General features: G+C 32.8%; 1 protein-coding gene across 1 annotated transcript; it reads left to right on the forward strand.

Annotated features, from left to right (window-relative positions):
* The first annotated feature begins 13,667 nt into the window (after positions 1-13,667).
* Positions 13,668-53,776, forward strand: LOC124372279 (vacuolar protein sorting-associated protein 13D-like). Its single transcript, XM_046830658.1, has 12 exons — positions 13,668-13,804; positions 14,820-14,999; positions 16,150-16,313; positions 18,628-18,825; positions 20,873-20,968; positions 26,277-26,480; positions 27,802-28,047; positions 36,567-36,735; positions 37,884-38,087; positions 47,252-47,467; positions 51,972-52,022; positions 53,761-53,776. The coding sequence occupies exons 1-12, from the start codon at positions 13,668-13,670 to the stop codon at positions 53,774-53,776; spliced, it is 1,881 nt and encodes a 626-aa protein (XP_046686614.1).
* The last annotated feature ends 11,131 nt before the right edge of the window (positions 53,777-64,907 follow it).

The following is a 64,907-nucleotide window of genomic DNA, read 5'->3' on the forward strand; positions in this document are numbered from 1 at the left end:
TCCAAACTTTTCTGACTTACAGTACCCTTCACACTGCTATTTTCCAATTATCACTTTTGTAAAAATCATGACTTTATGGTGTGCCGATAGAGAAGTTTAGTTAAAGATTTATGGGCGACCATTTCTAAACTCAATCACAATTTTCTAATATCATGTAATTACAAAAGTTTAATATTAATACGAGGGGTATTAGGATAAAATTAAGGTTTCCCACTGAATTTTTAAAATAGGACTGCTCCTAGTATACCTTACTTACTGTTATACATTCAAATTTAAAACTTAACAAGTTACGGCTATTTTTCCAAATGAATCACCGTTTCCGTCCAATACAACTTTTTAGACGATAGCTCCAACTTTTATCTTTCCCCATTGTTTTATAAGAATTCGGTCTATGCCAGATCCTTTGAGGATATTGAGTAACCTCTTCCTTGACTTCACCATCGGTACTGAAGCGTTAGGCCACCCTAAGTGTTCCATTTAATTTTGGAATAAAGGGTGGATAATCACTTGGGGCTAGGTCTGGGCTGTAGGGGGGATGGGTCACAATAAGTCCAGCCAAAATATTGTCCAGCAGTTCTTGAGTTTGACGTGATGACATGAGGGTCGAGCGTTGTCATGGAGAAGCCTCACATCCCCTGGACAATCTTCCTCTCACTCCTCCCGGCGGTTACTGGAGTCGGCGCGTCTCAGTTTTCTTAATGTGTCGCAAAATCTGTCAGAGTTTAACTGTTGTTCCTGTGAATGGTGATTCTTCCGATCTTCAAAGCAATATTTTCTCAACTTTCTTCAACAAAACACTCCATCTGAAAACTGAAGGCCGTTCCACTTCGGTATTTCAATCGTGAAATTTCCATGCAGCCTTCGCTGAAACATTCTCTACACTCATTGATTATCCGAGATTCGTGTTGAACAGATTATGCAGTTTCCTTCCCCATAAACTTACGATTAACTGACCTGATGAATTTCCAATAGGTGAAATATCCTGTTTTGCATTTAAAAAATCGTTTATCACAGCACGAATTTTGCATCTGGCTGGTAACAACGTTTAGGGGAGCTCTATCTTCCAAAGCAGCTATGCCAGCACTGTTTTGGACGTAGCCGAGGCGCAAAAAGAAGGAAAGAAATTGAGTCATGGATAAGAGAGAGAGGGACAACTGATGTATGTCTAAGATCAGTGTTGCCAGATTTTCTCCGAACATATCGCATTCTGTCGTCGGCGGGGCATTAGGGAACCTTACTTTTCTAATACCCCTCGTAATATAATATAAGTTAGTTAATGCTCTGTTGTTATTTTTAAGTTTTAATTAAATATATTTAGTAATCAAAATCATTATTTTAATACAAAACATTGAATGCATGTAATATTTGTGTTGCCTAAACATTCAACTTTGACAGCTCTCTTGTATTGTTCATTATTGATGTTTAATTTGTATTTTGTAATCATTTTTATGTTTGTCACATTATGGTCAAAACTGCTTTGATGCACTTCGCCACAATGTTTCAACTTATTATAATATCAGTTCTTTCTAATGTTGAAATATTGTTGCAGATTGGAAGTCCGCTCGGAAGCATTGGATGTAGTGTATAATCCAGGTGCTGTTAAATGGCTGATAGAACTTCTTCGTCCGACCTTTCCCAGACGTCAGAACCCAAGTTTCCGAGCTGCGGCCAGGCAGGGCTACAATGCCATGAAGCAACGTACCAAAACAGGAGATCTTCAGAAATTGGGACAAAAATCCTCCAGGGACATTTGGTCAGTGGTGGGAAAGTAATTAATCAAATTTAAATTTATTATTAGTTAGCGTTACCAAAAAATACACTGTTATTAGTTTAACTCTTATCTGCACACTTTTAAGTTAAGTTCTATAACTTGGTTCTTAGCCCGGTAACAGCTTTTGCCGAGTTAATTCATTGCTGACTTATGACTAAAAAAGGGCCGGGCCGCTAATGAGTTAATCCGTTTGCAATAATGACCTGTTTTATTTTCATCTGTGACTGGTGTGCAGGAAAACTGTGAAATAAATTAACATTAGGTAGTTAACAGTACCTGCAAGATAGTGTAGGCATGCTCGAAGAATAACATGCACAAACAATCACATTACCAGTACAGTGACGGTGATAAAGGTTTTGTGCGCGGCTCCTTGTTTATAGGTTTCCCATATCGAAAAAAAACTACTAAAAGCAGCGTTCACAAACGAGTGAGTGTAAATAATGCATATAATGTGTGAAAAATTGTTGCACCTTAAGTTTCATTCATTTAAAGATCTATGTCAAATTCAACAAAAAACAGTTATAAAGGTGCTTTTTTAAAATGTTTAATTTAAAAACCAATATTTATGGGATTTGTACTTAAACACTTATTTCATTAAGCCTTAATGTTATAAATAAATGAACAAAACCATTATTATCTGTTTGATTCTCAAACAGAATAAAATTATACTTATTTTTCATTAATGTGAACACTAACGTAAAAACTAAAATTATTGTTTTCACTATCTTTATGAGGTAATGAAAAATTCAATACATATTAGTAAAACTATCAATTTTTACTAGTAAAAAACTGAATTAATATTAATTATTAATGTTTTTGGACTTTCAACAGCACCTTCTCATGACCAATCTACACAAACTGATTGTTTATTTAAAAAGTAATTTTTAAGGTTTATTATGTATATGCAGAATTAAAAAAAAAACATATTAGATGAAAGATAAGAGTACCTTACCTCACACTGCATACTAGACGTATTTTCCCCTCATTCTGTTTGTTTGGAACTGCAGACTGCCAGGAAGACATGGGACATTGACTTGGCAATCTCCGCCCCGCAGATCTTTCTTGTGGAACATTTCAATGATAAAAATGCTGTGCTGTGTGTGGTGGACTTTGGGCAAGCTGCACTTCAACCAATAGAGAACCTGTCGTGGATGTAACGTCTGTCTGTCGTTTCTGACCCTGACCAAGAGGATGAAGGTGAGATTTTAACTTGGGCTCTTGAAAACTTAACATTTTAAACTATGACTTAAAAGTACTTTTTTACTGCATTATGGTAATTAGTTTAGTTTAAAATAGTAACTAAATATTTGCCCATATTTTATCAAAAACCATTGGAATCAAAATATTCTTTCAAATAAGCTATAAAAGGCAAAGAAAAAAAAACGTATTTTAAAATAAGGAAGTTTTTAGTAGTTAAAAATCTCACCATAATATATAAATCCCGTCAAATACAATTTTCTAATCAAATTGGATAAATGCTAACCTGTTAGTAAATTTTATTATCCTCTCCATAAAAGTAGATAGTGGTTTAAGTTTTCTATATTAGGATGATTTTAAGGAAAGTCGTTGATATTAATCCTTTGACTTGTTATTTATTTTACCTCCATTAACCTATCTTGCATGACGTAATTTGGCAATTTTGGCTAGAATTGGTGTTTTGTATACAACTTAGTGCTAGTATATGGTGTTATTTAATTCATGTTGTGCATTACTTGTAATATTTGAAAGTTTTTCTATTTTTTAAAGATATAAGCATACACAAAATACTTTCTCTATGTCATGTACATAACAATAAATTACAAAGCTATGTAATTTATTTTTGCATAATTCTTCAAAACTTTTCCATGTCATTCATCCTATGCACAGGCCTAGACCAGGTTCAGTTCCTAGGATTGAGATCATCATTTTAGGCCTATATTCACTACAAAGGGTTTAAACAGTTCTCTCCTCTGAATGATAATTTCAGAAAAGTAGTAAGAGCAAAGTAATCAAAAAGTTAATAAAAAATATTTGGTTGTTATTAAAATATTGATCTGGAAATGTTTGCGTCAGAGGCGTTCCAGACACCATGTTCCACACCACCAGGCAGTGAGGCAAGCGACTCGCTAGAAACCGTTGGCTCTCCTCTCAACCAGACTCTGGAGACCCTCTGGCAGCCATCAGTGAGCTGGCTCTGCAACCACAAGCTATATGACAGGTGAGTCTTCACACTAAGTGAAAACTCGCTTAAACCCTGGAACTGGCAAACACCTGATATCGGGCGTTTTTAGTCGCATCCTAGATGGCAGCACCCGATATCGGGCGTTTTAATTACGTCTGTTATTTCTCAATATTAACGTACTTAAAACACGATCAAAGAGTATCTGTATTGATACCAATCGAAAGAGGAAGGTTCAATTTATGTAAATTAATACACTAATAAATAATTTTATCGTTTCGTTACACGTCCATACGTCTTATAATCTCTAAAACTGTTTGTTTACATTCTCCCGCGTACCGTGCTAGTTGCGCGTGCAGCGGTGAGTCCATCTGGTTCATTCGGCTATTGTTATTTCGTCAGCTGTATGGTGTTTTGTCTGGTTTATTATTGTGTTTGAGGTCGTTGTAATGATGGTTGTGTATATGACACAATAATAGTAAGTTTTTTGTGCGTGTGTACGTAATGGATCGTAATTTCCCGCGATCTTTCAAGTGACATTCGAGAACTAGTTTTACATGAAATAAGCAATGATGAGGATTCCGATTTAGACATTCAATCAGAACATAATTAAAAAAAATACATAATAAAAAATACAAAAATAGAAAATTAATATAAACTAATAGGTACCGTACAAGATTGTAGAAATCCAAGTGAGCTTTGAAGTTCTTACATTTGTTGGTAAGTAGCACTTTCGAATGTCAGTGTATGAATTTTGTATCGTTTACCACATGTAAAAATAAATACCTTATAAACTATGTGTTGTTTTATTTTTACTCAGAATTAAATGCTCTTCCTTTTTTATATTTTGGATTTTTTCGTATCACTAACAACAACAATTTTTACAAAATCAAAAACTTTGAAAGTAACTTTTCTTTTTTTTTCTAAAAAAATTTTTTTTCCTGAAGGAGGTAGAGTAAGGGTATTTTTTTGTTTTAATTATATTATGTGAAAAATGTTTCTTGAACCATGCTGAATAAAGAAATATATAATATGACATAGGTACTTTATAGTAAACATGTAATAATAAAATAAATATAAGGCAATGTATGAAGTACTAAAAATACTCTGCCACTGAGAGAAATATGACCGCCAGTTTCCAGGGTTAACTCATGAAATTTCCATTCAAAAAATGCTTCAAACGTCATGAGATTTTTTTTGCACTCCCAAGAAGAGCTATTTCTGTATCCGTTAGATACATTTTCATTTTTTAAATGTATAATATATAGATTATGATTAAGGTGGTAAGATGAAAATTGCATCATTGTAGACTTATTTGTGACATGTACGGATTCAGTAAACTCCCTTGTCAAGTGGTCATCGCATAATTCAAGCTCACTCGTTAATTCATTGGTTACTATACAAATGAAGGTACTAGACTAGGTAAATCACCGGTGAAATGTTTCTTTCACACAAATAATTTGAATTTGTTCTGTGGAAAACAAATTTTGTTTGTAACAAAAAAGTTTTTCTTGACTGCTTTTGTCAAATTTGGAGTAAAAAAAGTATTGTTTTTAGATCAAGCATTAGGAGTTTTCAGAATTTATTGACAAAGTTCACTATAAAAATGACAATGTATGACTATTTACTGTTGATGTAATGCATTCTGTAAATTAAGATTTAAAAAAGCAGCAAAGCAAAGGCAGTTTGAGGAATTTGGGCTGTAGACACCAACATATAACCTTTATACATAATCTTCAGTTAAATCCGTATAAGCGGAATACAAGCAACCATTTTTATAAATTCCACCTAACTGCAAATATAATTGAACATTGCCAAAAGGAAAAAGTTATCTACTCTCTTTTTAACTTCCATTTTCTCTTCTTTTTCCAGTCCTTGGTGTCCAAATTAGTCCCTAATTTTTCTTTCTTATTGAAGACATTATAACCAACCGAATGCTAAAGTTCTCTTTAATCAAGGTATTCTCATACTATATTAATTTATTTAATACCGACACAAATAAAAGAGAAGCAGTGAGGTAATACCGTGAACCCCTACTATTTACCATGTGTTAAAGGGATGTATATGGACAAGATTATTTACTTTTGTACTATCAATTTAAGTTGAGAAACATTAGGGATTTCTCAGCTTCTAATACTTTATTGGTAGATTTTTGATAGATAGTTTATATCACCATAATTATTCTTCTTGAAATATTTAAGTATAAATTTGAAGCCCAAAATAGCTTTTTATACAACAAAATCTGTCTGTAGGTATTCAATGGACCTCAATGAGCTACAGATCCTTGTAGGAAGAGTAAAGGACAACTGGAAGTTTGCTCATCTGAAAGGAACATCTGCACTCCACGTTCTGGATCGATTCAGCATTTTCTCTCCAGGTAAAATATTTTGTTATTTTAGGCATCATCACAAAAAATAAGCATGGCAGCTAGTTTAATTATTTTGGTGTGAATAACTTTTATTCAAGATAAACATAATATAGATCCATAGATTTACATCCAAAATTAAATGTTTTGTTATTATGTATTGTACTTGTATATCAACAGTATATGTATTGTTTAGACTAAGTATATTTTGTTGTAGGATTTATTTTAAACAAATTAAATAATATCTCAATCTGAACTTTAGTAGTACATCTTCATTGGATGTTTACTTTAAAGGAATTGTTTTGAGTGCCAGTTCTATTTTTAGCTATCACTTTTTGTTGTAGTTAATTTTGGATTGTAACAACAATGAGGTTAACCAAAGGTTAAGTTGGTTGATTTGACCTGCCATACACTGTGCCAACACTTGTGGGTTTTAAAAATAAACAATGTTTTAATAAATGTATCATTGTCTTCCTATTATTATTTGTTTTTTGTATTTGTATGGTATTTAAGAAATTTTAAGGTATATAATTTTTTATGCTTATAGATTCAAATTTTGGATATGTAATACAAAGTACATAATAAAGAGGCAGATATTTTGAACAAATAAAACTATTTAAAAAAAACACGTTAAATTCACTTCAATTTTAGCAAGTTATTAACCCTTTGAGTGCCACGGGTATTTTCCGAAGGCATATGCATAAAGTGCCATGCTGTTTTTTTCGCATATTTGTAAGCTTTTGGGAAAAAAGCTGTTGTAAAACAACTACCAAACAGATTTCCATCATTTTGTTGTTGTTTTTTTCTTATTAAATGCGGAATATGATACATATCGTTACAAATAAAATTTGATTTATAAAAATATAAAAATTTCAGTATTTATAAAAAAAGTTTTTTACTTTTGTATAAAAAGTTAAGTTTTCGACCTAATTTGTGTGTATACGGTATTTTTAAGATTTTTTTTTATTCATACCATGATAAAGGCCATATGATTCTAAATAAAATCCATGTGTAATATCTTATTCTAGAATTTAAAAACATGGCATTATATGTATTAACAAAATGCTGCCCGGTACCGACATTTTTATAAACTGTCCTTCATTTGTCAGAGTTTAGAAATTACTTAGTAATGATGTAGTTTTCCCAATAAATCTAATAAAACATTAATACAACACAAATAAATATGATTAGTTTAATTTAGAAACAAATACTTGCTAACATATTTTACATAAAAGTTTACATTTACTAAATAATGACCCTAATAATATTTACACTGAAAATTCATGTTTTTTGCTCGAACACAACTCAAATCATATATTACTTTTGTAAATAAATACAGTAAAATACTGTATAAGTTACTATTTTATTTTGTATTTACTCAAATGCTTGGTTATCGGCACATAAACAACAAGAAAGGCCGTTACGCAACACGGTACTCGTCCGCTACGTCGCGTGACTGGAAGACAGAATCATCGTACAGGTACTTATCACAGCCCACTAGTTTTGGACGAGTTTTCCTTATCAGAGATAAAAATAAACGTCATTATACGTTCCTTCTTCCATTATGACTCGAAAAATACTCGATGAGTCCTAATCCTATCTCCAAATCGTCTCCAAATAGACACACGAATGACCTGACATTTTCGAATAATGAAACGTTGTTATTATAGTTTTTTTATTTAATTGACTGTCGTAATAACTTGTAAATTCCTAAATAGGTTAAATAAAGTCATTTGTTTTTCATACTGTAATTTATTTTGTCCCCGATAAGGAAAACTCGTCCAAAAATAGTGGCTTCTTGATAAGTACCCAAACAACATAAGTTTCACAGATAAAATAGTAGAGAAACAACATAAAACTCGTATTTATTGATAGTTTGGAACCTATTGAATACAGCCGTCTGATTACTTGGCCAAAATAATCTTGTACTATATAAAATATTATCGAAATATGAAACGTCAAAACTGGCGACGCTTTGCACTTTATGCACTTTTCGTACCGTCAAAATTAGCGACGCTGTGGCACTCAAAGGGTTAATTACAAGGAACATATTAGATTGAAAAGTACATAAGGTAAAGTTTTATATGCTTTCATAAAGAAATCCCAGTGTGAGTGTATGGAGTTAGTAGTTCTATATTCTTGATACTTTCAGCTTGTAGATGGTAAGTATTCAGAAATCTGTTGCGGATCACTGACGAGCTGGGCTCGTCACGCGGCGGCCGGGCCTACTAACGGCCATGACGAGCTCAGGTCGCAAAAGTGGTTTGCTTTTTAAATTTCCCTCCAAATAGTTCTTTTAATGTCTGATAGATCGGGCGATCGTCTTCACTTGTCTACTAAGAGTGTTTAACAACGGTCTACGTTTAGAGTTTTCAAAAGTTTTATAAATATCCTACAGATCGCAGTTGTATGTCGAAGTTGAAAAATCATTCATATGAGTTTTACTCTCTGCTTTTTAGCGCTTCTGATAGGATGTTTTCCTAAGTTGTTATTATAATACTTTTGAGGTTAGTGACACAACTAAAACGACGCAGACGTACATATTGGCGTGTTTAGTCTAGACAATGGAGCGGATGTTGTAATCGCTTCGCCCGAGCCGCTTTATTTAGACTATGATTCAGACATCATCCCTGCCACCCCGGAACCTTGCTCGCGTGTTATCGTTCCTACATCACGGATACCCCAGCAGGTCCTTGTTCCATCTAAAGAATACCTTCACAGCTGAATATTCTAGTATACAATAGCGAGCGATACGATGTGGCGCACCATTGCTGTTCGTTCGGCCGCTTGGGACCGTAAATTAATTTGTGCCCGCTGGTGCCCGCGCGCCAAAACAATACGATTCGCAATGGGTTAAGCTGTTAAGCATATTGAATTGTTAAGTTACCTGAGTTCAGATGTACCTTGATGGTGAAATAATAAATAATAAGAATATTTAACATTTACTACAAAATGATTGATTGTAACTTTTATAATACCAGTGAAACATGAACTATAGTATAAGGTACATGTACACACATACAGTACAGAATTCATCCTGTATAACTGGTGGAAGCAATGACTAGTTGTTTAGTAGTGATAATTCCATCAACTGATTTAGTACAAGGCATGGACAGTTAACAAGGACATCTGAGGGAAGGGTACGGAGAAAATCTTGAAGGAAAGATGTAGAGCAGATGATCAAGAGGCAAACTGATGGCAAATGAGGTGAAAGAGTGAGAGGCAGCAAGTGTGTATTGTAAAGAGAGAAAAATTAGTAAAAGAAAGAAGATGGGTAAACAACGTATAATGGGGAGGACTCTTTAGGTAGCAAGTAGCAGAACGCTAGAATATATACAAGATGAAATATTGATATACAGACTTGTTATTTTGCAATATTTTAATTAATACATGACTCTCACTTTTATTTAGGAATAACATTTTCTTTTTAGTAGGGTTCATTTAAAATAAATTATTGCATGAGTAATAGTGTTTCAAGCGTTTTTGTAGATTCTTTATGAATAGTTTATTCAAGTTTACAGTAATTGAATATCGAATGTTGTAGGTGGAAAGAAGAATTGTTTACACCACTGATCCGCAGTTTCCAAGCCTTACCCTTGCTGGGAACCTGCCGAAACTGGTGGTACACGTCAATGAACAGAAGATACTTGCACTTCGCACTCTGGTTGATGTCATCTCAGGGAAAGGTCTCCCATCTCCTTTCAGGTTATATGGTCTACTACAAATATTCTATTGTTTGCCTGAAATTATAAAACTACAAAGTTTAACATATAGTTAGTTAGTAATTATTTCTTGTAGTTATGATGGATTATATATATTTATAGTGGATATAAAAGTGGAAATACGCATTTAATTATAACATTATGCTAAAGATGGGAAGTAAGCAAGCATAGGAACAGAATATCTTGTCCTCTAGTTACTTTAATATAAAACTGGATGGTCTGACTTATTGACTGCAACAAGGTATTTGGCATTTTTCACTGACCTAGGAAACTTGACAAAAACCCATAATCCAGTATTTAAAAAAGAAATTTTAGTATTACTCTATTAATAGATTGCTCAATTTTGACGTTGGTTCCAGGTCTCAAGAAGGATCTCCAGATGAGACTAAGATGGCACCAACAGTTGTGACCGGTGAGAACAAATCACAATCTACGGGGGACACAAATGACTGCAGTGGAGCACGTCTTTTGATGTTGCAGTTTTGCGTGGACCAACTGGCTTTGGAAGTAAGTGAAGATAATTTTTATTTGTACTGAATTTCTTAATAAAAACTATTTTTTAAATAAATAGCACTATTTATTTTGTGGCACTAATATTTTAAAAATGCTGTGAATTAAACTAAAGCTCTTGAAATATTTTAGTAACATACAAAATTTTTTAAAGTGGAAATTACTAACAAAATTTAAATTGCTTTAGAAAATGTAATAATAATGTTACAAAGTATGTAAAGATTTAATTCAGATTTAATAATAACGTTGATTTTGGACAAAGTCAAATTTTTTATGTAATTCATATGGTCGACTTCATCAGGCAATTCAAACCCACACTAAACCAGGGACGTTGGTTGACTCCATATATAAAATAATTATTTGAAGCCACCAACTAAAAATACACAACATTGCTCTTGGTTTTTAGATCTCTTTTAAAACCTACATTGTTATTCTTAATTTCACACTATTAATATAAATCACTGACTTTATTTAATATAAAATTCTACTTTAGCAAAACCTTTTTATTAATTATTTTAACTACCTTATAATATTTTAATTGATATTAGTTTTATTTAATATTTCAATCAAATAAAATTTATTATCCGACTGAGACATGGCATTAGTTAAATCATGTCCACATTTAGAGATGGTTATTTAATCCAGGGGTTCTCAACCTTTCAGCCTTTGAGCCCCCCTTCATACTTTGGTGTGAGGTCACGCCTCCCTTTATGGAATAAGTTAATTTAGACTTATATATGATAAACTTTCTTACGTTATGTTTGCGTAAAATGACATTGAACTTAGGCTAGACATACTCTGGTAAGGAATATAAAATCACATTTATTCAAATACAAATTTTAATTACACAAATAATCGAAAAAACTACAACAAAATATCAATAATGTAACCAAAAAATTTTCGTTACTTGTGTAGTACTAGTGTGAGGGCTGGGCACTGTTTCTCGTTAACTATTTTTTGTATGTTTGGTTGCAATGTTGACAAAGAACACCGCAGGTCACTTTCCACATCTAGTCTGGCTCGATATTTCGATTTTATATTAGCCAGGGCTGAAAATCCTGACTCGCATAGATAAGTAGATGAAAACTGTACAAGCAACTTGGCTGCCTCCATTGCTACTTCTGGGTAAATAGGAAGATATAGTAGCCAGAAATCTTCGAGATCCATGTTTGGGAAATCCACTTTAGCTTTTGAATCACATTGCAAGTCAATTGTTTGTTCTTGAATGTAACCAGGAAGTATATCAACGTTGATTTGAAAGGGGTCTCTTGTTAACTTGAATTCCCAGTTTTCCGAGCTTATATCTGGGAAATAAGCTTCGATTTTGTTCTTCAGAGACAACAAATGCTCAGATATTAGGTCCTTCATTTCATTTATTAGGACTTTTGGAAGACTTTGGGTTTCATCGAGGAGGTTGTTTAATTTTGGAAACGAAGAAAAGTTCGGCTCCGAATTCTGCAGGCGGCGTTGCCAAAGAGCTATCTTCTCAGTAAAACTCTTAATCGAATCATAATTCTTTAAAGTACTTTTCTGACCTTGTAGCTTTAGGTTCAGAAGATTTATTGTTTCAAAAAAGTCTGATAAATATGCCAGGTAAAAGATAAATTTGTCATCTGTAAATTTCTTGTACAGTTCTTCACTTGAACTCATCAAAAAGATTTCAACTTCTGATTTCAAGTTGAACAACCTTGCAAGCATATTACCTTTGGACAACCAACGAACTTCGGTGTGAAAGAGAAGTGTTTCTTGATCACTGTTCAGTTCTTGACACAACACTCGAAAAAGTCTGGTGTTCAAAGCACTGGATTTGACGTGATTCACTACTTGAACTGCTAATTTCAAAGCAGTGTTAAGTGATTCAGGGAGAGTCTGGCAAGCCAAAGCTTGTCTGTGGATGATACAATGGGATCCAATTATTTTTAGGGTTCTTTTTCTTAGCCAATTCAATAAATCCTGATCGGCAACCTGTCATCGCTTGAGCTCCATCAGTACATATTCCAATAACTCTCTCCCAGGGAAGGCCATTAGCTTCTAAAAATGTTTGAAGAGAAGAAAATATATTGACTGCTGTAGTTGTTGTTTCAAGATTTGTAGAAAACAGTATTTCTTCAAGGAATTTCTTTTCATCTATATATCTACAGTAAAACAACAACTGCGCTTGTTTTGAAATGTCTGTTGTTTCATCGCACTGCAATGCAAAGAATGGGGAGTTCTTTAGCTTTTGCACCAGTTGATTTTTTAAGTCAATAGCCATGTCATCAATTCTACGTTTGACTGTATCGTTTGATAAAGAAATTTTTGCAACTTTATTGTAGCTGTCTTCACCGAGCACAGTGCTACAGGCAGTAAGCAAACAAGGTTTTATGAGTGACTCACCGATTGTGTGGGGTTTCTTGTCTTTAGCTATCAACAAGGCAATTTTGTAAGAAGCCTCAACGGCCTTTTCATTTTCCATTCGAAAACTTCCACTGGGGTCAAGTTTCATTCTCTTAAGGCAACGTTTCCTAGAAACGAAAAATTCAGTAGGTTTGTCCTTTAGAGCAGCGTGATTTGTATTCAAATGGCGTTCCAAACGTCCAGGTCGCATTGCATCGTTACTTAGAACTACATGACAAATTACGCACTGAGGTAAATGACTACCGTTTTTCTCAATAAATGTAAACCCGTATTTAATATAGGCATCACTGTAGAGTCTTTTCTTTGGCAGTGATTTAGCCATTTTTAATAACAACTAACCACTAAAACACACAATATTTGTCAATGTAATGGCGATGACAATCAACAACACAATCGCTATAATAGTTACAATAAAACTACATTCACAGGCGAAGGCAAATGCGCGACTGGGACTGGATGATACTGTGTGACAAGTAGCGCTTGTGGTGGACAGTGGCAGACATGCGCACTACGCCCCGCGCCGCGCTACAAATAAAGAAAGGCAGGGTGAGTCCAGACGGGGGGGAGGGTTGTATGCTGAGTCTAAGGCGCGTGGAATAGGTGGAATAGTCCTCTTCCACGCGCCTTGTTCTGAGTCAGCTAGTTTCTCACGCCTGGCCAGACGCTCACTTAAGCTTTGGTTTCCATGAACCCCGCCGGCGCGAAGCGTGAAGCGGTACTACGTCATCGCGCCAAAACTACTGCATGTTTTATTACGAGCGCGGTTTGTCATATCGGGCCGGCGTCATTCCCGCCGGAAATTGGGAGCGCAACACGACGACGAATCCCGTCAAAGTCTACCCACACTGGCGCATTTACCGCTGCGGCATTGCCGGTTCCGTGTGTGTATGAAATAGTGTTATCGAAGGAATCCAAGATTTTTTCACCAGAATTAGATGAAATGTTAATTGATTATGTGCTTGAGCACAGAGTGTTATTTGACCAATCAATGAAAAACTACAAAAATCTAGTTATAAAATAAAATGCGTAGAAACCATTTATTTGTGGCAGGGAGTTGTAAGGTCATTTTGAATATATCCTAAAATTTCATAAAACAGTCCAACTTTACTGTAACTCTGAAATATTCTCTGAACTTCGTCTTGTCATCCATTAATTGTCTCAAAATTAAAATTTTAAAACACCTCTCTTTACTTCTTCTTGTAAATAAAGGTGAACGATCATCGTTAACAAATTCAGGTAGTATAACTTCTTCATCCGCATTTCCTTCGTCGAGAAGAAACACTAATGCTAACATCCTCACACCCATGTCTACAAATGTTGAATGACCGATCCCACGTTGAGAGCGTGGTTCACGCGGTTATAGAAACCACTTACTAAACGGCAATCGCACTTGGCGCGATTCTCGTGAGCGTCAATCCCGCTTCACACTTCACGCCAGCGGGGTTCATAGAAACCAAAGCTTTACATTTTATTGAGTTAATAATTTAATAATTTCAATGATTGTGTGTTTGTGTCCAGCATCAAATTAAATTTTGTTGTTGTTGTAAATATATATGAAAAAATAACTGTTTCAAAAAACCACAACTTAAGTATTTTTTAAAAATTTGTTGACGCCTCCCCTGAAATTCTTCCACGCCCCCCCAGGGGGGCGCGCCCCCCAGGTTGAGAAACCGCTGATTTAATCAATGCGTGAAAATTTATATTTGATATAATTTATTGATCAACCCACTTTGACTGAGATGCGATGGTGACCAAAGAAATATACAGGATTAGCAAAATTACAGAGGACGCACCTCGCGAGTACCCCGACTGTCCTAAAGTTGGTACATGATTCGTGTCGCAGTGAAGGTGTTAATATAACATTACCAAGGCAGTCACTCTTTACACTGTGTCTAGGTGCAGTCTCGCAGCTCGCAGTGTCGCAGAACTGCAGGTGTCTGGTGTCCGAGTGTCATACACCAAGCGACCTTTCGACACGAGTCTCACCCTCAGTGTTCACGGACTGCTGCTGGTGGACGCTCTCCAGACCTTTGGTCCTGACTTTGAGCTCCTCGTTGCTAGCCACAAACATGTTGGGTGAGTCATCATCATGATTCTTAACTAAGTACAGTAATAGCATAGGTGCCCTCCAATTTTGTGATATTCCCATTTCTTCTCCTCCAGCACCCTCAACAAGTCTTGTCTCTACATGTTTTTCCATTCTTCTATTGTGTAGCATTATTTGTAATTTATGTTCTCGTATCCTCAGCCGCTCCCTTCTGATCCGTTTTATCACTGTTTCGTACTCAAATCCTTCTAGTGACCTTCATCCTCTATTCTTTCTCTTCTAGTCGATAGAGTGCTGTTCATCAGAAAACCTCACCTCTTATGAGGCCTCACCACTCAATCTATTCCTCTCTTTTTTACCACTACTCAAGTCTCGAAATCCATACAATAATAGAGTATGTTATATTAACCTTCTTTTTATATCTTAATAGCAAATTGTTATTACTAATAATTGTGTAAGTTCATTTTAATTTATTTAGATTAACAACTCAACTTAGATATTTTAATAATGTTTATTGTGATATTTTTACAATGAAACTTATGTAAATCTGGTAAGAAAATTATGAATACCACAGCCTATCAGGAAGTAAATGACTTGAAGAATAAATAACTAAACCGAATAGAAATATTTTTACACACAAACCATTCAATTCAATTATACTTTTATTCGGGAACTTTTTTCATACTTTGTCTAGGAATTTTTATGGAACGCTTACTGTGACTTGGACAGATATGCAACATGGCAGATGGTTTACAATGATTTTGCGTAACAATGTGTTAGATTAGTTTGGGTTTAGTTAAATTAGATTATGTTATGACAGTTTACTTCTTTTAAAGTATTGTTTCTCAGTTAAAATACCATAATATTGTACTTTTCCTGAGCAAAATATAAAATGTAATAGTGATATTTTACATTATTGCACAATAAATAATTTAATTGAAATTTAAAATCTAAATCAAGAATAAGGGGACAAATTTGATTGTTCAAGATTTGAATATAATTAAATTTTAATATTTTCCTATTAATTTTTTCTTTTGTCAGAATTATTTTTGGAAAATCCAGTTTAATTAATACTTTGCGAACCATTTGTAAAAATAGGGAAACAAATTAGAAAGTATCAGACGATTTTTTGAACTATGAATAGTTACCAGTTGTGCAGTATATTGTGTCTGGGTTCAGAATGGACAGTGTCAGTGGAAGTCTACGAGACAGTGAACCGACATCTCCCACTTCTCCTGGCTCTCCGGACCCGCTGTATAGCCGCAACTTGCGAGGATTCCCCATCACCTCCCCTTCGGCCATCACCACAGCGCTGTCTACGCTTTCTACTGACCAGAGCAGAGGTATTTTCTCCTAGTTATTATAAACTACATCTATACAGGTTCAAGACAAATTCTATGGTATAGAGTACATCTGTAAACACAGTAGATATAGTTTTAAGGAGATTTAAAATTTATATGAAAGTGAAGCAGATACCTGTAAATGAAAAAGGATGGATAGTGTTTTCAGATGACCGTGGGATAAAACTGAAACACAATTATGATACATCTTAAATACACTTATTGTAAAGCTTCATGACGGTTATAATCATGTATTGAAACACAAAAATTTCGTATTATTGAAAACATGTGATGCATTCAAAATGACTAGCAAAATTAAACACTATCAATTACCTCCCTATGGGTGGGACAAACTAGACGGACTGCATCATTTACTATTAGTATATGTATGTATATATATATATATATATATATTATATATATATATATATATATATATATATATATATATATATATATATACAGTGACTCACATTTGAAGAGCTGGCAATGGATGGAGTTGATATCAAACATTACCTTTTACTCATAATCAAAACTTTTATTTCCTATTAGTTACATGCTAAAGTATGTTGGAAATCATCATACAAATAGTAAATTGTATATTAAAAGTTAATGTTAACATAATACATAGTTAAATATGCATATTGTACCATGACAATTTTGACTTATCAATATAAACTTAAATAATCACAATATATTACTAATTAATAAGTTAATATGTTAAACCTAAACTTACTTAATTTGATCTATACTCTAGATGAAATTTAGATTGTTCATTTGAAACATTTGTCATTTTTAAAATACTCTTTTATTGTTTAGTATTCATTATTTGTTAATAATCCTGTTATATCTTTGTTAAATGATTTTCCAGATTTAAATATATTAAATTTTGTTTCAAAGTTCTATTTACAAGGTTCACTCGTTAAATAACAAGACAAATTATTACTTTTTAACATAGTCTCCATCATCACTTATACACTTGTCCCATCTTTCTGCTAAATTGTAAATGCCCTTGGCATAAAATCTTTGAATTGATCTGAAAGCCACTTTGGCACCTGATTCTTGACCTCTTCATTGGATTGAAAATGTTTCCCTTATAGACTCTCTTTAAGAGGTCCAAACAGATAGAAGTTCAAGAAAATCGCAACAAATTGGCCCCTAAAAATCCTGGAATACTGTAAACATGACTACCGGCAGATTGCTGAGTCCTGAATGTTTTGCGAGTGGGAGAAGTCTTATGCTTCCACTCAAGGCTCTGTCGTGATTCTGGTTCATAGCGGTGGATCTATGGTTCGTCACACATTACAATTCAGTTGAATATTGATTTTTCAACTATTGACTGATTGAAGGCGGGTTGCATTGTGAGGTGAGTTGTCTGGGCATCCATCTCGCACAGGTTTTATTGTACTGCAGCTTGTTATGAATAATTTTATGGACAGTTCCAACACTAGTTATTTTTACACTTATCAGTTCAACAGCGATATGCCTTTAGTCCCGAATTAATGCGTCAATAACGAGAGAGGAACTTCCAAATTCAAGCAGTCATCAGAAAACATTGTTTGGCCCCTTTGAAACTGTTCTAAACCCCTTTTATAAAGGTTCGATTGATTCAAACAGTTGTCTCCATACACTTTGAACAGTTTTTTGTGAATTTTAAAACCTTTCTCACTGCGACTAAAAATCTGATCACTGCACATTGCTCTTCCATGGTGCAATTCTTGAGCGGACTTGCTAATGTTAACTGAATAAATTCAATGCTATGTTTACAAAATATGATTGAACAGCTAATCAGATGTCATTGCAAGGTTGCCAACTTTATCTCCTGAAAGTTTCTTATGGATTATTTCAGCCTTTTGAGCAATAGTAACTTGTCTCATTACTTATTAAATGACCCTCGTATAATTTTGCAAGCCATATAAGATGGTGAGTATCCAAAATTTGAAGTATTTTAGTTTATAAAGTCAGTGAAATATCTTCTGGTATTGTGTAAGTTATCTGAACAAAAAAAGTATTGATTTAAAAAAAAAAACTTACAGATACCAAAAATATATGCTTGTAGTAAAGGTTTTAAGTTTACAAATAAACATTAAAAAAATGTAAAAGTCTTTTTTGAATTCCAAATATTGTGTCAAACACCTGCAAGTTATCTTCTGCAATTTAAATAATGCAGGTCTTTGTATAGGTAAAGATTTCTAGTTAACTTTATGTATATAATAAGAAAAAATACAAGACCATGCAAAGTTGGTATTTTAAAATGTCTATTAATAATTAAAATTGTTGTTAAGGTAGTATTACAGTGTTGTTGATGTTGGCACAGTCAAGTCACCTTTAGGGTTCTGTCCCTCCTCCCCCCCGACTGGCCCCTGGCCACCCCTGGTACCCCTGGAGGTGCCCAGCACTGAGGCACTCATCACTATAGAGCTGGTGTCTGTCAGCGCAGACTGTCCCACTAACACTGACGCCAGGGAACAGCTGCAAATCGCCAATATACAGTTCAACAATCTGGATATCATTGGTAAGTTGGAAAACTGCGTGTTTTTTTATTTTATTGTTGTAACAGATTTGATAACATTTTAATTCTTCATTAATCCTTATATTTTAAAACGATGTCTTCTAATAGTAAAGTTTATCACGTCATTAATAAGTGTCCCGCTATTTCATCAAATAAGACAGGAGTCTTCAATTGTCAATCAGTAATTTCAAGTATTTCTTTTTAAAGTTATTGAGTTGATGATTAAATTGACATTTTGGTTTCGTGCACCAAGTTTTATCATGTAATAAAACATTTTATCAGTCTCTTTACATTCTAGTTGTAAGTTCTTCTCTGTGTTATAGGTATATTATGATAAATGTAGATATATTCATGTCAAACAAATTCAGTACTTATTAAATTATAATACTAACAATAATTTTTTGTCAACAGACTATTTTTCATTGGTAATTATTGATCAAATATTTGATTAATATATTTTTTCATTAACCCTTTGAGTGCCACGGCGTCGCTAATTTTGACGTTACAAAAAGTGCATAAAGTGCCAGCGTCGCCAATTTTGACATTTCGTATTTGGATAATATTTTATATAGTACAAGATTATTTTAGCCAAATAACCAGACAGCTGTATTCAATAGGTTCCAAACTATCAATAAATACGAGTTTTATGTTGTTTCTCTACTATTTTATCTGTGAAACTTATGTTGTTTGGGTACTTATCAAGAAGCCACTATTTTTGCACGAGTTTTATCCCTCCGAGTCCTTATCGGGGACAAAATAAATTACAGTATTAAAAACAACTGACTTTATTTAACCTATTTTGGAATTTACAAGTTATTACGACAATCAATGAAATCAAAAACTAAAAGAACAACGTTTCATTATTCGAAAATGTCAGGTCATTCGTATGTCTATTTGGAGATAGGAAGTATGACTCATTGAGTATTTTTTTATTCACTATGGAAGAACGAACGTATAATGAAGTTTATTTTGATCTCTGATAAGGAAAACTCGTCCAAAAATAGTGGGCTGTGATAATACCGAAGTACCTATGCGATGATTCTGTCTTCCAGTCACGCGACGTAGCGGACGAGTACTGTGTTGCGTAACCACCTTTCTTGATGTTTATATACCAATAACCAAGCATTTGAGTAAATACAAAATAAAATAGTAACTTATACAGTATTTTACTGTATTTCTTTACAAAAGTAATGTAGTGATTTGAGTTGTGTCCAAGCGAAAAACGTAAATTTTCAGTGTAAATATTATTAGGGTTATTATTTAGTAAATGTAAACTTTTATGTAAATATGTTAGCAAGTATTTGTCTCTACATTTACTAATCATATTTATTTGTGTTATATTGATGTTTTATTAGATTTATTGGGAAAACTACATCATTACTAAGTAATTTCTAAACTCTGACAAATGAAGTACAATTTATAATATGTCGGTACCACACCCGGGCAGCATTTTGTTAATACATATAATGCCATGATTTTAAAATTCTAGAATAATATATTACGCATGGGTTTTATTTAGAATTATATGACCTTTATCATGGTATAAAGAAAAAAATCTTTAAAATACCGTAATACACTCAAATCAGGTCGAAACTTAACTTTTTATACAAAAGTTAAAAAAAAAACTTTTTTTTATAAATACTGAAATTTTTATATTTTTATAAATCAAATTTTATTTGTAACGATATGTATCATATTCTGCATTTAATAATAAAAAAAAAAACAACAACAACAAAATGATGGAAGTCTGTTTGGTAGTTATTTTACAACGGCTTTTTTCCCAAAAGCTTACAAATATGCGGAAAACAGCGTGGCACTTTATGCATATGCCTTTGGAAAATACCCGTGGCACTCAAAGGGTTAAAATCAGATACAAATACACAATAAAAACAAAATATATTATTATTAAATTAATATTAATATTAAATTAAGAGGTCTATATTTGTTCCAAGATGAAACATATGTAACACACTAACAGATCCAATATTATGATTCCACCTAATTCAATTATTTTTATTCTGTTTGCATCAAGAAACCTAATATGTTTCAGCCAACCAGGAGACAATTGTGGAACTGATTGGGTTTGTTAAAAGAGTATTTCCAAGCAAACCGGTTCATCACAAACCTCCTGTACTTCTGACACCAGGTATGCGGAATATATTTTGTCTGTTCTTAAATTAACATTAAAAAATCAACTAAACTAATGGGGGTGGATTTTAACTGTAGATCAAGAACTCTTAAGAAAGCAAGAAAGAATAAATTGTAAGTATAGACTGAATAGTGCAAAGCTTCCTGTGCAAAGCTGCTCGTACCATTGTACGGGGTCTGTTGCCATTAGATTGTTTCTATTTAATTTAGAATCCAAGGACTCAGTGTGCTTGATGCTTGAAAGAAAGAGTACATTTTTATTATTTTAACTTCAGAAATTAAATCAACCATTAATAACAATAATATCAATATATAACATGTAGAGTAATTTATAGTGATAAGGAAAAAATAATGTAAGTAAATAACATTAAATGTTAATAATAAATAACAAAGAAAATAAAGAAACAAATAATATTAGCAATAGATAACAACAAATGTCAATAATAAATTAATAAAAATTAGTAATAAATAACAAGTAACGTTAGAAGGCAATAAACCAACAACACTAGTAGTTTTTAACCGTTTAACACTTTTATATAAGAGATATGTAAAACGTAAAAGTCAATATGAGCAATTCTAAATTACCTTATTAAGTCTCATTTTTTCCGTAAAAACACTTTTTTGTAATTTTAAACAATCTCAAATTTTGAATGCTTCATATATCAATGGGAAGTTTATTAAATATTCTGGGCATATAAACTTCAGTGTTCTTCTTCCATATTAATTACTTGCTTTAGGTACAATTAGATAATTAAATCTTACCAAGTAGGTGTGTCTGTGTTTTTATTTTATAAGTACTGTCTTGTAGGTTATCACATATAATTATGTACATAAAACCATTTATCTACTAGTAGCCTTTTGCATATTGTACAATTTTTCTCCATTTTGGTATGAGCATTGTGTTGTTAGGTATATTACATTTAAGCACTTGTGTTTATAAATTCTCAATGGGTTTAAATTGATTGATGCATTCCTCATGCTCTTAACCCTTTTAACCCCGGCCATTAAATCAAGTGATGTGCCAGAAATCCCAAGCCATTTTCAGACAAAATGTAAGGGTTTGTAAAAAATTCATAACTCAGTTATTTTTTAAGATATTTTGGTAATTCTTTTTTTGTTTTACTTCTTTATACATGTAGCTTACAGAAATATACAAATAAAATTATTATTTTGAAAGTAATTTCTTTTACATACATATACATTTATAAAAAATAAATAAAAATGAAAAAATTTCAAGTTTGATCATGGAAAACAAATATATAAAAAATATTTGACACAAAAATACCCATTTACTTTATGATATATTTAATCTTTAATAAAAGGAAACAAAAATTATAGGCCTACCTTATTTACAAGTGGAGTAACATCAATTTTTGTAAAGCCGTGTACATTTTTCTTTTTGCCATTTCTGGGCAAGGCAATGTAACAAGACCTTTGAAATTCACAGTACTTAAAATAAACATAAAACCAAAGTTATTTCTGACAAAATAACTAAAACTGTTCATAATCTAAATTAAAAAAAAGTTTTAAAACAATATTTACATCACTCAAATTGTCGTCACTAATCACATCCACACCATTTGCAACTAGGTTACTAATTAGTGTATTTTCACTTATGGGAGACTTTGAACGATGTCTTTTACTCATTTTGAAATCAAACAAATAATAAACTAAACTTTAACTGCCGTACTTTACACTGCTTTAACCTAAAACTGTGAAGAAAACGGAATATTCACAACCACGTGATATACAGCTGTCTGCAACAAGCGTGAGCAGTCAGTCGAGACAAACTGCAATTGCTCAGTCACAGACTGACAAAATACGAAGTCAAACCATTACAAACTAATATATTTTTGATGCAAAATATCTTTGTGCACAAGTCTGTGAAATTTCAAAGCATTTGGTGAAATAGGTGGCCAGTAAAGTAATGAAAAGTGCACGTCCGCACTATACGGACGTCGGGAGTTGACCACCATTTTTACGACGTCCGTATAGTACGGACGTCGGGGTTAAAAGGGTTAAACAATATCTAATAACATAATGAACTGTAAACCATCAGCAATGCGCTATAGGGCGAAAACTGTTTTAAATAGTACTGTTTTATAAACACACTAACTTTATTACAAATACTTATATATGCTTATCCTATTTAAAATTATGATCTACTTAAAGACCTAAACATTTAAAAGTCTTAACATTTTCTAAAATATTACAATTAGTCATTTTAAATATACAAATTAACATATAAACAATTTGTATCTTGACTCATAATTTCAATTGTTTTACCTATAAGATGGTATACATGTAAAGTTTACTAAATATTGGTCCCCAAATGCTGCCCTTAGATGCATCATGTTTCTCTGAAAAACAATCTCATATTTTTACTATCAATTTTCTTTTTTTAAAGTAGTCTTCACACCAGTTTAGGAATTTTCCCAATGCTCTCAATGACTGTCAAATTATAGTGTATCAAATGCCCTAAACAAATAGATGAACGTATCTATTATTTGATTTACATTTTCTATCTCTTTATTAAAAAATGCTGGAAACATTTTTCAGCAACATTTCTGTGCTTTTCTTCCTTTGAAATCCATATGGGCAATCATTAATTATATTGTTACTGATTAGGTATTTATTTAAATTATTTACCATATTATGGTACTTCATGATTTTCCTTACTGTAGATAAAATATATATAGGATGACAGTTCTGGTATAAAGAATGACTCCCAGCCTTGTAGCCAGGTATACCTAAAGCAGTTTTCAGTTTATTAGAAAACTTTGTCTTCTGATATGGATTTATTTTTTTAAATTTTACCAGTATTTTGACAGGTTTATATGTTATAAAAGTTTGCTTGTGTTTTTTGTATGGATTCGAAAGAAATGAAAAAGTGTTCACTATGAACCTCTAACATCCTTCACAAGATGTAATGGTTGAATTAGCCAACTTGCCCTTTGATACTACTGCACCATTAACCTCGGACCAAAACATGCATTAGACATTGATGATACCATTAGACTTATCACAATTTTAAATAGTCCTTCAAATGATTTAAACAACCATTTTGTTTATACAAATACTCCTTACTGATTATGACATGTAGAATGCCCATGATGACACTTCTTTGGATCCTAGTCTTGAAATACAAAGAAATTAGAAACAGATCCAATAAAAGACATGAACTTGATCCAACTAGGGGTCCACTTTTAGGCCTACAAATGATTTCCTGGCCTCTAGAACCCCAACATTCGAGCAATAATATGTTTGCTTAAAAATCAAGTTGCTCCTAATGTCGTGAGCCGCAACAGATTCCAACTGCTGTCACGTTTCTGGCATTTTAACTACAATGAGAATGGTGCAGGTAGACTTGCTAAGGTGGATAACCTTATTCAGATATTGAATTTTGCTTATAATAAGTTAAAAGTAAAAAAGTTAATAAGTAAATAAGGTTAAAAATGATCTTGCCATTGATGAATCTATGGTTCCATTTTAAGAACGATTGCTTTTCTGGCAATATTTCCCCTAAGAATCCCAAGAAGAATGATATAAAATTATTTAAACTATGTGACCAGTCAGTCTATACTGTATATGCAAAGTTAAAATATACTCTGGTAAAGTATCCAACCTATCCTCCTGATTATTACATGTGTACCTCTGTAGTTTCAAAACTACTACGCTCTTATCTTCATTCAGAAAAGACTGTTTTATTTTGTCAACTATTACAATTCGGTGAGTTGGTCTGAGTACTACTAGAAAAATTCACTCATCTGTTAGGTACTTTAAGAACTGATCGAGCTGGCATACTTAAGAATTTTTTTCTTTTTTTGACAAACTTGGAAAAGAGGAGAAATGGTATATGCAGAAAATAAAGATGGCATTGTTATTAAAAGATGGCAGGACAAGAGATAAATTCTCATGTACAATTGATATGTTTGACACTGGCAAGGAAGACAGATAAGGAAATCTCTTCCTTAAGTCAATAGTTGTAAAAAGCTACAATAAAATAAAAAGCGACATCGATCTTGCTGACCAAATGTTATCGAAACAGTTCCACAGTTCGGAAGATCCTCTGATGGTGTCACAAGGTAGTGGAGTATTTGTTTTTTTGGCACCAGCATTGTCAACTCTTGACTGGCCTGCAACCAAAACCTTAGCTCAGGACAAGTAACTAATAGCCATCACAAATTTCAATTTAAAAATCTGTATGAACAGGATGGAACTGTCGCAATCTACTTAACAAAATTCTAATTATCTCAGTATCTGGATAATGCTGAAGTAGAATCCATATGAAAGGATTAATCAATGAGTTGGGGAACTTGGATCCTCAGTTTCCGATGCAAGGTAGTTGGTTATCTTTTGAAGTCCCAGTTTTTCACTTCACTCTAGACAAAAAAAAAAAAGGTTTTGGACTGGCTCACACTCAATACTGAGACCATTACTAATTTAATGGGCACATACAATATGTTGTGGACTGACACAGTGAATATATTTAATTTCAGTGTGAGATTGAAATAAATAAGTTGGTACGAATTGACCCATTATCAATATTTTTATATTCTGCTATTGTAAATTACAAACTGTTATAAATTTCAATCTACATTCCTACATTAGTAAACATTTATTTTCATTATGTAATTAATCTCAATTTTTATGTAATATTTAAATTATGCTGACATTCTTTAATAATTTTTAAATCAATTCCTGTATATTATATAAAATAATAATTCATAACGCGCTTCATTCTTGACAAAATACAATACTATAATTTCATCCCTTGATCTGGGAGACTAGACTGAGGGTTAAGGTACTTTTCACACAGAATATTTCTTATACTATATAATATATAACAAAGAGTTTAAAATGGGAAGAAAAACTTGAAAAAGAGTTTTAAAATGGGAAGAAAAACTTGGACAAAGAAAACCACTTTTCACACAGAATATTTCTTGTACTATATAACATTCAGTTTAAAATGGGAAGAAAAACTTGATTTAGAAAATAATTTTCTTAAAATTTGAGACATTAATTTTTTGTCAATCAGTTTAAAATGGGAAGAAAAACTTGATTTAGAAAATAATTTTCTTAAATTTGAGACATTAATTTTTTGTCAATCAGTTTAAAATGGGAAGAAACAACTTGATTTAGAAAATCATTTTCTTAAAATTTTAGGCATCAATTATTTGGTTAGTTACACCACTATTAGATTTCTTTAAAATGCTAAAAATTATTCAGTCTTACTTGCCATAGTCTACTGTAAATACTTGTAATGAATGAACTTTTCTTAAAATGATGCGTTTTGCTTGGTACAGAAGATGAAGTGGACAGTTTATCATCAGAGCCGGTCAGCCGACGGCCGAGTTTTGTTCCACCTCCAAGCACTCGTACGCAGCTCACCTTTGACTTCCACCGCCTCAACATTCTGCTGTTGCGGGCCGTTTTGAAGGACAATGTTCTCGTTGGCCGCAAGATCGCTACTGTTACTCTCAGTCATGCCAAGATTAATGCCTCAGTTGGTCAGTTATACCTGATATCTTTAAGTAAATCTGTAGTGTTTGCTTTATTTTGGTTCCTGTAACTAAAAAATAAGTTTTTTTTGTCGTTTTATACATTTAAAGTACAGTGTTATTGAAGAAGAATACCTGTATCCTTCAAAATTCATTGCTCAATAATGTCTTATACAAATATTTTTCAGTAAAAAGAAAGATCGGTTTTGTTGTTGTTTGTCAGTTAAAGTGTGTTTCCTGATTTGTTTGATCGACCAATAATTTCGTGCATTTAATAATAATAACTGTCATACGACACAATTTGTAATGGCAATGTTAATAAACGCAATCAAATGAGCATGTTTTGACAAAATACTTCATATACGGTATATGGCTAAACATTAAAATTAAAATAGAACACAATTTACAACACAAACATAGCAGAATTATCACTTTTAATTTGGTAGAAGTGTGATTAAAGATTTTAATAAACGATAAAGCAACAGCAACAGATTTAAAAGTATGCAGAAAGTAGTCATTAAATAAATAGACATATTGGCATGATAATGACAGAGACAATATAGTAAAATAAACAATAGTCATAATCTTTAAAATATAAACATATATAGAAACATCAGTCAGTAAAACATAAAAAAACATAGAATATTTGCTAATACTGAACAATTTTGTGTAACCTTTCATTCAAACCCATTTCTCCAGCCAAAACTAAAACCTTACATGAGGATAGCAACAGTCGATCTATGTGGAATAAGACAGTTTCATTATTTTCACATATTGAAACTTGTACAATAATTACAGAATTATGTAATTATGAATAATCTAGTAAAAATTAATTCTACGTGGATAATGAATGCAACAGTTCCAACTAGTCTATTGATAATTATCAATTATTGTACAAAATTATTCAAATAAGTACATAGGTTTTTCAAGAATTAATTAATACTTTAAAGTTATTTATACAATTTAAAATTTTCAATGGAGAGAATTTAATTTGGAATTTTTTTATGTGAACTGTATACCTGGAGGGGTTAGTTTTTTTTTGTTATAAAAGTCCAGCTAATAATTTTTACTGCTAATTTGTTTCAATTTCTGGAAAAATAACTATGATAAGCCAAAAAGACTACTACTTGATAGTCTTATTGATGCTGAGCTGTACTTTATATTGCAGGGTCAGAGCTGCTGGTGGAGGGTTAGTTTTTTTTTGTTATAAAAGTCCAGCTAATAATTTTTACTGCTAATTTGTTTCAATTTCTGGAAAAATAACTATGATAAGCCAAAAAGACTACTACTTGATAGTCTTATTGATGCTGAGCTGTACTTTATATTGCAGGGTCAGAGCTGCTGGTGGAGGGCTCATTGGGTGGACTTCAGGTGCTGGATCTGACAGCAGAAGGTCACACACATCAGCGTATTCTCAGTCTGGGGCAAGACCCTCTGACGGAGAACATGGACCTGATGGCGTGTCTCAGTGCTGACCTATATACCATGGCAGGCACACCCTCGTACACACCTTCACGCCGACAGGAGAAAGAGGCCTTTAGTTTCACACTCCAGAGGAAACTACATTCCGATTCTGGTAAATGTTACTAGATCAACTTGAACAAAATAATAATGAAAATTTGTTAAATCAGCTCCATTTGTTTAATACACAAATTTGTGCATTATAGATAGTGAAGTTGCAGTGGTAAATGGTGCTGTGTTTTTGAGGGATTTTGAGTGGAAAAGCCAAAACGGTGACTATAGTATTTGTTTTGTACAGTCAATAAAGTCTCTTGAATAGACTGAAAAATTAAATTTCAGTTTTCATTCGACACAATAAAATTTATTCACTTAATTACAGACCTAACCTGAACAGTGAACTTGCATTTTTTTTGCATTGCATTATTTTTAAATTTCCAATTTGGATCTGTGAAAGTTTTTGTGTTAATGAAACTCTGACAAAATAATAAGCCATTAAATTAAAGGTTACTTATTACTAGTGTTAAATTAAATTACTACAGTTATTTATAGAATCAAATAAAAATTCAGAACCTAGGCTTACCTGGATTGTACAGATAACTATAAATAAAACAATACTAGACTTTCAATAATACTTGTGCACAAACACTGAACAATAATAATAATAAATTAATTAATTTTATTTCATCACTGTAGTTAAATGTGGACTGATTGTAGTGTTGAATATAAATTACATGCTGTTTGAAAGGACCACATGTTGAACTGGATCTGACAGGAGGAAGAGAGGGACTGTCAATACCAGCTGTTATCAGTTGAGATTGCTCAACTGGTTAAGTTACAGCCTCAAGTTCTGGAGGTCGTCAGTTCAAATCCAACCAGTAGCATATACTTTTTGCAAGGCTGATTTTAACTGGCTAGCATATTTAATGTGTTATTGTAATATAAATAAGCTGCAAAGATTTTTATTATCATTTTAACATTTTTCTACAAATTTCTGTAATCAATAAAATAATTTATCTTTCAGTGTAAAACTGACACTTATATAAGTAACAAATAAAGACAGATTATATCTGTGTGCATATGATATTATTTCGTCTTCCAAATAAAAGTGATATTAAAATTGGATTTATTTTGTTAACTTTTAATAATGAAAACTGTCTATGACTCTAAATCCAAAGACCAAGAAACAAAATATCCTTGTGGAATTTGCCATAAAAAATGTCAGGTATGGAGCGTTGGGCTGCAGTGGACAATGCAAAATGTGGTTTCATCTAAAATGTTTGAATTTTGCATACTCGGAGGTGAAGAAACTATCAGAGAATGAGAGACAATGTTGGAAATGTCCAAATTGTATAAATATCGTACAAAAACAAAATTTAGAGCTCTGCATTGACTTAGATCTCTCTGAAAGAATAACACAATGCCAAAAATGGAAATCAGGATCTTGAAACCTCATTAAATCTTGCAGCTGAGCTAGGAAGTGCTCTTCTCCAAGAAAACGAAAAATCTAAAACAAGAGCTACACAATGAAAAAGTTAAGGAAGTCACAGAATGAAATAGAACTCGAGGATAAACTTAAAGAAACTGAATACAAAGTTGAACAAATAACTACAAAGAACTATGAAGAAAACAAAAGGTTAAAAAATGAAATCGATGTTTTAAAAAATAAATTAATAAACTTGGAAAATAAACGTGTAGAGCTAACTAACACTTATGAAGCAATGGAGAACGAAATCAGTAAAACATGCAATAACTATAAAAATAAAATTAAAACCATGTCTGACACAATAAGAACATTGGAAAATGAAAAAAAATCAGGAAAAAGTGACAGTTCAATGGTAGACAAGAATGAAAATCTAATAAATAAACTACTGAAAAAAGAAAAAATGTACAAGGAAGAAATTAAAGACCTCAGAGAAATAAATAACAAACTGCACACTGTACAAGCCTCTCAAGAAAAGAATGTTACAGTGGCACAGTCCTAACACCGAAAATAATGTATCTGTAGCCCTGTCTCTGCTTGATGGTGAATGGGTTACAGATGATGCTATAACTATATATTTTGATCTACTTAATACTACTATAGACCAAAGAAAAAATCTGTTTGATGCTACCAGCCATTGTACTTATTTTGAAACATTCTGACACCATTGAAAATGTTTTAGAACCTTTAAAATTATATGAAAAATCCTACATATTGATGCCAATAAACGATTCTCATTTTTCCATCGGAGACCCTCTTGTTACAGACAGTAAAGGATCAGGAACCCATTGGAGTATGTTACTTTATGCAAGAAAAGAAAAACAATTTTTTGTATTTTGACTCTTTGGGTACTTACAACCTCAAAGTAGCTGAAGCGGTGGCAGCGAAATTGCTCTTACACATTGGTATGACTGAACAAGTGAAAATAAAGCTATGTACAATAACAAAGCAGAACAATTCTTATGATTGCGGATTACATATGCTGCTAGTGGCAGAAATGTTACTGGCTCACATTGCGGATACTGGATCAGTGGATACAGACTTTGAAATTCCAAGATTGTATGAAATTGATGTGTGGACCAAAAGAGCTCAACTTGCTTCAATACTGCACAACACGAGGTCTTCTAGTAATATCAAATGTCTAGCCCCAATAATTCTAAGTTCAGCCAAAACTAAACTGAAAAATAAATTAAATGATAAGATTGTACATAGTGAACCGCAGAATAATGAGATGAACCGTGTTACTCAGAAGTCTCAAGCCTGTCAAGTCAAACAAAAAAATAATGGAAATTGGACACAGGTTAAGAGTGGCAAGAGTGTGAAAACAAACACAAAATTAAATGAATACCCTATAACTCTTACTAACAAATATGAATGTCTCAGAAATGAAGATCAAGAGGAGATTGATACCCAAGAAGTAGAGCCGGAACATTGTAGAGGCAATATTAAACAGTCTAAGTACTATTGGGAAAATCCTACATTTACATATAAAAAAGATAAGCAAAAGGAAGTCAATGCTCTTGTTTTAGGGGACTCTATGCTGAAGCATGTATCAGTGCCAGACACAGAATTAAAATTCTATCGGGGAGCAACTGCTGAACAGATGTGTCAAAGACTTAAAAATGTGAGTACGATTGCAAAAAAACCCGAAAACTGTGGTGCTACATTTTGGTTCAAATGACTTGGATTGTCTTGGAAGTTCAGAAGATGTAATGGGAGCTATGTGTAAATTAATTAAAAATAGCCAAGAAAACGTTCAGTGGTAAACCAATAATTGTAAATAGTATAATTGCTAGAAGAAATACTCCACAATCCTTGTTGCAAAGAACAAACCAAAATATTAGGTGGGCATGTAAAGAACTTAAAGCAGTCTATTTGGATGTTGGGAAGTACATTAATGACTCCTGCCTTTCAAGAGATGGAGTCCACCTAAACAGAAAGGGTTCTATGACTGTCAGCAAAATAATAAATAAAGCAATATTGATATGTGCTCAGCCAAAATTAAAAATTTTGTTGAAGAACTCTGAAAATACAAAGTTAACCAATAATAATGCACAAGATAAACTGACTAGCACCAAAAGTATTACAGTAATTGAAGCCAATATGTCAAAAGAAATAAAAAAAAAATAAAGATAACAGATCAGTGGCATTCTCACACTGCATATCAAGCGACTTGAATGACGAAAAAAAACATGAGTGCCGGTGTTGCAGTGGTATTTAAGAGTCAGTTTGGGAAACCTACACAGTCAAGCTGTATAACCAGCCATCTAGCCTGCCAACAATCACAAAATGGAGCCACTATATACAGTTTAATAACCAAACCAAAATATTTTATGAAACCATCAAAAAGCGACTATGATGAGGCATTTGAACAACTCACTGCTGATTTCAAAAACAAAGGTCTTCAAACATTAGTCTGCTCACCGATGGGATGTATGCGGGACAAAATAACAATAGGTCACTTCATTGAAAATATTTTTTGAGTTCCAGAATGCAACTAATGCCCAAATTAAAATCATTGTTTTTAATGAAAAATCCCAAAGAAGCTTGAGAAATGGTATGACTCACAAGGATTTTCTGAAAAAAATTCAGGATACTATTAGTACCAGACAGTTACATAAAATAGTGGAAGATAAAAAAAAGACAGCACCAACTGACTATCTTTCTGCTTCAACACCAACGCCCATGACAAACAACCCACCATTACCACCAGGGAAGCTGGAAGGGGCACACACAGCAGCTCAAGAGAACCAGATAAGTTTTCACTGAGCCAGCAGAAATTACACTCTACATACCCAGGTCCTCGCCACATGACAACTCGACGCATTGTATTACAAGAAAAGACTGCTCTGAGGCAAATAGTAGTTTAATGATAGCTGTCATTCTAGCAGTATAGGTTTAAATGATTCTGTTAGTGGTGAATTATTGTTAAATGGTAGGCATAAGGCATGTAGTTTAATTAATAACTCAAATAACAATTCTGAAGATTTTTTAATGTTCACAAAACAAAAAGTCATTGTAAGATAAAAAGGAAACCGAACTACATACAAAATCAAACTTCATATGTAACTGTCTTCCATCAGAACATACAGCACCTGGCCACCAGAATTGATCCTCTGACAATAACTATCCAAGAGCTTGAACCTGACATCATAATTCTGACTGAACATAAATTAAATAGTGATGAAGTTGAAAAACTTAAAATACCAGGTTTTGTATTAGCAAAAGGGTATGCCAGAAAAAAATTATGAGGGAGGTGTGGGGGTATTAATATTGGTATCGGAGCATTTAATAAATTACAAAACAATTGTTGATGTTAATTTGGATCTACTGAATGAAGACAAAATATTTGAATCTTGTGTTATTCAGATTAAAATCAATTCAGTAAAATTCTTAGTGGGAGGGATTTATAGGAGTCCATCTGAAAATACTGCAAGTTTTTTACAAAAACTAGACATGTTTTTAGAGATTTTATCCAAAATTTGTGATAACATTGTTATTGGTGGTGATATTAATGTTGATGTTTTGAGGGAGGATAGAAAAAAAAAGACTTTGTCAATACATTGAATATGCATGGTTTTTGTTATACAGTTAAAATTCCAACCAGGGTAACAGACAACAGTGAAACTGCAATAGATAATTTTCTCACCAACATGAAAGCTACTTTATTTGATGTAGAATGTATAATAACATCACTCTCTGATCATGATGCTCAAATGTTCAAAATAAAGAAAAATAAAAATGTTAAATTAAAAATAAGTAGAATTGGAAGAATTTTTAGTGAAAGAAATATAGAAAACTTTAAGAAAGACATATCTAAGGAAGACTGGACTAAACTTTATATGGCACCAGTAGATGATAAGTTTACATATTTTTACAACATTCTAAAATATTATTTTGATATAAATTTTCCCTTAAAACGCTTCTTTATTAAACACAATAAAAACCAATGGATAGATTATGAAATAACTTGCAAACAAAAAGAACTTATAAATAAACATAATTTATATAGGAAGAGTAAAAATAACAAACAAATAAAACTTTCTTTGAAGGAACAAAAAAATAAATATAAAAAAATTGATTCAAAAAAAGAAAAGAGATTACATTAATAATAAAGTGGTGAATACAACAAATATCAATAAAACTATATGGCAAGTGGTAAATAATGAAATTAGAAACAGTAAGGAAATGTCATTTAAAAATATAGAGCTTAACGATGGTGGTAAAATAATCTGTGACCCTGTTTGTGTAGCTGATTTATTAAACATAAGTTTTGTCGAAATGGTAAAAAGCATGTTGCTCCAAATTTAAACAAAAAGTCAATTTCTATTAATCGAAATTCAAATTATAAAAGTAAATTTAAATGCAACACTATTGACTGTGATCAACTAATTAAAATAATTGATTCTATTAAGCCAAAATGGTCGGCAGGGTATGATGACATACCTATAAAGATTATTAAAGAGGCAAAACATGCACTTTTAAATCCTCTTTTACATGTGGTGAATGTTTCTATAATAACAGGAAACTTCCCAACTCAATTAAAAATATCAAAAGTTGTTCCTGTGTTAAAAAAAGGAGACAGCAAAAATCCTCTAAATTATAGACCATTGGCAATACAACCTGCTTTATCAAAAATATTTGAAAAGACTATGATGATTCAATTAGTAGACTATTTTGAGAAGGGTAAATTGCTGGATTTGGAGCAGCATGGCTATAGAAAAAATAGATCAACGGTAACAGCATTAATTGATTATATTGAGAATGTGCTAGAAAATTTGGATGAAGGGAATCATACTGTTTGGAGCCTTTCTGGATTCTGACAAAGGCATTTGATAGTGTCTGCCATAAAACCTTGCTAGAAAAATTAGAATCATATGGTATTGAGGATAAAGAATTAAGCTGGCATCAGTCATATCTGGAAGGGCGACAGCAGTATGTTAGTATTAAATATCTAGGTAATAATGAAATAAGAAATATTAATTCAAGAATAGAAAAAATACAATATTCTGTACCACAAGGTTCAGTATTGGGCCCATTTTTGTTCTTATGCTACTTGGGAGGTATGCCACAGATTTTAACAAATTTATCAAATAAAAATCATTTATGTTTGTTTGCAGATGATATAAGTATGTCAGTTTCTGGAAAAGATTTACAAAGTGTAATAAATACAACAGAATATTCAATGTCACAACTAAAATGTTACTTGAATGATAGAAATTTATTACTAAATTCTGATAAAACAATTCTAATGAAATTTAAATGTAAACAATCAAATGAGATAAATACAATTGGAAATAAATTTGTAAAAGATACAAAATTCTTGGGTCTGGCTCTAAGTAATACATTAAGTTGGACAAAACAAGTAGAAAAAATTTGTCATAAAATGAGTTCTGGAATATTTGCAATCAGGCGGTTATCCTTCTTCCTAGAAATAAATGCACTGAAATCTGTTTACTATGCCTTGATACATCCACACATTTCATATGGCATTGAAATTTATGGTGGAACCAGTGCAAATAACTTAAACAAAATATTACATTTACAAAAAGTGGCAATAAGACATATTTCTACACCTTAAAAATAATGATAGTTGTAAAGACCACTTTATTAACCTAAGAATAATGACAGTATATAGTTTTATATATTTATAAAACTATATTACATGTCAAGACAAATGCAGAGTCTATACCAAGGCAACAAGATTATCATAATTATAATACAAGAAATAGAGAAAATTTTGTAGTAAAGAAACATAATAAAGAAAAATATAAACAGTGTCCGACATACATAGGAATAAAATTTATAAATGACCTTCCAGGCTGTATTAAGAATGAGAATTCTTTTAATAATTTTAAGAAAAATGTTGAAAACAATTTTGTACAGATCATTCATTCTACTCTCTTGAAGAGTTTTTTACACTGTGACTTGAAAGTAATTTTGTTTGTATTTGCCTACCATTACAAAACATATTAACACTATGGACATAAATATTTAAAATATTATATGTATTATTATACTGTATTAAATATAAAGTATGAATACTCTAACCTGAGTCTTATGTTTTATATTGTAGTAAAGGTAATTGACGCAATTCATGTACATTATGTATAAAAAGAATAAAGGAATTTTGAATTTGAATTTGAATTTGAACACCAGGTGGATTAACAACTAAGCTGTCAAATTGGTAGTTTTCTTGTTTTAAAATATCAATGATGTTAAAACAGTTTGAGAACTAGCATGTATTATAGTATCTGGTGCTATCTAACTCGCATTAATATGAAAATTGCATTTTTTTATTAATTATTGGCTGAATTTTTATTATTTGTTGTCATAGAAGAAAATGTATTACTAAGATAATCAATTATGGTTGATAATATTAATAATAATAGCAAGTTAATATTTCTGTCTGAATTCACTGGAATACTCTGTAGATATAATGAATGAAATATTTTTTCAGTGTTAATGAGGAATTTTTGGGAGATTATTATAACACATCCTATTGCAGTGTTGCTCCTTGTATTGTAGTAAAAGTTATTGCGTAACTGGTTAGCTGAATATTCAGTTTTTTTTTTTTTTTTTTTTTTTTTTTATAAGGTTGATTTTTGTTGGACTATAAAAATTGATAAGAGTTACAAAAAATAACCATTCATATGAAGGAATAAGTTTATATGATTCATCCGTTCATTTATCACACTCGTACCTTAAATTATTTATGGTTTATTCCTTCTAATACAAAAAATGTGTATACACTTGTAAAACCCAGAAGATCTAACTAAATGACAGTTCACCATAAACTACATACTTTGTATGTTGTGTTTTATATTTAAAATATAACTTTAGATACCTTTTTCTCATTACCACAGTAAGTTTTTTCTGCAGATCGATTTTATTCGCCTCTTATCACATCTAGAAAGCCAATAGACAGCTGAAAAAGAGAGCCCTGGGCTTGAGATCGATTAAAATACTTTCTTCATGAAAAGACTTTTTTTCAGCGGTGTTCATATAACACTACTCTGACCAGTCTTCTTACTTTACTATTTGAGTTCCTCGGAAAGTAGATACCCTATCAAGAAAGAGTAGACTAATATATTAGAACAGTAGTTTTTTGTATAAATATAACCAATAATATACTGAATTGTGTGTTGTTGCAGATAGTGCTGCTATATCCATCAGGTTTGCATCTGTGTGGTACACTCACTCCCCCCACCTATTGCTGGAGCTGCAGTCTTGCGCCAAAGAGTTCAAGCAGTACTTGGCTAACTTGGCACGTTCCATTGGCTCAGCAGCTACGGAGATGGCTATTGGACTCGTTCATGCCAGGTTTGTTTTTAAAATTATCATTAATTCTGTGGCTTTCAATGCAGTCACTCATGTGCGTTGTGAGTATTTTTGTATTGATAAGCCTAATAATGTTAGACCATTCAGCAACTATTGAATGAATTACGTTGGATAATTTCTTTTTAATATTACACTTGGAGATTAAAATTAAATAAGAATATGAATTATTTGATCAGTTTGATTCATGTGGTTCAATGATAAATCAGTTGAAAAAATGTTTTTTAAATTTACTAAAGCAATAAATTAATGTGACTATCCAATATTATATTTTCCAAAAAAGCCAAGTTAAAATTTAACAGAATAGTAACATAAATGAAGCAAGATTCAAGAAACAAACAGTAATACGTAAAAGGCACTTTAATTATAAAAAGTTAAACTAAGGTGATGCATCAACAAGTAAATATAATTTCTGTCACTTGGATTTTTTGTGAATCAATTTTTTGTATGGAGAATCAATTTGGAATTTGAGGAACAATAAAGCATTATAGAATTTGACTTTCTTCAATAGACGCTGAATAATTGATTTATAGTGATCAATTTTTGATATCAATAATTTTATAGAATAACAGGTGTTATTGAGATACATGCATTTTCCAAAAGACTAAATGAATGAATAAGAAACCCAACAAATTGCAACTGGGCATATGTCATTCCCAAACATATCTTCCTCTATGTGAGAGAACTGGTGGCCACATATAGTACAGAAAATCCTAAAATTGTCTTTATCAAATATTGGATGAGTTGTAGTAATTATTATTTATGAGTAGTAGTGACTTTGACAAACTACAAATATTTTCAATATTGTCAATCACTAAATGTAAAGTTTCTCCTAGTAGCCTAATTTAATAAATAATTGTTACTGCTATCTTTATCCACATTTGGAAAAAATAATTGAAAAACTAGTTGAATACATTTTTACATATTTCACATTTTTGCCTTTAGAGTGAAGTTATAATTCAATTGTTGGTTTATGTAAGAAATATAACAATTTCACTTGTTATCCTAATTCTGTAACGCAGTTATGTAATTCTAATGTAATATATGTGAAAATAAGTCAATTTGAACGTAAACCGAGATTCATTTATCCCTTGACATCGCTGGAAATCCAAAAGCGACATGTAAATGTCCAGGGCCGAACAGTTGGCTCAGTCGCTGTCAATGAGCAGTCGACTGTATGGGTCTGCGACGGATATTGCTTCGACCCCGCGAAAGCGACGCCGCAGCAGTCTGTCTCAGTCCCTGGAGATGCTGGACTCAGGCCAGGTCACCAATACTCGGGGTACAGTCACACCGTTCAGTCCCACTGAGGACCCTCTACTGCGCACTCGGATACAGTGAGTAACGTGAATCTCGCTGCTGCTCTTGCAACTGTTTGGTACCCAAGTGTTCACACTACTTACAATCCAGCGCTTCATTGCAATATTATTAATTTTCTTTTTATACCTAAATTGGAGTCACACACTAATAAGAATGGCATAATGCATGGTTGCAAGAGGAGAACCTTCCTCCTTGAGTCCTTGATGAGGACTCTAGCAGACAGTTATGACCATTTAGATTTATAAAAATCATAAACACCTCAATAACAATCCTTTTCCCTCAATGATGTCAGATCCTGTGCCGCTTTTCTGACATATGCCTGATGTGTATCAAAATGTGCTTTTCTGTGTGCTATGTGGGTGTGATATAGAACATTTGAAGTCTGCATGATTTGGTTAAGTACAATATTTTATGCCTTGATTTTCGTTTAGGGTGGAAAATCGATGATTGATGACCTGTACAAATCAATGAAATTTCAGAAAATCTGTAAGAATAAGAACTACCAGAATGTCATGAATAAAAATACTATAAGTAATGGTGTTGTTTTGATAAATTTACAAAATTTTGTTAATTTATACATATAAATTGTAGGAGTAATTGAAAATCATTTTCTTCATAATGTAAATCTACTATGATAAAGCTCAGCCTTCCTGTAGCAAAATAAGTGAACAAGAACATTACAAACATTAAAGCACTAGTAAGTCTACAAAACTACTTAGTAATTTTTTTGGCTGAGTGTTAACGAAACCTGTCTGTCCATCTATATGATTGCCAGTTCCATATCTCGAAAACAAACTAACCAATAGACGTGTGAAATTTTGCACGAATCTTCATTTCCATATTAACAATACTGATTTTGATGATGGTGCCTGTCATCATATGGAATTTGGGTGAGTATTAACAAATATTTGTACATTAGTCTTATGGATAATCATGTTCGCAACTAGAAAATAGCAGAATAAATAAATTTGTAAAAAACCTGTTTAAGATATCATGAGTTATATTATCAAGAGATATACAGTGTTGCCAGAAAGTTTAGGGACACCCAACATAAAGTGATATTCTACTTGTGTCCCTATACTAACAGCAGATTGGCTAACTCTATATATTTCCCCATTAACACAGTGAAAACGAAGTATTTTGGTGTGACTTTCATTACTTTATGTATAAAATCTTTCAAAATATGAACTTTTTTGTGATTTTAAAATTTTGGAGGAAACACCTGTTTTTTGGAAACATTGAATGAATGAATGAATGAATGTTTTATTCCATTAACTGTACATGAAATACACAAATGACAATAGTAAAGAACTAAACAGAATTGTTTTGAAAACAATAGTTTACTAGTTATCTAGCTAAGATATTACTTAAATAATTAATAAGGAATAAGCCTGCATGGGCATTCAGCCTGTGCGCAGGCTTCAGTTGATCGTCCGCCACGATAACTTAACATGAATCTTAACTTGATATCTTTAATAGCATTTAATAAATAGAATGTGCTAGAATTTTTTAACATAAAATTTATAATTTAAAATAAAATAAAAGAACACGATTTAATATGAGAACTGGCTTGTTACGTTTAGTAAAAAGTAATTCAGTGTTAGTTTATCTATGATAATGCAACGGTGTCATATCATTGTGTTGGCCCAGGGGAGATCAAGTCAGCATGGTTCTATGTAATAATAGTGTAGTAGTGTGGTGTGTACTAATGTAGCGTCTAGTATGAATGGTAGTGTAGTGTAGTGTAGTAGCAGTAGTAGTATGGTTTAGTAGTATAGTGGTCTAGTGGTCGGGTGTAATATTATAAAGTGCCTGAGGATGGGTGTTGCAGGTCAGGCCGCTCGGTAATCTGCAGATATAATGGACTCTGCTTGTGTCATACCTATTGGAGTAGCCATTGTTTCACTCTATTTTTGAAAACAGGGCAAGGAGGGTGATTCAATATAAGAGAGTGCATGAGCTATTATGATGAACACGAATATTTCTATATAGAATGTTAGATATATAAAAGGGGTTTGTTGTAGAATACTCTTTACGTAACTGTAAAGTAACAGTCCTAACATTATGCGCATATCTAGTATCATGATGGTGGGTAATTTCTGAAAAGATTGTGTTTAAATTAAGGTAAATGTACGTCAGGAGAGTCTTTAAAAAAAGTTGGCGAATAGTAAGAATAGCAGATTCTCTAAATAGAGTGTCAGTAGAATAACGTTGACTTTTGTTAAACCCTATTTTTAGTATGCGTTTTTGAGAAACAAAGAGGGGATATAGAATAGATGGTCTTGCCCCTCCCCAAGCAATTATTCCGAAAGAAAGAAGTGATTGAATGTAAGCATAGTAAGCTAACTTAATTTCTTTTTCCATCAAAATTTCACTAATTTGTCTGAAAGCAAAAGCATATTTTTTAATATTTTGTACTAACATATCTATATGGTGGGTCCAGGTCATCCGAAAATCAAAAATTACTCCAAGGTATTTATAGTAATCCACCTTCTCTACTTCCTCGCAAGTGCACATATTAATAAGATAGTTGTTTACCACAACTATGAATAACCAAGTTTTGTAAATTATAATCTGTACTATTTCTTAGGGAAATCGGCATAAACTTTGTTTTTGTTATATTAAGAGAAAGGACATTTTGGTCAAACCAAGTTTTTAAAAGAGTAAGATCACTTGATGCTTTTGCCTGTACTTCTGGCCAAGACTTTCCTCTTAAAAAAACAAGGGTGTCATCAGCAAATAAGAATAATTTACCATTCAAATTCAATTTTGATATATTGTTGATATAAATTAAAAATAAAATTGGACCAAGAGTGCTGCCCTGGACCACACCGTATTCCACAGGTAGTGGATCACTGTTTATACCACCAATAGACACACATTGTAACCTTTCGGTGAGATAGCTCCGAAACCATGAGAGAGCAGTGCCGCGAACCCCAACATTTTCAAGCTTCAATAGTAATTTGCTTCTGTCTACGGAATCAAAAGCCTTTTTTAAATCTAGAAAAATTAACATTGAACGCGTTCCATCCGAAATGCTATCATTTATCTCTCTATTGATGTCAAAAAGAACGTTTGTGATATTTTTGTCATTCCTAAACCTGTACTGAGAGTCACACAGTATTTCATTTTCTTGGAGATATGTAACTAGTTGATCTTTTACTATGCGCTCTAACACTTTTGAAAATACACTCAACAGAGAAATTGGGCGGAAGTTGTTTTTATCATTGAACTCGTTGAACTTATGTAGAGGGAAGACTTTTGCCAATTTGAAGAAATTTGGAAAAACGCCATTTAAGATACTTAAATTGATTAAATGAAGTAAGGGTGGAAGAAAAAAATTGATATTTAGTTTTAGAATATTAGCCGAAACATCATCGAGGAGGCCCGGCGCAGACCCTCCCCGCAGTCCAGCCACCTGATGAATGATGTCCAATTCTGTCACAGTGTGAAATATAAAGTCAGTGTTCTGTCTATAGTCAGCATCATTTATAACTGGATGACCTCCCGTATTGATTTTCATTTGCTAGATTCTGTCCCACGGCCCCAAGAAAAAATTGAATTCGTTAGTTATTTGTTTTAATAAGTTCGGTGTGACAACAGATGCCGTAGACAAATATTTACTAATGGGAAAATGATTCTCGACTTTTAGATCTCCCTGCTAATTCATTGACTATTCCCCAAAATAATTTGGGATTGCCGTTGGAATGAATGATTTTGGTTCTATAATAGTCCCTTTTAGCTGTTTTCAGCGAAGAACTTAAAAATCTTCTATAGTTTTGATATTGATTGCGTAAAATAACATTAAATGGCTGTTTTTTTATTCTTCTACTCAACCCATCCCGAGTACGAATACAACGAACGAGATCAGAAGTAATCCATGGTTTTAGTTTTTGTTTCTGGCAGAGTTAATTTTTATTGGTTTTTTTAGCAGTTGATATTGAATTTTGAACTCTCTCCTTAAATATATTAGCACATTGATTAACATCAAAACATGTTAAGACGGGGGTCCAGTCGACAAGTGACAAATTGTTAGTCAGCAGTGCGTGGTCGGTATAAGTGTGGGGCGTATAGTTGTCGGTGTGAATATCAGGGCAAGGCGGAGCCGCTGCAGAGATAGTGAGTCCAGTGCTGTAGTGGTCAGTTGTATTTGTCTGGATCACAGCTGATTTTACTCTATTTATATCGCTGATCCTCACAAATATATGATCCAGACAAGATTGAAGGTTGTTTGACACTAGTAGGTTTAGAAATACACTGTATGAGCCAAGCGCCATGCAGACAACTTAAATATCTATTAGTCATTGAATTAGTCTTCAATAAGTCTATATTAATATCTCCAACAAATATGCATGTTTTATTTAGTCCAGTACCGTCATAGTAGTTTTCTAGTCCATCCAAAAATAAATCAAGATTACTGTCGTGGGTTCTGTATAAAGCAAGTAAGTTAAACATTTTATTTGAGTAAGTAAAGTCCAATCCGATACCATAAACGTCACCTAACGCTATCTGAGCAGCCTTTACTGATAACCGTTTGTTTACTAATATAATAAGTCCATCGTTTTGGTTCCGTTGTGTGTTAGTAATTAACGTATCAAATCCCTGAATGTGTACGTGCTCTTCTCCTCCCCTCAGCCAACACTCCGCCGACATAATTACCAAATCAAGTGTATGACAAAACTCGTTTAAATATACCATTAATTCATCAAAATTTTTTGAAAAAACTTCTTATGTTTGTATGAAAAATTCTTAAACAATCACTGCCGTTATCATGAAAAAAATCTAAACAGCTATCATAACTTTCCAGTTCAAGGCAATTGAAAAGGAATATTGTCATCAAAAACGTCATCCAGCATGAGCGGTGTCATCACAGCCTCACATCATTCTGCCTGCCCAGTACAACAATAATATTTAAATGAAGTGCTACTCGTGCCATATGACTAAAACTAAAAATTATATCTTTAATGTATTATGAATATTTTCTGTATCAATCTAAACAGAAATCTAATCAATGAAAAGAAACAAAATTTAATTGTTTAAGACAAAATTAAGTCATAATAAAAAAGGTCTTTTAGTTACATTATGTGCTCATACATAAATTAGTACAAAAATATTATTAAAAAACCAAAACTAATTCCACTTAGGCTATAATACTAAAGTATACTAAATGGTAAGAAATCTTTGAACATTGTGCAACTTCAGCCGTGATTAAATGTGAACAAGGGAAAAATATAATATTAATTCAACTTTACTCTAAATTATACTTATAGGGAGAAATTATATTCGAAACCAACAAATAATGAGAACTATACTACAACTCTTCGACTCTTAAAATAATGATACTGAATACAGAGTACAACATTATGCTATGGACAAGTAAACAAGTTTAAAATAATAATTGTTACATAATAATTAATAATAAGGATAATATTTACATTATATAGGCTATATAGGCCTTAGCGCATCAAATCATATAACTGATTCTTGTGAGATGACATTGAAGTTAAACATAGCATAAGAACTTGTTTGTTATTTTATTTTTAACTGTTAGTCCGTTAAATACTTATAAATTATATAATCAAAGAGAAAAGGTCAGTTTGAGATTCATAATAAATAAAATGGTTTTAAACAAAATTTAAGTGAACTGTGGTTTAATTATAATAATGAATAATACATAACTCATTAAATCATGATTAAGTAATAGTACAAGCGTCAACTTTGCATAAATTTAATTTATTTTACTTCGGTTAAAACATACAAGCTGAATTATAAGTATTTATTCTAAATTTTGTTACTCATAGCATGTTTTCTGATACTACTTTATTAGCATTAGTGTTGGCAGATATTATACTTTGATAGAGATAAAGGAATTTTACGTTGACAAGGTATAAAATAAGCAATATATTTTGATCAAATAAATCTTTTATACTGTAATCTAAATAATAAAATAATTTTATTCTCTGGTCTATAAAGTAAATAAATATTGTGTAGCCTATAGATATGTATTCAGCAGCCAATGAATAATAATATTTAAATATTTAAAAGTTCTATGATTACTTGTCAAAGCGGTCTAGGTCCTTGAGCTGAAGCACCCGGATAGAAGGCTCGCCCTCAGCAGGCTTGATCAGCACTTTGTTGTTGAAAAAGCCAGCGTAGTGGATCCTCCTCTCCCGCTGCAACCTCCGGGCGCGTCCTAGCAGAGTCTTGTTGTGGGGTGTTAGCTGTTCATTAATGAACACTTGGCTCTCTGGAAGCGATGCTGAGATCTGCGTAGATTTGAGGCCTCGTTTGCTCCTTGACGCCGCCAACCACGCTTCCCTCATCCTCCGGGAGACAAACTGCACTATTATTGGTGCATAGGCATGTTTCTTTGAGAAAAGCCGAAGTCGATGCGCTACCGATATGTCTGTTACAGCATAATCAACCCCGAGCACGCAAGCTACTTTCTCAAGTACAGTGTAAATATCTTCTCCCTCGGTAGTTGGTAGCCCCGATAATTTCTATATTTTGCACATCGAGAGTGCTGCTCAGAGTCATTGAGACGCTACTGCTGCAGATCCTGGACTTCATCCTGTAATTTGCCATTGTTCTCCTCCAGCTTGGCACAACGACGCTGAAGTTCGATGTGGTTATCTTCCATCGCCGCACATCTTTCGTTTAACCTTTGAAACTCCTCCCGCAACGAGTCAATCGATCCTTTTCACCTGACTTATATTAGTGTTTAATTTAGTGTCCATTGAGTGAATAGCGTCGAGGATAGTTTTTTCGTCCCGTCTGCGGCGTCATCATTACTTTTATTAGATACCGTTAACGCGGATTCTCCCTTACACAATTCACACTTCCAGCTCTTAACTCTCTGCTTGGTTAAGTTCTGAGAGGAACCTAAGGTTGGTACACAAAGAGTGGAAGAGCAATGCGCAATCGACGCACTTAATTACAATGTCACTAGCTATAATGTTAACAGCGCACTTTCCGCACTTTTCTGACATGATAATTAAATTAAATAAATTAAAAAATAAAGTAATTTAAATATAATTTAACCTGTATCCACAGATACGGACAGCACAGCACTTAGAACTTATGGGCAGGATATGACCGGCACTAGAGATAACGACGACGATCCGTTCTGCTCGGCGGACTGATAACAACTGAAAAACAATGCACGAATGAAAAACAACGCACCAAAGTTATCAGTTTTTCATTTTCGAAAAAAATAAAAATAAAGGAACTTTGAGCGATCACCAAACTGTGAGTTACTTTTTTCTACTTGCCACAATAGCATTTATTTACTCCATATCTTATGTTAAAACAACGTACCAATTATTAAGATGATTGGACATTTATTTTAGAAGTTATAAATTACAATTTATAACTTCTAAAATAAATGTCCAATCATCCTAATAATTGGTACGTTATTTTAACATAAGATATGGACTAAATAAATGCTATTGTGGCAACTAGAAAAAAAATAACTCACTGTTTGGTGATCGCTCAAAGTTCCTTTATTTTTTTTTTAACACAAACACGGAAACGGCGATGTTTGTATCTGACGGCAACAAAGCTAATGATGAAAAAGGAGTGTGTGCACATCAATATCCATTCCTCTGTTTTGTGAGGAACAAGCTGGTGTGCGTGGATTGCCTACCACTCTCATAGTTCGAGCGCTACAACGCACCAAAGTTATCAGTTTTTCATTTTCGAAAAAAATAAAAATAAAGGAACTTTGAGCGATCACCAAACTGTGAGTTACTTTTTTCTACTTGCCACAATAGCATTTATTTACTCCATATCTTATGTTAAAACAACGTACCAATTATTAAGATGATTGGACATTTATTTTAGAAGTTATAAATTTTTAATGTTTCAAAAAACAGGTGTTTCCTCTAAAGTTTTAAAATCACAAAAAAGTTCATATTTTGAAAGATTTTATACATAATGTAATGAAAGTCACACCAAAATACTTCGTTCTCCACTGCGTTAATGGGGAAATATATAGAGTTAGCCAATCTGCTGTTAGTATAGGGGCACAAGTAGTATATCACTTTATGTGGGGTGTCCCTAAACTTTCTGGCAACACTGATGAATACAGTAAAAAAGAGTAAAAAGTCAATCATCTGAAGACTTTATATTATGCATGAAACTTCTTTTTCCACATAGACAAGAATGTAAAAGAAGAATTCTGTAATGGTACATCTTCAACTATTGAGTTGGCTGTGTGTCGTTGAAGCCTATAATTCAATAGGCTGACACAATTTTGTCTGTTGGAGGGATGTCCGAATTTTCTGTCCTGTATGATGTCTATAGAACAGAACTACATTTACATACATACAATAATTACAGGAATACACTTTGTTTCTCTATCCACAGGCCATTTTCGAGAATGAAATGAGCTATAGGCTTGAAATTTTGTATCAACCTCAGCAAAGCGAATTACGTGACACGTGTGTGGCATACCATCAGCAGATAGTGCAATATGGTTTACAATTTTCCTAAAAAGTTATGATGTCATATTGTTTAAAACACATTAATAAAACGATTTGCACAGTTTAAACCAGATTTTTACAAATTTCACTCTCTTTCTGATTACCCCTGTGTATATTAATTTTTATTTTATTTTTTTTTTTAAGTGATACAAGAAAATTGAATGTGTTCAAATATTCTGGGACCTTGTATCCATTGCTTTAAATTGTTTGTTTAGTTTTGTTTGTATGATATTTTTTTTTGATAACTGTTCAGAATTAAAGTAGTGTATTACGTGAGTAATTTTAGTTTATTAATTGTTTGGCTTTATATTTTTATACCATTTTAACAGTATCTATTATATAATACCATAATTTAAAGCCAACAAAAAATTGAATCCATTTTACCAAATCTGCCTGTACTGTTCTCAAATTTTGTCTTCTAAACAACTATGAGAATATAGTTCAGTGCCATAAAATCAGTGAACAAACTTAAAATGCTTAAGTTAAACAATAGTAAAATATTGTATGAACTGGAATTTTACCAAAATAAGTGTTTTCAGGATAAAAAGTAAACAGAAACCTTTACTTTTTTAAGCTATCATTGTTTTCCGGTCTCAAATGTTTGTTGTAACAGTTGACGTGTTATGAAAAGTCACGAGTTTTTGGCACACTTCATAAGTGGAAACCGTTATGTAATTCTGTTCCTTCTGTGCCTGCAGGTGGGATGTGATCCTGGACACGCCGGTGGTGGTGTTACCGCGAGCGCCCAACAGCACCCAAGTGTTAGTGGCTCACCTGGGCCGTATGTCACTCACCAACAATCAGCCCGAACCCTTGAGCTCATGGCTATACGACTCCGATGTCTGTGACCATTACGATATAGAGATACGTGACATGAATGTGTACACTCTGGATATACAGAAACATCTGGCCGAGTGAGTCACTCTTATTCTTCTCAATTAGATGATGATAAAAAGACCTAAGGTAGTTCGCAAAATCAAAAAAGAGCTATAATGGGATTCTTTTAATGGCAACTGTCACTAAAGTCAAATACTTTGTGAACTTATGAACAAGTTGTAACATAACAACGGTTTGATCTAATCATTAATTTTTTAAATATGTTTTAAACAGGTGTTTCAAAAAGAGAGTAATAATGTGTTGTTTTGATTATAAAAGGTTGTTAAAATGTTGTAGGAGAAGAAATTGCTGTTAAAAAGTTCAGTGGTAAATTTTAATCTTTGATAGATATTAATTTTATTTTTACTTAAAAATAATAATAAATACCCAAGTAATGTATCAAAGTTAAAAGTGGAGTCCCGAAAATCCGAACATGTTTAATCCGAACGTCCGGTTAATCCAAACAGGTCCAGGAGTAAATTATTATATTTATTTACAATGATAATGCACAGTTATAACAGCTAATTACCTAAAAAATGAGAATGGGTGCGTCGTTTAGTAAAGAAAGTTTCATTAAATACGTGTACAGTATTTTATTAGGTCAAATAGTTTACGGTACATAAATAATGAAGTTTAAATACAGTACCAAAATGAAATTTATAGGTTAAGTATGAGTTAAATTAAGAAGTGAAATCAAACAAAACTGGGTGTACCGTACTGATATTATTGTTAGCACAATATTAATTTGTTAAAAGACATGAATTCAGTAATTGTCTTTTCTCGCACTGAAGATAGTCTATTGGATGATGTGTAGTTTCGTTATCGTGTCATAAACATTATATCGGCAGGTGTAGCAGTATCATCTTGCTCGAAGTATCATACAAGTTCAAGCGCTACTGCACCTTCTGCGTGTGGCATCAACTCTCCTTTATCACACAGGTTCTCTTCGTCACTTCCTTCTAAAGCTAAAGCTAGCATCTTTAAGAGTAACAGTGGTATGCTTTTGCTTACTCGTTATAACAATGAGCTCTCACACTTTTATTACACAAATAATAACAACAGTGGAATCGATGTTTGCACTAAAACAACAGATGGCACACTGCCGACTACAGCGCAATGTGCAGCTGTTCTATGAGTCAGTGTGTGTATTTTTGGCACCCCGAGGAAGGGGAAGTACAGTCTGGTCCATAGCGTGTAGACATGTCCAACGTGCGCTACACAAGTGAACTACGATATTGTGCTTAGTATTCGCAGTCCAACACATTTGTTGCATGAAATACAGTACAACAGTCAGAAATTGTGTTTTAATAAACAATGTGGATAATTTTATAACAAAATAGACCCATTCTCATTTTAAGCACCATATTTTTCTGTCAATCCGGTTAATCCAAACAATCGCGTAATCCGGATTGGGTTCGGTCTCAATTAGTTCGGATTACCGGATCTCCATTGTACTGGTTTGACAGGTGATAACCCTCTTATGAGATACACATTCATAATATAAGCTGGGTGAAGAATTGTTTTGGCACTTCAGTTTTCCCTTCTCTGGATCACTTGAGTTTGTATTACTATTCTGTTTCAAACAAGGTTTGTCACTGTTCTTTTATAGATACCCCTATTAAATTTCATCTAGCACTTGTTACGATGAAGAACTGCTGCCTGTCACAGTATTAGTAGGAAATATTCCAGCCATCAGAGGATAAAGTGTCATTAAGGGTTCAAAAGTAAACATCGACATGAGTATTTAAGAATATTTTGTATGGAAAGCTTAAATCAATGTACTTCTGATATACTTCTAAGTTTCTAGAATGGATTTGTTACAAATCTCTACTGTTTTAGATATTGATGATGGGCTTATCTCTTACCTTATCAGGGCTTAGACCTTGCTTTGAAGCTGCAAAGAGGTCTTTGAAGTTCGTTAACAGTTTTGGTTTTTATAATACATTCACTGTAGCATGGTGGTTCACTGTTAACTCAGTAATTTTAGTTGTGAATCCTACCAGATTTCATCAAACCTACTCTGTATTGTGGGACATATATTTTTAACAGTTTTTTTTTACTGATTTTATTGGGATTGAATTTGAATTTGCATGAAGTATATTTTATAATTATTACAAAAAAGTATATTATTACTTATGAGCCACAGTTGACTCATGCCGCATATGACTTATTTTGCTTACAGTTATTTCATGTGTGTGCCATGAGCCACTCATGATAAACATGCACAGTTGTATCGCTTGTTTGCACCGATTTCAGCTGCTTTTCATTGTCTGTTAAATTATTAATATTGCATCAGCCTTCATTGCGCGGTAGATCTTTTAATCATGTTTCGAAGCTTTATATAGTAAATTTGCTTACAACTTTTAAGTAGACAAGACAAGACAAGACAGGACAATTCTTTATTTTCACATTCATCAAGAAGGAAATGGCGTCAAATACATATTATCTTAAAATTTTTCCCAGGTTTGTTGTCATTAGCTGCCTAGGTCTCCACATTCTCTGCGAGTCGGCCAATTCAAGAATTCTTTTACTGAGTAAAAGGGTCTCTCTTGGAACCAGAAGTGCAGGCTTTTCTTCAACTTCCTTCCTTCCATTTTCTTCAGCTCATCCCTAGATTATTAAAGAATTTTGCTCCAGCATAGGTTGGTTTTGTTTCAGAGAGAGTTAACTTGTGGATTGGCAAAGTAAAGTTATTGGCATGCCTAGTATTGTAAGAGTGAATGTCTTGGTGCTGTTGGACATTATGAGTTGTAGCTATCACAATACACTCTACAATATAAAGGCTGACTACTGTTGATAACCTCCACTCTTTGAATACCCCTCTACAGCTCTCTCTAAATCCCAAGCCGCCCATGATTCTTAGAGCCTTTTTTTGAAGAATGAGGATTCGTTGGAGATTTCTTTCAGTTTGAACCACCCCAAACCGCTAAGCCATATCTCATATGGCTTATCAAAACAGAGCATGATAGGCTGTTATTGTGGCTTTTTTCGTGCTTATAGCTTTCGTCCTTTTTATGGCACAGATTGCGGAGCTAAGCTTAAGGCATAAGTTATCAATATGATTTAGCCAAGAGAGTTAGTCATCAACAATGATTGCAAGATAATTAGTTGAGCTAACAGATTGAAGATTTGGTAGATCTGAAATGTCATCCTTCTTGTTCCCAAATGAAATTTGTTTTGTCTTTGATTCATTGAAAACCAGGTCATTGTTTCTTCAGTAGTCCATAGCAATGTTAACAGCAATGTATGAATTTTATTTCTAGATTTTCCACTGAGGCAGTTAATAGCATAGAATCGTCAGCATACATGACTAAATTACTGTACTGGATGTAAAACCTTAGGAAAAATCATTAGTAAATAATATAAAAAGTAACAGGCCCCAACACAGATCCTTGGGGAATTAGACAACATCATTAGTCTAATTCAATATAAATAGTGTGTGGATTGACTCATAATATAGTAAAACACTGTTCACGGTAGCGCTCCTTAACAGAACACAATCTGGTAGTTCCACAAATTGCGTGTAGAGCGCTCTAGTGCTGACCTATACTATCAATCATCAAAGTCCACCATCTTCATGAGTAATTTGATGAACCTTATTGCACTGAAGTAATGCATCTTTATGAGTCACAAGAGACTCCCATTACAATATGAGAAAAATCACCTGATTTAACAATGCAGCGAACATGTTTGACAAGATTGACTGTGTGGCAGACGCCTTGCAGCACAGAGCCACATTGTGAGTAATTTGGTTTCAGTATAGAGCAACAGTAAAGGTTGTTAATCAGCCATTGAGGATGATGTAGTGGTATTGTAATGAATGATAGTGACGATTTGATAATACTAATAAATATAAATGGACTAGGATGTTTAAAATAGCTTTTTTTTTGTCTATTTTGATATTGGTGTGTTTATTACCATGTTTTGAATTGTTTATTTTTGTTATGCTTAAAGGAATTTTGAAGGGTTTGACACTTGAAGAAGACAGTAGATACTAGTCAAGAATCAAGAATTTATTAAGTCATTTAACTTTTACAAGTAAATAGACCAAGTCACGTTTAAAATCTAGCCTATCTCTACATTATATTTAACAAAATACATTTAACAATAACATTTCATCAAAAAGTGCTGACGTTTCCTTAAAAACCTAAAACTTGAATCAACCGTCTAAAGCTTAAAAAGGCAAGGTTAAGGTCAGTCAAGGGCAACTCAAGATATTCTTTAAGACTATAAAAAGGCTTATTGACCAAAAATCTATACAAAACCATTTTGAATTTATTTAAGTTTAACTGGTGTACCCAATGAGGCAGCATATTGAACATTTTTATGCTGATACAATCAAACCAGTTTTGTGACACACTTAATCTAGAAAAAGGCTGTTCCAGTTTCCAGTTATTTTTCGTGTTGTGCTGATGGTTGTCACTCCTAACTATTAATTCACATTGCTCTACCCTTTCCTTAATTTTACAAAGTGTTTTCCCTAGTTCTCAAGGTGTCAATGTTTCTGTTCTTGTAACACTTAAACAATGTCATATGTGACAGAGGCCCAATGATGCAGAGAGTGGGAGAAGTTGTACAGTTTGTGCGGACCAGGTAAGCCAGTGTTGTACGACACAGTGATAACAGTTGACAGTGGATCACCAGGCTGGCCAGATGCATATGAGGCACTCTGAGAACATTCTGCTCGAGTCAGGGCCAGAGTTCACTGCGGCCAGAGCGTCAGAATAACTTCCAGGTCAGACCAGCAGCATTTTAAAATATTGTTACAGTGATACATTTCTAACACCACATGCCCACTTTAAGATAGGATTTTTTATCTATCGTATAAACACATTTTTTGTCTATCTTTATATGTCACAAGGAACTAAATGAACAAATTAAATTGTGACCAAGTTCAGTGTTTAGATTCACTCATTGAATACTCAGGTTACAATCAATAAATTATGAAACTTTACATCAATTAGAACCTTTTGTTGAATCTGAATACATTTTAAATCAGGTCAGGTCTGTGAGGATGTTAACAAACTAATTGGTCATTAGAAGATATTAAATTATATGGAATTTATGTAACAGAAATTACTCAAAGACTCAAAATCCATTGTTTAGTTTAGCAATATGTTTAATAAATAGAAATTAGGATCCTGGCCAGTCTGGGTCATAGAAAATTCTGATGATGGAACATGAAAACAGAATTATGAGTGAAAGTACAAATTTTGGTAGTGAATAAATTATAAACTTTACTTTTACTTTTAACCCTTATAACGTCAGTATAATCTTTTCACGACTTCCAGCAAACGGCACAATATTTAAAAAAAAAATTTTTAATGTGTAAAGTTCATTTTTATTTTTACTTTCTATAATTATGGTAAGTATAAAAAAAGTAAAAATTTTTAAAATTATCTTGTACGTACATATTTATGGGTCATTAAATTGTAGATATAAATAAAGTCAAAATAATAGGCACACAAAATTTTATTAGCTAAACTATAAACATTACCAGACAATTATATAAATTACACTTGTGATAAATATAAAAAAGAAATGCATGATTTGTAAATATACAACTAACCTAATAGTGTTCTTTTATTATAAACAGAAAACATGACGAAGGAAACCGACTCAGCGATGGTTAGACACGCACTACCTGAAAGCCAAACTGCAAACAAAAGCGCGCACGCTGTACGGCGTCTGTGCCGTGTGGCGGGGAGAGTGTCTAGACACCGCGTCTATTGTTTCAAACAATGTAACGCGACAGCTATATTTTTGACGCTTGACATAGGTCAATAACCCACACACAATGGTTGACGCATACCGTTAGTGACATTGATCGGATTTAAAAGGAACTTAAATTTGATAATAGACGCAGTTTTGTGTCGATGCGCCGTACTTGCGTCTTTGCCGTTTGGAGATAGTTTGTCTATGCGCCATACGGCGTCTGTGACGTTATAAGGGTTAAGACTTCTGCGCTCAGTGAAGCGAGCACTGGTATTAGAGTACTAGCTTTGTTTCTCTACAATGACTTGACTATCACCTGTAGAGCCGTTTATAACCAGTGATATTGTCAATTGCTTATTGACAAAGCTTTGCCATTCTATTGTCTCTTTGGTTCAAGAGTTTAAAATAATGTGTTATCACAAGTCAACATGTTGGTGTAAATTAATTTGTTCTCTTTTGGAAATTATGTAGGAGTCTTTAGTAAATGCCATTTTTTGTACGTTGTTTGTCAAAAGCCTTGGGACCGATCTTGTAGGAACATTGTAAATATCCAAGTGTGACAGTATTATAGTTTAAACTATTTGAAGTGAAAGCTGATGGATTGTGATTGTGGTAGGTGCGAGCGAGTGTAAGTGACAACCGCTGAAGGTTTCTCTGTCACGTCAGCAGTACGAGCAGGTGTTAGAGACGGTGAGTTTACATGGTGAGTGAACAGACTACTCAGCAGACTGAGCCTCTCTCTGTGAGCGACATGGTGGAGCGTCCACTGCAGGACATCGAGGAGGACTCTGAGCTCACAGGTGTCACTACGCTCAATCTTGACCCCAAACTACGAGCTAGGATGTACCTGAACACTCCCACTAACCAGGAGCTGCTCTGCGGCAGCAGTCCTCATTCATACTAAAAGGTAAATTATGTGCCAGTGTATATATTAGCAATATACTTACTTACTTACTGCCGTGGCTCTTGGTACCCAAGGTGGTACTCTCGCCTCGCCAACCACACTGCCTCCAGATCTCTCTATCCATTGCCTCTTCTTCCCTTCTTCCCAGTTTTCTTATGTCTCTTTTCTGATCTGGTCTCGCCATCTCAACTTGGGCCTTCCTGGTGGTCTTCTGCCCTCCGGATTGTTTACAAGGACGTTCTTGACTAAGGAGTTGTCCTCCTTCCTTATTAAATGGCCAGCCCATCTCATTCTCCTACTTCTCACCTCGGCCACTATGTCTGGGTCCATATATAGTTGCCCTCAACTCTAACATTATGTTTTCTCTCCATCTTCAAGGGTTGACCCACAGATTTTTCTCAATAATTTGTTCTCAAATACTATGGACCCTATCCAGACTATATTTTTTACTTAACACCCAGTTTTCTGAGCCATATAACAAAACTGGTCTTATAATGGTTTTATATACAGGGTGTATATTATGTCTGGAAACACCCAAATATATCCTTTTAATAATTTAAATATAAATTTGAAACCTCTTACAATCGTGATAGAGATTGGGCATCTACTTTTTGGAACAATGTTTTGTTATGTCACACCAACGGGGGACGTCCTGCCGAGGGTATCGTGAAATATTCTTAATGGAAGCCTATACCTTGTGATACATAATTTTAAAGGTAATAGCTTACTGAATTGAATGCCACAAACCGCATCTCAAAGGAATTATTCTATCAGAAAATAGAGCATTTTTAGTATTGAAAATTTACTGATGTTCAACAATGTAATTTTAACATGGTTCTTGCCACAAAATGTGTTACACTAATTTTTTAGCATTTTTAAATGTTCAATTAAAATAAAATAAACAATTTATTTTTAAGCTGGTTTCATTAGTACAAATTTAACAGTTTTTTATTACAATGAATAAAACTTATGAGTCACTTTTCTCTGATTACTTATGAATCTGTAACTTGGTGTTTTCCCAGTCAGCAGGAAGGTTTAAAGAGACAAAAGGTCACTAGCCTATGAGAAACATTATTGTGTTATTAATCATCTGGTCTACAGGTTTCAGTTTGTTTGAGCATGGAGCTTTCACTAGACAGGTCTAAGCTTGGGAATTACAAATAGACAAAGGTCATATCATTCCTGTCGAGTTCATCAGTGTCTCTGAAGCATTGCTGTCAACAAGTTATCTAATTACAGTAGTTCAGTTTTTATTTGGCATTTTAATGGAATTGTCTGAAAGAGAACGAATTACTCTGTTGATGATGCGAGGATATGGCGATCGTCAAAGATCTTATCGGGAAGTTTGTAATTTGTTTAATTGACACTTTCCCAGAAAGGAATCCCATAAGTGTTTCAACAATATCAAAAACTATTGAGCGTTTTGAAATGACAGGGAGTGTACGTAATCGGCCAAAGTCGGGTAGGATACAATCTGCAACAGATGAAGAACATGCACTAGATGTTTTGCAAACATTTATTGAAGACCCACATACATCGGCTCAGAAAAGCTGCACAGCAACATGATATACACCCTATGTCTGTGAGAGTAAGATTTTGAAAATTAATAAATACAAACCATTTAAAGTTCATTTAGTCCAACAGTTAAGTGAGGATGATTACGACAGAAGAGTTGAGTTTTTGTGAACTTGTGATGCGCAAATGTGATGACAATAGAGATTTTCTGACCAACATACTATTTTTCTGATGAGGCAACTTTTTTCCTAAATGGCAATGTTAACAGGCACAATTGCTGTTTGTTACTGGGCTAGTGAAAACCCACACATTGGATTACTGAAGTCCCATTCACAGCAACACCACAACAACTGAACGTATGGTGTGGAATTTTAGGTAACAAAATTGTTGGACCCTTTTTCATCAATGGAAATTTAAATGCCGAACTTTACTACAATATGCTCCAAAATGAAATAATCCCAGCTATTCAAAAATTGCATCAGGAGAATACTTTGATAATGTATGGTTTCAGCAGGTTGGTGCTCCACCCCATTATGGGAGACAGGTAAGAGAGTAGTATTTGGATTTAAGGTTTCCTCATAAATGGATTGGCCGAAGAGGAGAAATCGAATGGCCTCCAAGATCTCCGGATTTGTCCACCAATCGATTATTTCCTATGGGGTCATTTAAAATCCAATGTTTATAGAAGAAAGCCTCATAATTTGGAAGACCTAAGAAACAGGATTATAGAGGAGATTGCTTTGATAACTGAAGAAATGTTAGGCAACTCTGTCGAATCATTTTACACAAGATTGGCTCATTGTCAAACCGTAGAAGGAACACAGTTCGAACAATTGCTTTGACACCAAATGCAGGTAAAACGTTTGTTGTAAGACTTTTCTAACAGCATACATTTATTTTTTATTTGTAATAATAAATCAATAACATAAGTATTTCCATAATTGTACTGTAATAAAAACTGGCAAATTTGTGCTAATAGAACCAGCTTAAAATGAAATTTTTGTTTTATTTAATGTGAACATTTAAAAAAAATGCTAAAAAATTAGTGTAACACATTTTGTGGCAAGAACCATGTTTAAAATTACATTGTTGAACATCAGTAAATTTTCAATACTAAAAATGCTCTATTTTCTGATAGAATAATTCCCTTGAGATGCGGTTTGTGGCATTTCAATTCAGTAAGCTTATTACCTTTAAAAATTATGTATCACAAGGTATAGGCTTCCATTAAGAATATTCACGATACCCTCGGCAGGACGTCCCCCGTTGGTGTGACATAACAAAACATTGTTCCAAAAAGTAGATGCCCAATCTCTATCACGATTGTAAGAGGTTTCAAATTTATATTTAAATTATTAAAGGATATATTTGGGTGTTTCCAGACATAATATACACCCTGTATACGGAGTTTGGTTTTGTGTGATAGTAGTCGAGAGCTTAATACTGTAGCTTGTAGCATGCTGATAAACTTCTGTGTGCTGCATTTATTCTTTTGTTGTATTTCCATGTCTTCTTCATTATTATTCGTCAGCATTACTCCCAAATAAGTGAAGTTGTTTACTTTTTCAAATTTGTGCCCTTCTATTTTCTATATTATTTTCATTGTTTATTTGGGTTGTTCTCCCACACTCCATTATTTTTGGTTTTCTCTTCATTTATGCTTAAATGTTATCATAAATGAAGATGTTAGCATAATGTTTAAATATTAGCAATATATTCACAAAAATTATAGGAGACAATTGCAGTATATAGTTTTACAGGTATAACATGTAATATTTTCAAACAAATGAAATACAAGTTACAAAAAAGGAAATCCTGTAATTGCCTGAATTAACGTTATTTTAATTCACTTAGTAAATTGCCCTTAATGAAGAATTCAGGATTTTTTCCAGAACATTTGCCACCGTAAGTAATACAAAAATGTCAGTAACATTACGTTTCGAGATCTACAATCTGATCTCTTCCTCAGTTAGGTAACTAACATAACCACAATGTAGGTTAAAGTAAACAAATAATATCAGAGCGTTGTGACACGCATAAGTCAGGAATCACAACAACCATGTTGTGTGTCAACTTCATGCACTCTATCTCTAAAACATGCATTTGATACTAATTAACATTAATTATTAAAGCTGAACTAAAGAATACAGGTCACTAATCAACCACAGTTTGCCCTTGATTTATACAATATGTAGATGGATCTTGACTAATTATGGTGCTCAGCAAAATTACTGCATAAATAAATAAGCCTTTTATTTCCAAGCATTTCTCAGTACAAGACTGTTTTTCAGAATAACTTAGGCCAATCATTATAAATATTTAAAATAGGTTGCAACAAACAATATTTAACAAGTACACACTAAACTTAACAGTAACTAAATAATGAACTAACTTAAACTACATGAGTATTTTTATAAAAATCCTTTACTTTTATTCTAAATGAATCTAGTTTTACTCGTTTGAGGTTTTCGGGGAGTTCGTTGTACAATTTTGGGCCGAAGTAAGAGAAGCTCCTCCTACCCAATTCCAGGTTCACTTTTGGAAAGTGTAGCAAGTGCGTGACATGACGGGTTCTGTATTTTGAAACCTCCTCCCGGGATGAGAGCCTCCCACTTAAGGCTCTCCGTCAGACAAGAACCTTGTGAATTAAAATACAGGTCTGTATCCTGCACACAGTTTCCATTGGCAATAGGCCAACAGCATCTCGATAAGAGAGAAACATGATCAAAGTGTTTCAATTTGAAAACAAAATGAATTGTGGAATTTTGAAGCTTCTGGATTCGCTCCTGGTCTCCCTTCGAGATTACTGTTGCCATAAGCAGGATAACAATAGTAAAACACAGAGAACACGAAAGCCTGCATTAATTGCAGCCTTGCAGACTCCGGCAGCAGATCCCTAAACCTGTAGAGACCCCTTAACCTGCAATGGCACGCTGGATGGTATGTGACATGGTTGGAAAACGTAAGGTCCCTATCCAGCACTACGCCGAGAATCTTCACGCTGTCACAAACAGCCAAACTTTCGCCAGCCGATCGTGACTCTCAGACCCCTGTCACTTAGGGCCTCTACAAGGTTTTGTGGGGCAAGATGAATCACAGTGCACTTGCTAACATTGAGTTTGAGGCCATTGTCATGCGACCATTGTCATGGCTGATTCTCTCTAGATCAGAGTTAATCCTCAGAAACGCCTCTTCAATGTTTGCCAGGCGCATATGACAAGTGCAATTGTGAGTCATCTGCATACAGGTGTACTCCACTGTTTTGCACACATGAAGGAAAATCTGATGTGTACAGGTTGAAAAGAATTGGCCCAGACAACTTCCCTGAGGTACACCTCTACATTTAAACAAGACAGCGGATACCTCAGCTCCCAACTTTGTAATCTGGCTCCTATCATCTAGATATGATTTGACCCAATCTATTACACTTTTGCCACAAATCCATAAATGCTGCATCTTTGCTACCAGCAGTTCATGATTTATTGAATAAAACGCTTGTGAATAGTCAAGCATTACAACTGAGCTATATCTTCCTTGGTCTCTTTCATCGATCAGATCACTGAATAAGTTTTACTAGGGCAGTGCATCTGCTGTGGCTTTTCCTAAAACCAGATTGTGTTGGCAAAATGTTTTCTCTTTCCATATAATTAACAATTTGTCTTGTTACAATTTTCTCGAGAATCTTGGATATTGCGGGTAATATCGATATGGGCCTTCACTGTTCAATCACATTTAGGGGTTGCCACCTTTGGCAAAGGGTGTACAAGACTAATTTTCCTGTGTTCAGGAAAATATTTCATTTATTAATGACTCGTTTATCAAATGTGTAATGGCCTCTATGGCATACGGACTCACAGCCTTGATCATATCTATTGAAATTTCATCACTCCCGACTGCTTTTGATTTAATTTCATTCATTGCTGATTTTACTTCGTTACTTTGTTTACTGTTGAAAAGATGAAATCATTTACCACTTCCTCTCGCCTGTTTTCCTTAAAGAAGGAAAATTTTTTCGGCACTTACTTCTTTTTCACACCCCATTTCAATAAAATACTTATTTATATCATCAATATTTAATGGAAGTGGGAAACTTTTTATTTTGTTATTTCCAACATTAAATTTCTTTAGGCACGTCCAAAATTCTTTTGGATTTTTATTGGATAACAACTTTTTCTGCAAAAAAGGTTTTCTTAGTCCTCCACACACCAATTTATTCAGGTTGTTGCTAAGCTCTCTTGTAATCTTTCCAATCATCACTGTCCCTGGTTTTCAAATATTTGTTTCTCAACTTATTCTATAATTTGGTGTGTTTTATTATGATGTCATTTCTCCAAGGAGCTTTATCTTTGGTTACTCTTTTACGAAAGATAAAACCATGCATCAGGGTGTCTTGCGCTCTCTTTATTTGAATTAAGTGATATCTTTTGCTTTTTTATGAAATAAATTGATTACATTTGATTTGCTTTGTGAATGTGGGGTCAAGCAGTTGTTGCACATTTCATTCTGATAATGGTTTCAGAATTTCATCGCTATTAAAAAAGTCAGAAGACACATCAGCAATTTGTCATAAAATTGTAAAAGTGTAAATGAAAATTTGCTAATGAATTTATGTATTTTAATTATATAATGTTTAAAGTTAGCTATGAACACATAATTGTTCACACCACTTTTGTTCTACATAGTATGCTTTTAAAAATGTAAATCAAAACAAAAGAAAATAAGCAGTAAAATTTCTTTTTATACATTATGTGATAAAACCCATAAAATATTTGTTTTGCTAAAAATATTTCGCTTTTGAATAATTGTCTTAAATTATTGTAAATGAGTTACTTCATTTTTGTGAATAAAAACATAAACAACAGATTTGTAAGTAATTTTGTATTTTTACTTCAATTTGAAATATATTGTAAATTTTGTTATTTACATTAGCTGATAAAAGAAATTTATGTTCTTTTTAAATTAAAATGCTAAAAGTAAATGTTTTATTTTATATCAATGTAAGTATGCTTTATTTTATATATAAATGGACAAATCAAAAATTCATTTGACTTTCAGAAGTGAGAGAAATACTGTAATAATAGCTTTACTTCACAATGAAATTGAATCGATAGGGAAATTAGGTTCCAGACAATTAGAGTAGAAAAATTGGAGACAAAAATCTACCCAAAATAGCCATGTATTTTGGCTAAATTCTTCAGTTTGTTTATTGCCAATAAAGATGTTTAATAAAATATTATCAAGTTTTGTAAACTTCTGGTTTTAATATGTTTTGGAAGGTGTAGTTTGATAAGATGTAGTGTGTATTGATAATACTGGTTTGGATTATAGATGCTCAATGGATGTTTTTTTATCTTGATTTTCCAGCATCCATGGATCTACCTATATTTACAGTTGAACTAAAGGCAGATTTAGGGTCTGGTGAACAAGGGTTGGTGGACCTGTCCTTTAGAGACCTTCAAGTTCATTATGACAAATCTCATTCTCTGGAGACAAATATTCAGGTAGGTGACATTTTGGGCAAATCCTCTGTTAGATATAACTTTTTTCTTTAATTTTAACAAAAGTTTTTGAAAATCAATATTTTACATATTCAATGACATTTTAATTTAGTGTATTACATTTTTATCAATAAATCCAGAAAAGTATCTTGGAGTAAAACATTCAAACTTTTTTATGTTATTTGGCAGACAAAAATTACTAACATATAAAAGTTAGAAATGTTGTCTAGAATCACGGGCCCTATCACTGTTGCTAAATGCAGAGTCATAATTTTGTATGGTTATATATTTTTTAGATTTATTATCAGGTTGAAAATTTAATCTTTGAAGCTCAACAATCTTTACTATATAGTTCTTAATATCATTGCTTAGATTCTTGTTGCATTTCTAATTAGTATTTTTTATTAAAATTTACTCAGAATTGAATTCCAGAGTAAAAAAATATTGATTGTATGTAGTAAACTTGATATACTCTGAACACCATAGTGTATAAAACTAATTAATGATTTTGTGGAAATAAATTTAATTTTTGGTGAGAAGGAAGGTGTTAAAAAATTTTAAATGTAACTTAAAAATTATTTTATTTTTATATTCATTATGTATAAGATAATCGAATGTGATTAATTTCAATAAATGATCCCAAAATCATTAGATTATTAGTGGAATTGGGGAATTATTCATTAAATATTTCTTGGTTTTTCATTTGATCTTTATTCTAATATAAAAACTACTAAAATCGTATTTGGCTTTCCAGGTTTTCAGCGGTATATACATTAAATGTATTTTAAACTGAAAAATAGTAATATTTGCATTTGGGTTGTTCAGGTTTGATCTAGTAAATATGTCAGAACAAATTATTGTGGTGATAGCAAAAGCCCAATTAACAAGGACTAACTAACTGGTTATGGAACCAAGATAACTGATGTTTTGTTTAGATTGCTGGTTCCAAAGAAGAACAAAACTGAAAAGAACTTAAAGTGAAAACCGAGTTTAGGAACTTGCACATTACTAGTGTTTAATAAATATAATATTTGTAACACACATTTCCGACCATGATGCACAGATAATTGAAATTTTAGATCTTGGTGAAAGGCAGAACAGTGTAAATGAATAAATATATTAGAAAATTTACACAGAGTAATATTAAGTCATTCTTAAGCAGCCTAGCAAATACGGCATGGTCGGATGTCTACCAAGCACCAGTGCGTATGAATATGATGTGTTTTATTCTATTTTTAGTTATAATTTTGAAGTACATTTTCCTAAATTGATAGTCACCAAAAAAGAAAATCACAAAAGTAAATGGATAACTGATGAAATTAAATACAAGCAGTGTAAATTGATAGACTTAGAAAAAAACTGTAGGATACTTAAGGATATAAAATTAAAATCAAAAGTTAAAGAAATGAAAAAGGAATTGAAAAATGCTATATATATTGAAAAAAAGCAATACTTTGATCAAAAGATTAATAATTCTTGCAACATTTCAAAATCAACATGGCAATTAATTAAAACAGAAATAAATAAAAAACCAGTTTGTAAAAAAAATATTACAGTTTTTAGAGATATAAACAAGGAAGTTGTAAGTGATCCAATACAGGTTGGAAATATATTTAATAAGTTTTTTGTAAACGTAGTTGATAAAACAGTATTACCCAATTTACCTTCTAGAAATGAAAAACAACTAAATTTTCCACATGCTCATACGACAAATAATAGATTTTAGATTTAATCAGATTTCAGAAACTCATTTAAAAAAAATTGTCATGTCTTTTGAAAATAAACCATCATCTGGAAATGATGAGGTTACTATACAACTAATAAAACAATCACTTCCATTCATTTTACAGCCATTAGTCCACTTAATAAATTCATCTCTAATTTCAAGCTATTTTCCGAATCAACTAAAGATTGCCAGATTAATCCCAATTTTCAAAAAAGGTAACCCAAAATGACCCCTCATGTTACAGGCCAGTGTCTCTTCTTCCTGTGTTTTCTAAAATATTTGAAAAAGTAGTTTATATTCAATTAGTGAATTATTTTAGAAAAACAATAAATTATTAGATAAGCAACAACATGGCTTTAGATCGGGAAAGTCCACTACTACCGCTGGCATTGACTTTATTCAGTCAATAATCAACTCGGTGGATAGGGGTGAAAAGGTAATTGGAATTTTCTTGGATCTCACACGGGCATTTTGATAGCGTCTCACACCAAGAACTTCTAATCTCTCTTAACAATCTAGGTATTCAAAATAGAGAATTATTATGGTTTGAATCATATTTAACAGAGAGGAAACAATACGTGGAAATAGAACACACAATCATCTAAATTAAAACCGAGCAGGTGTCACATTATAAGAAAATATAATCTGAAATAGAAACCATTAAATACGGAGTCCCTCAAGGATCCATTTTTGGGCCCATTACTTTTCCTCTGTTACATTAATGGACTACCTAAGGTGGTTCCGCAGGACTGTGGCATTTGTTTGTTTGCAGATGATACCAACATCACCATATCAGGTAATTCAGAAGAAGATATAGAAATATCTTCTCACATTAGTCTAAATTTAGTTAAACAATATTTAGATAACAAACAATTACTCTTAAATTCAACTAAATCAAATTTCATTTCGTTTTCCACTCAACAATCAAGAATAAACACCCAAATTTGATATTAATTTTAAATAATAATGATATATCCCAAGTTGAGCACACAAAAATTTTTTAGGACTCATAATTGACGAGAATCTGTCATGGAACAAACACACTGAGCACAGTAATTTATAAAATGTTCTTCTGGTATCTATGCACTCGACAGATGTCGCAGATTTGTAGTATACAGACATTGCGGACTATATATTTCTCACTAGTTACATTCACACTTAGCCTATGGGAATTAGTATTTATGGTGCAACGACAAAGAAAAATTTAGACAAAATTTTACCGCCAACAAAAGAGAGCTCTTAGAGCAATGTTTTAGACTAAAAAAAAACAGAATCTGTCAAAAATTTGTTTTCAGAACACAAAATTTTAACTGTTTACAGTCTATACATATATGAGACAGTGATATATATAAAACAAAATGAGAGAAAATGCAAAACCTACAAAAATTTTACATCATTATAATACTAGATTTAAAAGAAATGTCCCTCAGCACAAACTAGAATTTTTCAAAAAAGAACTGATTTTATGGGCCATAAATTTTTAACAAAACTACCAACAAAAAATAATAAATGAACAAAATTTTATTAAAATGAAAAAAGAGTTAAAAATATATTTGATAAATCTGGCTCTGTACTCCCTTGATGATTTTGGGAGGGAAGGTAGATTGGGAATGCCCTGGTATGTAATTTTAGTATTTCATGTATATTAAGCTTCTGGATTGTTTATTTCTTATTACATTGTATAGTTTTTAATTTTAAATGACATATAGATTAATTAGTATATTGTAAAAAACTTATTGACACTATTCATGTACACGCTGTACTATGTACGAATAAAGAATTTTTGAATCTTGAATCTTGAATCTTGAATTCTGCATTTTAGATGTAAATGAATCAGACTATAAATTAAATAATGATTAATAAAAGTAGCAAATATTGATATTTAGCAAGCTGCAAAGAATTTGAAACCCAAATCTACTATGAAATATTAAATCAGTTTCAACAATTGTGTGAATATGGCTCTTTCTAGTTACTAGTAATATATTTAAATCATAATAAAAATTAAAAATTAAAGCCATACATTTTATAATAAACTTATCAATTAAATTGAAAATCGTTTATATTACTATACAAGAATTGTTTGTAAAATTTAATTTCTTATTTCTTAAGTATAGTGATTT

This window comes from Homalodisca vitripennis, unplaced genomic scaffold (assembly GCF_021130785.1).
Source record: "Homalodisca vitripennis isolate AUS2020 unplaced genomic scaffold, UT_GWSS_2.1 ScUCBcl_2838;HRSCAF=7957, whole genome shotgun sequence".
NCBI lineage: Eukaryota > Metazoa > Arthropoda > Insecta > Hemiptera > Cicadellidae > Homalodisca > Homalodisca vitripennis.

Coding starts and splice junctions, on each gene's coding strand:
- LOC124372279 (XM_046830658.1), top strand. CDS start 13,668: ATGTTTTATTACGAGCGCGGTTTGTCATATCGGGCCGGCGTCATTCCC. Junction 18,826..20,872: donor CAACAATCTGGATATCATTG/GTAAGTTGGAAA, acceptor AATATGTTTCAG/CCAACCAGGAGACAATTGTG. Junction 36,736..37,883: donor ATTGGACTCGTTCATGCCAG/GTTTGTTTTTAA, acceptor GTAAATGTCCAG/GGCCGAACAGTTGGCTCAGT.